Source organism: Tasmannia lanceolata, unplaced genomic scaffold, assembly GCF_043159265.1.
Source record: "Tasmannia lanceolata isolate RefF3 unplaced genomic scaffold, GAP_Taslan_0.1 ptg000018l, whole genome shotgun sequence".
NCBI lineage: Eukaryota > Viridiplantae > Streptophyta > Magnoliopsida > Canellales > Winteraceae > Tasmannia > Tasmannia lanceolata.
The window spans coordinates 23,408,899-23,480,987 of NW_027518695.1; the positions used below are offsets into that span (position 1 = coordinate 23,408,899).

General features: G+C 38.7%; 3 protein-coding genes and 1 long non-coding RNA gene across 6 annotated transcripts; 2 read left to right on the forward strand and 2 right to left on the reverse strand.

Moving 5' to 3' along the window:
* Nucleotides 1–8,007: 8,007 nt before the first annotated feature.
* Nucleotides 8,008–9,952, forward strand: LOC143851604 (uncharacterized). Its single transcript, XR_013236425.1, has 3 exons — nt 8,008–8,343; nt 9,079–9,272; nt 9,447–9,952. It is a non-coding gene; the product is annotated as an uncharacterized LOC143851604 (long non-coding RNA).
* Nucleotides 9,953–13,689: 3,737 nt separating this feature from the next.
* LOC143849809 (nucleobase-ascorbate transporter 7-like) lies at nt 13,690–24,951 on the reverse strand. The gene is made up of 14 exons (XM_077359011.1): nt 24,695–24,951; nt 22,924–23,021; nt 22,627–22,803; nt 22,424–22,524; nt 22,242–22,317; nt 21,949–22,008; nt 21,539–21,723; nt 20,788–20,884; nt 18,052–18,138; nt 17,899–17,957; nt 17,722–17,813; nt 17,552–17,629; nt 14,605–14,765; nt 13,690–14,248 (listed from the first exon to the last, which is right to left on the reverse strand). Exons 1-14 carry the CDS (start codon nt 24,792–24,794, stop codon nt 14,030–14,032), a joined length of 1,590 nt encoding a protein of 529 aa, XP_077215126.1. The 5' UTR covers nt 24,795–24,951; the 3' UTR covers nt 13,690–14,029.
* Nucleotides 24,952–31,661: 6,710 nt separating this feature from the next.
* LOC143851144 (uncharacterized) lies at nt 31,662–51,127 on the forward strand. Of its 3 annotated transcripts, none has more exons than XM_077360478.1 (11): nt 31,662–31,847; nt 33,353–33,575; nt 34,344–34,501; nt 34,587–34,732; nt 39,789–39,851; nt 39,959–40,055; nt 41,471–41,538; nt 42,833–42,994; nt 43,164–43,270; nt 50,285–50,442; nt 50,542–51,127. In XM_077360478.1, exons 1-11 carry the CDS (start codon nt 31,748–31,750, stop codon nt 50,820–50,822), a joined length of 1,563 nt encoding a protein of 520 aa, XP_077216593.1. In that variant the 5' UTR covers nt 31,662–31,747; the 3' UTR covers nt 50,823–51,127. The 3 variants fall into 3 exon arrangements, with proteins under 3 accessions (XP_077216593.1, XP_077216595.1, XP_077216594.1); XM_077360479.1 differs by lacking the exon at nt 31,662–31,847 and adding an exon at nt 32,394–33,024; XM_077360480.1 differs by lacking the exon at nt 41,471–41,538 and having other exon boundaries at nt 39,959–40,051.
* A 10,485-nt stretch (nt 51,128–61,612) lies between these two features.
* On the reverse strand, nt 61,613–62,707 carry LOC143850201 (protein FAR1-RELATED SEQUENCE 5-like). The gene has a single exon (XM_077359467.1). The coding sequence runs from the start codon at nt 62,705–62,707 to the stop codon at nt 61,613–61,615; it is 1,095 nt and encodes a 364-aa protein (XP_077215582.1).
* Between the last annotated feature and the right edge of the window lie 9,382 nt (nt 62,708–72,089).

Below are 72,089 nucleotides of genomic sequence, written 5' to 3' on the forward strand. Positions count from 1 at the left end.
ACACCCCAAGCCTCTTTCTGCAACCCACAAGGGTGCAACTAAGAGCCTTTTATAGGTTTTCCTAAAAACCTAAAAAGGGGTTTCTATTTTGCCTTCTATAGCCATTCCACACTGCCGTGGGAAACAAGGCAACTTTCCCAACAGTTTAGATCAACCTAAAGTGGGCATGCTTTCCCTATTATAATAGAAAAAAGAGAAAACCCTTCCTTCTCCCTTCTCTCTCCTCTCTTTCCCCTGAGGTGGCCGACACACCCCAAGAGAGTGGCGGAGCCAGGATTTATGCATAAGGGGGGCAAGCTTATACAGGCTTATCCATAAGGGGGGCAGGCCTTCAAATTTTAAAGGGGGCTGGGCCCAATTGAGTTGGGCCTAGTAAGGTTTTGGCCCAACTCATCAGGGGCAACTGCCCCTCTTATGCTACATGTAGCACCGCCCCTGCCCCAAGCCTCTTTCAGCAACCCAATAAAATTTATGTCCCATGAAGTTTTAGTAAAATTTTGGTCCCATCCCATGTTTCGTTGCCTTTTAGCACTAGAATTTTTTTAATCCCACTCTTGTAATTATTGCTTGTGTGGTGAATTTTTTAATCTCACTTATGTAATGATTGCCTTTTCATCCCATCCCAAAATAATCCCAGGAACCAAAAATAAGCTTGAGAAGGATTTTTTTCCTTCCCAACAGTTCAAGCAACCAAACAAAGTTGCTTTTTTTTTACATCATAGTCCGGTCAACCAAACATGGGATTTTTATTTTACCTGGATACTTCTAGGACTTTTTTTTTCCCACCAATCTTCTGGGATTTTTTTTCCTCCCACATAAATCCCAGGAACCAAAAAAACCCAGCAACCAAACAGAGCGGTTTCCCCAAAAACCTAAAAAGGGGTTTCTATTTTGCCTTCTACAGCCATCTGATGCTGTGGGAAAGAAGGCAACTTTCCCAACAGTCTGGATCAACCTAAAGGGCATGCCTTTCCTTATTATAATAAAAAAAAGTGAAATGCTAAACTCAAGGGCGACTTTGCAAAAGTCAGGTGAAAAGGGTGCCCCTTTTGGTGACGTGCAACCATTGTGAGCATACTTTCACTTGACTTTTGCAAGGACACCCACCCTTGAGTTTAGCATTTCTCTAGAAGTAAGCTAAACACATAATCTATGTTGGGTTCATTCCTAAAGATCACTTTTTGGGCCATATGGATGTGATTGGGTCCATTGAAACTCTACTCAAATTAGGATTGACTCTTTCCTGATTTTAGACACTTAATCACCCTCATCTCAACCGTCTCCTCTGAAAACTCCCTCATCTCAATCGTGTCCTCTCAGATCTCCCTCCTCCTCCAACTGTCCTACCCCTGTCCAACTTGGAGACACCGACTTATTATGAAAAAAATTTCCTGGCTGCAACTAAAGTTCTTAATCTTCACATGATCAGCATGGGACCAACATTTGGGTCACCTAGTGCTGATCCACCAGATCAACGGTCTTGATTACACAAACATATCCTTTATTGGATTCAATTTTGACCGCTAGGATTGATCCAATCAGTGATCATCCACGTAGCCTCACTGTTTACAATAAGATCGTGCCCAACATTTTTCCATGAGTGGAGTAGAGAGATAGAAAACCTAGCTTCAAGACTCAAGCCCTTCTTTCTCCCCTGCAGGCCCCAAGCTCCTCCTCTCCCTCATGGAGAGGCCTCCTGACCCGGGGAAATCCCTCTCCCTCCCCGAATGTGTGCCTCAAGCAATCAGAGAGATTGAAGAGGAGTATGGTTTCGAAAAGCTCCATCATGTTGCTCGAAATGATATTTCCTTGGATGCCTTCTGTGCAGCTTATGAATACGATAGAGTTGAACCCAGTTCTTATCACCATACCCTCTCTTCCCATCCCCTTATTTCCGAGGATCTGCAAACCTTGAGACCTGAAAATAATATTTTTAAGCGTATAGACTCCCTCAGATCTGGAGCTCTTTAGTTAGGTACAAAAAAATCTGATTCCGACCCTAGTACGCATTTTAGAAGAGGAACTAGACTTCATAAGATTATTCCAAACCCTCCTTCAGATTCTCCTAGAAAGAGGGCGTCAAAAAAGACCTTAATCCCCCCCATCCGCCCCTCTCCCCCGCAGGCCCCTTTTGATCCTGAAATTCTGAGCCATTTCAAACCCCCCCTGCCCCGAAGCTCAATCATTTCATATCCCGTGAGAAACCTATTGTCCACAAATCACCCACATAAATGAGGGAGGAGGCGAGGTTGAAGATGACTCCCCCAAACAGAAAGTTCTCTAATCTGATTGAGGTACCCTGTTCTTCTAGCTCCCTAGAAAAGGAAAGTCCAGTTGGGTTGATCAATGTAAGGATATCTCATATCGATTCAGTACACCAACTGGTTGGTCACACTCCTTACCCTGTCAATGCCCGTGGGTTAAACCTTAGCCCTTCTAGTAGCTCACCTGTTCTAAATCCCTGCCTCATTGCTGCTGGAAAATTTGAACCTAGCCGTATAGGCCATGGTAAAAAATTGGCCTTCTCGAATGAAGACCAACCTGATTTCTTAGGACCACCAAATGAAGCTTCTTCTCTCCAAATTTCAAATTCTAACTTTGGGGGGGAAAACCAGTCTGAAGAAAACTGGCCACAACTGCCTTCTTCCAAAAACAGCCATGAATCTGCAGATCAAGGAAATAACCATGCCCCAAAAAGAAAAGAAAACTCATGGAGTTTCCTATTTGAAAATAAATCAGTTGGTATAAGCTCCAAACTGAGCTATTCCACTGAGCAAAAGCCCAATTCTGACCTTGATTTTGAGGACGAAGAGCTGGAGGAAAATGATCGTAAATGGCAACATTCCCTAGTTGGCTATCTAATGGGTAAACGGCCTTACTTTGTGGCCTTAAAAGCCCACCTAAGCAGAAGCTGGAAACTCAAGGGTGAGTTCCAGATGTTCAATCTTCACCGAGGTTTTTTCCTCTTCCAATTCAACTTGTCAGAAGATTGTGAATCGGTTCTAGAAGACGGAAACTATAGCTTTGGTGGGTGTCCACTTGTGCTTCGGAGATGGTCTCTGGATCTTGAACTCGAAAAACTCTCCCTTTCCTCCATCCCTGTTTGGGTAAAATTCCATGGTCTTAATCTCAGATTCTGGTCTGCCCACTGTCTCAGCAAAATAGCCAGCAAGATTGGAAACCCCCTCTACATGGATGCCCAAACGACTGGATCCACTAGGCTCAGCTATGCAAGGGTTTGTATAGAAGTAGAAGCAGGAATAGATCTCCCTGATCATATTGAAATAAAGACCTCTCTAGGTACTACCTATCAAAAAGTGGAATATGAATGGAGGCCTCAATCCTGTAGTGAATGCAAAACTTTCAACCACTCAAACTCCTCTTGCCCGAAATCCCATCCCCTTCCATCTGGAAAGATCAAAAAGAAAGAATGGAGACCCATTCCAAACCAGGCCCCAATCCCTTAAAAGGTTATTATTAACCCTATATTAGAATCCTGCTGGCAGATCAATCATGATGTAGGAACCCCTACAAATCTCCCTGCAGGAATACCCCCCCCCCCCCCCGCCTCTTCAAAAAATGGTGACGAAATTCATAGTGCAGATCCAAGAAATCCTACCATACCTGAAACCAACCCATCAATAGATAACCATCAAAGGAGCATCGTTTTGTTCAACCCGTATGCTATTCTTGCTGAAGTAGACATCCATGAAGATGAACCTTTTGAAGATGATTCCCCTGAAGAATCTCTCATTCCAGAGAACCCCATCTTGGCTATTGCTTGTCACACTTCTCCCACCTCCTCCAATGTCAAACCTAGCAGTATGGAATGTTAGGGGGATTGCCTCCCACTCCAAAAAGGAATACATCAGCCGGCTCATCCATACTCACAACCTTCCCCTGTTTTGTCTTCTTGAGACTAAGGTTCATCAGCCTTCGTTTGTAAAAAATGTTTTCGACATAAACAACTGTTGGAGCTACCATGCTAATTACCTCCATACTATCAGAGGCAGAATCTGGTTGATTTGGAACCCCCTTATCGTCCAAGTTATCATCAGAAGCGAATCCGCTCAATTTGTGCATGCTGAAGTAACTCTAATCCAAACCCAATCTCAGTTCTACCTCACTGTTATTAATGCTCGAAATTCGGGTCAAGAAAGAACCCCCCTATGGCATGATCTCCAGAAACTTTCCCAGACCCATGACCCATGGATTGTTCTTGGTGATTTCAATACCACCAAATTCCTTGATGAGAGACTTGGCGGTGCTGACCCAATTAACTCAGACCTCGATGATTTCATTCGCTGCATTGACAATTGTTCTCTCACAGATCTGCGATCAGTTGGCCAAACTCTCTCTTGGAATAATAGTGCAAAGACCACTGAAATCAAACTCAGAAGGCTTGATAGGGCTCTTGTAAACATTGAGTGGCTCTGCAAATTCCCCACCTCCTTTGCGGATTATAAAGCCCCGGGTCTTTCAGACCATTCTCCTATCATCGTGCAGATGATTCCCCCCTCCCCCTCTGGTAAAAAGCCTTTCAGATTCATTAATGCCTGGCTTGATGAGGACTCCCTTTTCGAACTTGTTGAAAGAGCTTGGTCAGTTGAGATTAATGGCAATCCGATGTTCATCGTGGCCAAGAAGCTAAAGGAAGTTAAAAGACTCATAAAGATCTGGAATGCAAATGTCTTCGGCCGGATCGATATTGAAGCTCCCCGCCTCAGAATCAAGCTAGAAGACATCCAAAATAGGTTGGCTACTAATCCTCTTGATCGAGAGCTCAGAATTGAAGAATCTCAAATCAAAGCTGACAACATCTCTATGGCTAATAAAGAGGAATCCCTGTACAGACAAAAATCAAGGATTCAATGGCTAACTTTGGGCGACTCCAACTCTCAATTCTTCCACTCCGCTATAAAAGCCAGAAGAAACCAGAACTCTATTCATGGCATCAGCAACCCTGATGGGGAAGTTTCAACCGACCAAGCCCAGATTGCTAAATCCTTCACGGAATTCTTTTACCAGCTTCTCAATTCCCAGAGTACTAACAAAGTATCTTCCCCTCCTACCCCTGACCCGAAAAACCATATCTCCTCTATAGAAGCTGATTTCCTCACCAGACCATTCTCCTTTGATGAAATCAGATCTACTATTTTCTCCATGGATGGAAACAAAGCCCCCGGCCCAGATGGTTTCAACGGGGAATTCTTCAAAGCTTTTTGGTATGTGATAGGACCAGACCTCACAAGAGCCATCCTTCACTTCTTCAAGACTAGCAAGCTCCTTCCAGAAATAAATTCTACATTTATCGCTCTCATTCCAAAATGCCCCGAGGCCTCTTCCCCTGATAAATTCAGACCAATTTCCCTTTGCAACTTCATTTATAAGATAATTTAAAGCTTATAGCCAACAGATTGAAGCCTCTCATGGACAAAATCATCAGCCCCTCTCAATCAGCTTTTGTGAAAGGTAGACTAATCCAGGACAGTATCCTTTTAACCCATGATCTCTGCCATAACTTCCATCGAAACATTCTAAAAAACGCCATGTGCATCAAAATGGATCTCAAAAAAGCCTTTGATAGTGTTAAATTTGATTCCCTGCTTTCCTTCATGAAGAAAATTGGCTTTAATGAGATTTGGCGTGGGTGGATATTCCAATGCATATCCACTCCCTCCTTCTCGGTTCTTATAAATGGCTCCCATGTAGGGTTCTTCCAATCCTCCAATGGCCTCCGTCAGGGCGACCCCCTCTCCCATCTTCTCTTTTGTATCGTGATGGAGATGTTCTCCTGCATCTTACTCTCAGCCTCATCCCTGGGAACGATTACCACCCCTTTCTGCAAAGAATTTGTATCTATAACACATATTTTTTTTGCAGATGATGTTATGGTCTTCACTAAGGCTGCTACTGTTGATGCAAGAGGCCTTTCTAGATTGCATTAATGTATTCAAAGCCTGCTCGGGTCTTGAAGTTAACCTATCTAAATCAGAAAGTTTCTTCTCTGGAACAGATAACAATCTGAAGGACTCGATCTGCACTTTTCTCAACATGTTGGAAGGCAACCTTCCAATCAAATACTTGGGGCTCCCATTAGTTACATCCAGGTTAACCTCAAAAGATTGTAAGCCTTTGATCGATAAAGTTAAGAAAAGAATTCTTTCCTGGTCCAGTAAACTTCTCTCTAGAGTTGGGCGTATTGAGCTGGTGAAATCCGTCTTGAACTCATTTCAAATTTACTGGTCGGCTTCCTTTCACATTCCAAAAGCGACCCTCAACGATATAGAAAAGATATTCATAAATTTTATTTGGTGTGGTTGCAATCCACAGAAGAAATACCATCCTCTGCCATGGAGTGACATTTGCACTCCTAAAGTAGAAGGTGGAGCTGGCTTGAGATCCCTCTCAGATATAAACAAAGCATTCCAAATCAAGCAGGTATGGAATATAACCCAGAACAGAAACACTCCCTGGAATCACTGGTTCAATGCAAAATATATTAGAAATCGGAATTTTTGGCTTATCAAGATGCCCCGCAACCCATCTTGGGCTGTCCTGAGTATCCTAAAAGCTCGTGAAGATGGTAGGCCCCATTTCTGCTATGTTGTGGGTGATGGTGCTAGCATAAACTTCTGGTTTCAACCTTGGGTCCCGTCTGGTGTCATTATTTCTCAACCTTCCATGGGCCCCTTTTTCAATGTTATTTCGAGCAATTTCTCTGTTAAGGATGTAATTGAGTCTGGAAAATGGGACTCCATTCAATCAGAATCATACCTCAGAGACCTGAAACAAATCACTTCTGATGCTATTTTCTCTCAAACCTCCTCTGATCGTCCAATTTGGAAACCAACAAATGATGGTATCTTCACTGTAAAATCAGCCTGGAATACCATCAGATCCCAAAAAGCCAAAGTCGATTGGTTTTCTTCTATATGGTTCCCTGGTAACATACCGCGTCATAGTTTCATCGCTTGGCAAGCAATTAAAAACAAATTATGCACAAGAGATCGCCTTCCCTTCCTGAATGGCCAAGACGATCTTAGATGTCCTCTTTGTCACACCGAACCTGAAACCAGAGATCACCTGTTCTTCTCTTGCTCCTACTTCGCCTGGATTTGGAGATTGGTGCTTTGGAGAATCTCCAAGAGGAAAAAACAAAACAAAAGTTTAGGCGAAGAAGAATTATGGCTTCGATCCTCCTTCCCAGGTAAAGGACAAGCTGCAATCTCTGTTAGAATTCTCTTTGCTTCCTCTATCTATCACATTTGGTGTGAGAGGAACGCTAGAATCCATAATGAAAAATGTACTCACAAGCAGGACCTCCTCAAGCAAATTCTCTCGACCTCTCGCACAAAAATACTGTTCCTTAGGCTTTCAGACTTACCCTCCGAGGCCAGCTCCCAAATTGCGGCAAACTTGTCGCTCCCCGTTTTCCAACAACCCAAAACCTCAAAATTCTGTCGATGGATCCCCCCCGACCTCAGCCACCATAAACTAAATACTGATGCATCCCTCATGGACAACTCTGGATCTGTTGGGGGCCTTATTAGAGACCATCTCAGCTGCCCCATTGGCCTATTCTCGGAAATCGTCCCCCCTGAAGCTATTCATCACCTGGAGATCGAAGCCATCCTTCACGGTCTAAATCTAGCAGAGAATCTCAGCATCCGCAGCTTATGGATTGAATCTGACTCAATCCATGCTGTCAAAGTGATCGAAGGCACCCAAGCTTGCCCTTGGAGGAAATTCCAAACTCTAACCATGATCCACAGTAAGCTCAGAAATCTAAACTCTTGGAAAATTTCCCATATTTGGAGAGAAGGAAATGCAGCAGCAGACATCCTTTCTAAACAGGATTATTTTTGTTAGGGTGATAATCTCCCCCCTAATTTTTTGTGCCCCTTCCTTGTAGAGGTCTTGTCCTCGGACTCTCTGGGGTCCCTCTTTGAAAGATTGTAATATGCTTTTTTCTCAATATATCTGGTAGGGGTCTGTCTAACCCCAGCTTGCCCATTAAAAAGAAAAAAGATCGTGCCCAACTTTAGCATTTCCACCATGAATGAATAATTTTTAGCACTCACCACGTTTGAAACTGCTAAAACCCCAACCAATAGAAAAGAAGAAAAAAAATCAGGAAAAATGCTTATCCGAATAAGTTCAGGAGGCCTTTCTTCCTCCCGAGCGATTTACATGGCAGTGTGCGTCAGAAGCTTTACACTTCGCCCTCCCTTTTCCTCACATTCTTCTTCCTCTGCTTCTGTTTCTTCAAATAAACTTCACCACAAATCGAAAATGCCTTTTCTCTGCTAGAGATTGGTGGGGTCAAGATCGGCAAAGATGGTAAGTCCCTTTCTTCTTAAAATCTCATTTCACCACTTCTTTATGGGTTTATTTTTGCTTTTGGCTGTAGTTTGCCAAGTGTCCTCTTCGAAAAACACAGTTTTTTTTCTGGGGTTTTCAAAATTTTCTGTTTGGAACAGTATGAAAAGTGCCCTCCTCCTCAAAATCGCATTTTGGTTTCTGGGTTGATCAATTTTTTCTATTTGGTATGCTATGGTAAATACTCTCGTCTGGATCCTTATATATTTTCTATTCGATATCTAAACTGCATTTTGCTTCTCTGTGTCTTTCGAATTTGTGACTTTCATATGTTGCTGGAAACACCATCTTCACGGCCCTTTTTGGACTGCAAGAAAAACATTTCTGACTAAAATTTATTCTTAGGAAAAATTTGTCTTTCTACAATTTAATGGGATATTATCATAAATTAAAAGTTCCTCTAACTAAAAATTGAATTGGGTTGGTTCAAGTTATCTTTTTTTGTGTGTAAAAAGTAAGAAAATATAGAAATATATTTCCTTTTTCAAACTTTTCCAGAAAATTCCAAACAGGGTCTAATTGCATAATATTTCCTGATAATTCACATTTGCTATTTTGCATTATATATTGAGTATCCTCTTCGCAAATCTATTTTTTTTCTGGGTCTTTTATGTTCTTTGTGCTTCACATGATATTGGGTTGTTTTGGACGTAACAATTCTTTTTTTCTTTTCTTTGATGATTTCTTGCCTGGTAGATGTGGTGAGGGAAGGCGACCCTATGAACAATGTCCCTGATACGATATTTTCGAAAATTGGGTTGCAACTTCATAGGAGAGACCAACACCCGATTGGGATTTTAAAGAATGCCATTGATGACTACTTCGACAAGAATTACTATACAAAATTTGTCAAATTTGACAATCTTTGCCCTCTTGTTTCTGTGAAAGAGGTACTGAGTTGGATTCTTTTTTGAATTATCACTTCAGTTTCATTAAATGTTGTGTCCTCCTTAGCTTCTTTATGTTATGTATGTTGGGATTTTATTCGAAATTTATGATGAATCGGTTCCCTTCATCTTTACTTTAATTTTTTGTACCATGGATTTTACTCTCTGTGCATTTAGGAGCAAGTAGGTGGGACTGAAGGGGGCAAGGCAGTGAATGTGCAGCAGGGATACTCACATGCAATTTATACAAGTTTTATGTCTGAGGGCACATAGTAGCCTCTGCTCCTGCTCCTCCACAAGGTCTGACCCCCGGATGCTGCTACCTTTGTGGCTGATGCTCCTGATTTGAAAATCATCCATTTCAATTCGAATTGTACTATCCTAGTTATCCAAGTATGCTGATCTCTTAATATTTTGTAGAAATACTTCAACAGTCACAATGTTGTAGTAGTCAACAGTCAAACGGACTCGAAATGGTGTTTAGGAAATACTTAAATCTTTGATGTAAGTAGTATTCTACTGGTCCAAAACCTTCATTCCTTGAAAACTCTCCATGAGTGCTGCACCTTTTCTCAATGGAGGCCCTAATAATATGTCTACCAATTGATTTGTTGCCCGGTCATTTACGTAATCAAAAAGTTCAAGACTGTTGAGGGTAACCCATCCATAAATGCCATTCCTGTAAGTTTGTTTGAGTTTTTAAATATTTCAGCGACTCATATGTCTGTATTCACAATAGTTAACTTGCCAGAAAGGTAATGTCTCATCTTTTTATGGCAGAGGCATATATGTGACAGTTCAATACAGAACCACTGAACCAGAAATTGGTTCGGAATGGTAACCATCCTAGTTGTAGTAGAACAGCTCCCATGATATACCTTACACATCTGCCTCTATCTTGAATGGCATCTCATATCAAGCATTCTAACAATAACACTGCTAGATCGCATATATTCTTAGCTGCTACGGATTCACATCAATTTGGTATCAGAACCTAAGTTTGGATGGCTATTTGAGATAAAAGGAATGCGACGGGAAGCTCCCAACCTTTGGATCGTAATCAATACACTAAGTATTAGAGGCATACCAGTATTTTATGGATTTACTGAAGAAGAATGACTTGATTGGGTAGAAGAAACATTGGAGTCATATTTATGCCAGCATAACCTGAGTGATGACCAAATAATTCGCATTACTAGAACAATTTTGGTCAGATGTGCATGGTGACTACCATTGAAGAAGAAAGGATGCGTAATGGGAAAATCATATGTCATTCGTTGGTGTGGCATTAGGGCTATTTTTCGAAAAGTTTGCTCTGAAGACTTTTCAAGAATGTAAAATACTACGAGCTAGCATGATTCGAGAGGACAAAGTCAAGGCACAAACAATTAAGCAATGCACTTGCCCGAGGATCCATAAAACTAGGTGAATGTATTTGACCAAGCAAGCTTTCAAGAGACAAGTCACCTTAGCAATTCTTATCCAAGCTTGTGTGTCATGATTGAGAGTGCGGAAAGTGCTCTATGTCGACAAAGGAGAGCTGCACTCATTGTCTGATGATAATTCCAACATTTTTGGCTCTCTCATGTTACTTAAGGATTCAGAAAGCCGTAGTCATCCTTCAAAGTTGGTTCTGTCAAAAATTAGTCCATGAACACTATCTGATTATAAAAGGGCGATGATCGTCATCCAACACGCTTGGAAGAAGAAAGTTGTTCGACATAGCAAGAGTTTCATATCATGGCAAATTGGCAACAAAGTTATCAATCATAGTGTTTGGATCCCTACTGAATTTTTACTACGTAATCAGGAGCATATGAACGGACGTGTACATATCTAAGGAAACAGAAGAATCAGGGTTTTGTTTTGCTTAAGTTGTCACGGTACAAGAAGTACATTGAAGGCGGACTTTGTGATCCCATTGCTTCAAACTGACTACACAATTTCCAAAGAACTTCTTGTGCGTTGGAAGTATTTAGCCAGCTGGAAGGACCAACCTTTTGCAGATTGTGCGATGATCCGAGCTGACAAACTCTCACTTGTCATACCAATTATTATATTCAATGAGATCGAATCTTTTAAAGCGAGGGATTATGATGGGGACCATTCTAGGGCTCATATTCTAATTTTTAAATATTTTAGGCGTTTTTAAATTTGAGCGGAGGGGGTGGTAGATTATTTTCTATCAAAACCCCTTAGCCACTTAAGTTCTTTGAGTTATGAGTGCTTTAAATAGGCCCCACACATGCATTATGAAAATTTTAAGTGGGGAGAGAGCCCTTAAGTCGTTACTCGTTAGATGGTATTTTAGTCTAAAAATGTTAGGTTTCTGTTTAGTATTCTAGATATTTCTAGTCCTCTTTCGTGTCTATATGTATATAGGCTTAAGGAATTTTTGTTTGATGCTATGTAAATATGGAATGAATAAATATTTGATCTTTATATCAAGTCAGTTTCTACCCCTAAACTCTTATCTTTCTTTCTTTTTTCATTTTTTGACTGATTTCTTTCTTTCTTTCATTTATCTTCTCCTTCTCCTCTTCTCTACTTCTCTACTTCTCAGCCTCTCTCAGTTGGCATTATAAGACAACAATCACAATACCCCCTTATTCTTCTCACTTCTAACCAAAGAAGCAGGATTCTTCCCTAGGAGCCTTCGATTCTCGATTCCCACTTTCGATTCCCGCTCTGGCAACCTTGCTTCTTACATCCCCCTAATTCTTCTCACTTCTTACATCCTTTTCTCCTTCTCCCCTCCTTCTTTCTAGCCCCATTTCTCTTTTTCATTTTCTTCTTTTCCCTTCCTGTTGGGTTCATAAACTGCTCCCCTTTTCTAATTGTAACTTACCAACTTCTCCAAAAGCTTAAGCTGTTGGAGAAAGGCGTTATTTATCTTTTATACTTTAACACTCCCCTGCACGTGTGGCCCACTTGGCAAACACGTGGCACATGTGGTCCCATTTTGGGCCGACCATCGCATGTGGAATTTTGCTATCCGGGAGGTTTGAACTCGAGACCTTGGCTCTGATACTATGTTAACTTACCAACTTCTCCAAAAGCTTAAGCTGTTGGAGAAAGGCGTTATTTATCTTTTATACTTTAACACTAATCCTATCACCCTTTTTCTTGACCTTGGTCTTTCTTGTTCTTGTTCTTGATCATGATCTAGATTATCTACTCTCTCTCTCTCTCTCTCTCTCTCTCTCTCTCTCGGTGGTCATGGATTCACATCAATTTAGTATCAAAGTTGATTCACATCAATTTGGTATCAGAGTCTAAGTTCGAATAGCTACTTGAGATAGCAGGAATTTGAAGGAAATATCCCTACCCATGGATCGTAATCAATACACTCTAAGGATTAGGGCATACCAAGATTCATAGCAAGATTTTATAGATTTACTGAACAGGAATGTCTTGATTGGGTAGAAGCATTGGAGTTGTATTTATGGTAGCATAACCCGAGTAATGACGTGGTGATTTGCATTACGATGACAACTTTGGTCGAAGATGTCTTAGAGTGGTGGCTACCATCGAAGAAGAAATGATGCGTAATGGGAAAACCACATGTCATTCGTTGGTGTGACATTAGTGGTGTGACATTAGTGTTAAAGTATAAAAGATAAATAATGCCTTTCTCCAACAGCTTAAGCTTTTGGAGAAGTTGGTAAGTTAACATGGTATCAAAGCCAAAGGTCTCGTGTTCAAACCTCCCAGATAGCAAAAATCTACATGCGATGGTCGGCCCGAAGTGGGACCACATGTGCCACGTGTTTGCCAAGTGGGCCACACGTGCGGGGGAGTGTTAAAGTATAAAAGATAAATAACGCCTTTCTCCAACAGCTTAAGCTTTAGGAGAAGTTGGTTAGTTAACAATTAGAAAATTATTTTTGGAAAAGTTTGCTCCTAAGATTTTTCAAGAATGTAAAATACTATGAGAAAGCTAACCAAATTTCATTGAAAAAGAATTTTGCATAAATTTTTATTGAGGATCTTCACCTTGTTAGGTGAAGGATATTAGCATTTCTAGTGAAATAAACTATGAAGTTTGAACAATGAGATGGAATATGTGTTGTTGGACAATATCACACCTAAATGAGTAAAACTAAAGGTTAATTATGAACTCCGTTACCATTCAAAAAAAAGTTATGAACTCCCTTCTACAGCTCAAATAAAAAATTATATAATTCCCGGGCTTGAAAAGGTTTAAAGAGCAACTACCAGAATATTTTCTCAAAAAGGAGCATCATGAAGGTTCTAACAAGGTTTAAAGAGCAACATGCTAATTGCACTGCATCCAAGAAACAAACCTGAATTTGGCGTTGTAATACAGACATAATCACTTTGATAAATATAACCTTAAAACAAAGCTTTTGGTGGTAAAATTTCATGGCAATAGACAAATTCGTATAGCTAATTGCACTGGATCCAAGAAACAAACCTTAATTTGGCATTGTAATACATACAGAATCACTTTGATAAGTAGAACCTTAAACAAACCTTGTCATGGTAAAATTTCTTCCAATGGAGATATGTAGAGTGAAGAGAGCAGGCTTATATTCTTTCTTACAGAGCAAACATTCCAGGCTAATGTAAAACAGAGGCCACCCTACCGCCCGATTTAGTAACAGTAGTATTGAGTATATTAATGGAGTTTGTGCTACGTTGTGATGGTAATCTCCTTGAGAAAAGATCTGATTTGGTGGGGCTGGCAATGCTGACATAGTCGCCGGACTGACAAGTGGCAAGCCAGAATTTTCCTACTAGACCGAAGGGAAATACTTGTTGAGGTTGTAGGGGAGGGAATAAAATTCTTCACTCCTTGGATCTGAATTGAAATACCTGAACTTTTCCCACCAATGCCAACCTCTATCTCTATCAGTTGTACTGTCATTGCGTTGGAGGGTACAATCCAAGAAGAAAGCAGTAATACCTGCTACTGTGGCTGGTGATGAAAATATCACATTCACCATGTCGTTAAACTGGAAAAAAAGAAGTGAACATGTTTTCAGTTTCTGCTATTAATAAAGATCAAATTGTTGTCAAAAATCTAATTTGAAACATGGTTTTAAAATTTTGGCTGAAATTTCAGATTTCCACCAAGACCGAAACAAAATTCGCATGAAATCTTTTTTACAGGATTTTGCTGAAATTTCAATCGAAATTTCCTTTTTACAAGATTTCCACCGAAATTTTCATTGATATTTTAGAGAAACCGAAATTTTTCCATGAAATTTATAAGATTTCGGGAAGCCGAAATATTTTGATTTCCATTGTGGCTGAAACCGAAATTTAAAACTTTGATTTGAAGTTGTTGCTGGTTTAAATATTCACATACCGCTCTTGACCCAGTGTGGGTAGGACCGTGGCCAGCCGTTGTTGTATATTCATTGAAATATTGAGGGACTGATAATCCCGTGAAGAAAGAAAAGGCCAAGATGAACTTTGTTCTGAAACTGTTTAAGTTGCAGAACTGAATAAAACCAAGCCCTGCAGAAGCTGCTCGCACCCATAATAGAAACAGTTTCAAGACAAATGAAGGTCAAGTTATCCGTTCTGGAATCTAAAACTATATAAAGAACCAAGGCAAAATGTTCTAAAATTGTTAAAAGTACAAAACACAATTCTCTGATGCAATCTGAAAATCATTAGTTAAGGCATGGCAGCATGTTGGTGATTACAATCCGATCGACATTTCACTTTAATGATCGAACGGTGCAAATGGGCAAAGATATGACATAGCCAGACGCTAGGATATGAGAGTGAATACATAACAGTATACTATAACTTGTTATACACTGAGATGCATGTAAACATCATATTATTATTGTTATTATTATCATTATTATTATTACTAATTTATTACTACTGCAATTGATGGCATTGTATTGTTTTGTATTATGGCATTGTACTTGTTTTGTTACTATTTTTATTTCCTTATAAAATTAATTTTGCCATAGAAACCACCAATAACCATACTTTTTAGTCAAAAAAATTATTTGTTCAGTGTTCAGTTCAATTCTTCCAGTCACTCCAAATCCGATGCTCGCTAGGCATCAAGTTCTACAATGTTGCCATAGAAACCTACAAGATTGTCCTTATCTGCAAGATGGTCCGGTCTTTACTACCAATGAGGCAAAGCAATAACTCTTAATATTGCAGTTTAATGCCCGGTCTACACAGTTTTTAATAGTTACCATTGTTAGGTTGCCATCTCAATCTCCAAACATGGACTAAAACTGAAGTTAAAGAGAAGACACCATCTCTGTCTACAAACAGAGAGGTCAGGACTTATTGGTAATAGATGAGATAAATCATCAAATAAGTTAGGAAAAGCGGTAAAAACTTGGATGGGTGTACAAATATCAATGCATAAGTTACTAATAATAGTCTTAACAGTCTGATTCAGTAAATAAGCGACTAACAGTCCATAAGTTGCACAAGTTTAGAAATTTAAAATCTTTCAAACCTCAAACATGAATACTATGTTACATATGCTTTATTAACATTTTTATGATATAGTGACAATCCAACAACTAAAGTTGGATGATCTATTAAAAAAATGGGTTTTAAAGGACTAGGTTTTTTTTAGGCAACAACACAGATCCCACATGTCTTGGCTAGGTGAAGCCATTTGCATCTTGTACAAGAGAGTTTTATCCAACCACAAAGGGCCCCCATTTGGGTTTGGCAATTACTTTAGATCTTTTTTTTCTCCAAATGATATTCCTCCAATTCCTACGTATCTATTGAGTTGAGTGAGACTCTTCTTGCTATTTTTACGCCCAAAGGATGAGATCAATCTTTATTTCCACTATTTTTTTTTTTTTTTTGAAATGGGACGTTGGGGAGATTAATAGTGGAAATAAAGATTGATCTCATCCTTGAAAGTTCTATTGCTTCAAAATTTACCAAACCGTGACAAAAAGGATAAGGCCTTGGAGCAACCATCCACATAAAGGTGGAGTGATAAGCCTCCAAATTCTTTCAAGAGGAGATTTCCCACCTTCTGATTCCTATATGTTGTAAAAGAATGATCAGACGGAGAAAACTCCTTGGCCATCCCGGGTCCCTTGCCATTGCACCCCCTCCCCACTTCTCTTAATTTAGTCTTTGCCCTTCCATTAGTAACTAAAAAATATAGGTCCATGAATGTATAGCATAATGGTGACTCACCTAACCACAAATGCTTCCAAAACTTTGTACCCTCCCCCTTCCCACCCTATTTCTAATAATGAACTAACCGAACGCCATGAAAATGGAAACATTCGAGTTCCGGTGATGGATACGTATGCATATGAAAGAATTTTAAGATGAAACTTTAAAAAAATGCTAAAATAAGCACAAATACACACCTAGAAATTATCATATAAATAAGGCAATCATCCATAATGGTTTAACAACATCAAATACCTAGTCACGCTGCTGTACATATCTAATTATTTAGTACATACCAAATTTCACATGTAATCCATATAAATATTTATAGTTTTATACCTAATGCATACTCCACATTTCACATGCAATTCATATAAATAGTCATGTAAAATATACTTATAAAGTATGACACAAATACAGTCACGGTTTTGATGTGTTTCAGTGGGGATAGAAACAGAAACAGTTCGGTCGTTTCGTGTCTGTTTCGGTGGAAATTTAAAACCATGAAATCAAATAAATTTTCAATTGTAACATTTCTGCTCCACTAGATGCAATGGGAAGTTTGTTGTCCTACCATGAGCCCAGGGAGGCATTGTTGTTTTGGTTTCCTCAACACATCTTGCAGTTATTAGAGAAACTCTATTACTATAGACATATTCAAGCCACCATTCAAAAACAAAAAAATCAGTCCATTCAAAAAAAAAAATATGACATATTCAAAGCTTTTCCATGAGGAAGCAAGCAATCTTGAGACTAACTGCTTTGTTTTTCACTTACTACTTTAACCACAGATGCAATGACTAAAAAATTTTGGAAAAAAAAACCATGTATCAGGATTGCCATAACTAAATAAATATGGCTAGGTTCAACCTCCTAGCTTGATGAATAGGATGTCAGGGTTTGACCATAGCTTACATTCTAAAAGAAATTCCACTCTTATATATGTTGCTATATGAAAACATCTGAAATGCATTAATAGCAACAAATAGCTAAATAATTTTGTTTATCAATTCTCATCTGAAAACGAGTGTTAGACATGCATATCCACAAATTTGCCAGAAAAACTACCATAGTATTGTATAGGGAACAAAAATATGCAGAAATGTTATCAACCTACGAACACATACCCACATAGCCAAAGAAGATGCAGTACAAAGCTGCTACAATAGGAAATGGAATAGAAGCGAAAACGGCTCCAAATTTTCCTGGTTAGTGATAAAAATTGTGGAAACAGATCAGCAAATAAGATAAGGAAGATCAAATTTAGTTTTTAGATTAGAAAACAGGAAAACCTTACCTAATGTGGAAAAGAAAATCATAAACCAAGCTGATATTTGAATAACTCTTCGACTACCAACACGTGTGAATGCTAAGAAACCAACATTTTCACTGCACAAATAACACACTAGTAAGAATATTTACATCAATGAAAATTTTTAGAATTTTTTCTATCTATGACATGTTATATGATTACACTGATGCTGAGCAACCATTTAATGTGCCGTACATCCCACTCATTAAGATTCCAAAGCCCTGTAACTCAAACATTTTGTAAGAAATCAAAAGGCAAAGCATCTAGACTCTATAAAAGAGACAAGGTTATAGCAACTCATAGGAATCTCTTTACCTGCCACCCCACACCACGACTTAGAATGGAAGGAGGTGCAGGTGTGGCACTAGCAAATCTCGATGCCGCAATGAATGTGCCTGTAGACTGCAAATCAGGAAAAAATAAATCGGGAAAGGCAGAGAGTAATGTAACTGAAAGTGTAATAAAAAAATTAAGGAAAATGTTTATGAACTCTGGCTGATATGAACCCATAGCCAGGGTTCAGCACATAAAACTGTCCAAAACAGGTGAATATAATCTGTGTGGCTGAAAGTGTAATAAATATTAAGGCAAATAACTTCGACCGCTCTAGAATCTAAATCAAGAAAGAAAATTATAATTTCAATTTAAGAAACTAATGTAGGAAACAAAGTGAGAAATTGATGCGTGAAATACGCTTTTTAAAGCACCTATTTCGGTAGATAGAGGGAAGAGGAAACATGAAATGTTGGCATTTGAGAGAAGAAACAGGTTTTGTGATGACTATGACCAAAACCTTCTTGTCGGTTAAAGCGAATGGGAGAACCAATTCATGAAGCCAAAGCGGGAAGCGGGGGGATCTAAACAAGAGAAACCACGGGAAGCAGAAAACAAAAAGGAGGCAATGGGGAAAGTAAAGAGGAAACGTCTGGGAGGCATCATAAGCATGGTTTCCAATTTCGGTTTCGGAATGCGTTTCGGTCCTCACTGAAACCGAAATTTCGTTTGAAATCCTATCAATGTTTATCGTAAGTAGTACAAAATTTCGTTTGAAATTACTGAAATTTTGGCTAAATTTTGGTAATTTTGGCCGAAATTTCGGGATAAGATTAAATATTAATAGAAATCCAGATTTTTTTGGGGAAATCCCTGAAATTTTGGCTGAAATTTCGGGATAAACGAAATTTCGACCGAAATTTCAAAATATCGATCGAAATAAGTTACCGTTTCGAGTATCTGTGATTTCGATTTTGGTCTCGAACGAAACCCGAAATTTCGGATTTCGGTCGAAATTTAAACCCATGATCATAAGAAGTGAACATGAAGCATGTAGGAAATGTCATTGGAAGCAAATGAGAACATAAAAAGAGATAGGCTTATAGTAGGTTAGGGATATGTTGATTGGGTAGTAGGTTCCAAATGTCGAATTTGGCAAATATCAAGAAAAAGGATTGGTGGATTCAGAATATGTTTTAATTTTAAAAAATTATGCTTTTATTTAATAATGTATTGAGAATTTTAATATGTTAAGTAAATGCTATATTATTTTGATATAAAAATTTGACTTATGATGGATAAGACTAAAATCCTGTGGTATCTATATATTTGTGTTAGTCAGAAAAAAAAAATAGATAAAAAAGATCTAGAAGTATTGCAACGGATCCATGAAGTGTTGTAATATGACATGAGTCCTTTGCCCATTCAAAAAAATCCATATAATATAGGTTACAACTAGTTACAGAGGACTTCAATACTAATTAGAATCACAAGATTTAGGGTTATAGCTTGAAGTTTTATTCATTTAGATTTAAATATTAAGCTTTTGAAAAAAATCACATTAGTTTCATTTCGGTCTTAAAATGAGTATTGTAATCTTTAAATACACTTCTTATACTTCCAAGAAGTGTTTCAAGTTTTTACTCCACTCATTTGGCATTATAAAAGGGGAGAACTCTGTTTTAGTAAAAATAATAATAACCAAAATAGGAAGTGCGTTAGAAGCACGCTTCCACTAAATTTGAGAAGAGAGAAGAATTTAGCTTCCGACGTGAGCTTATAGTAACTATGTTATTAGTCCCACAAGAAGCTCTACAATCTCAGTGACCAATAATTGTTTAAATAGTTAATGCTAATTGTACCTTAATTCAAGCCAACATGTTTTCATGACATAGCTATTCTTTCTAGCTTGAAATGGGAATTTAGTTCACCGATGAAGTATTGAATTTTAACTCCAAGAAATGGAGAGGCTGCAAATTGACTATGAATGTTGATACTTTGTAAGTGAACTTAAGTTTAACGAAAATTCAATTATATGTTTTGCTTTGCTACAAAAATAATGGAAATATGACAAACTATTGTTTATTTTTAGTTTTTTAGTGATATGATAAACAATTGTATATTAACTGTATATAACTATCAGTCAGTACTCTTCGCAGTTATTGGACAACACTGACTAGGTCATATGGATTTGGATCAACAGTTAATATACAATCCTTGGAAATTCCGTATAATCAGAACCAACTTCTGAAATATCAAAATTAAATACAAGTGCAGATATCGTTTCCCTTAAAAGAATTGAGAACTTGAGGAGCATTATTGTAACTGATATAGTTCAGTCCTTAGTTGAAATGTTTGAGAGAGTTCAACCAAAAGATACAGATTACTTATATCCATCAAAATCACAATCTGTGTATATCTAGTAATCATTAAAGTGGCACAATGTAGGTTTCCTCAAAAAGACAAGTAACATAACTATTCCTTAGATAAGCCTCAACCACTGGATAATCAAATGTTTAGTTTCAGTGGCACACTGCATCTCTTTGTGCATTTAGTTAGAACATAACAAATTTCAATAGTCAACATACTAGCTGAGCATTAATCACAAACAAGGATAGCGAAGTAAGCTCTAAGATGCGAGTTTGAATCCCATCAGAGTTACCCGATGCACGTGGTTTACGGGTGATTGCGTGCATCCATAGGAATTAGCCCTGCCCTAAAATGGGGTGGGGATATCGTATGTCATAAATAAAAAAGTAAGCTCCAAGACTAACAAACCTCAATGAGAGCAGCAAATGAAGCAGCCATCATGGCAAAAGAATCTCCAGCATGAAATGTGGGAGAACCCCATTGAAATGGATATGGAATCCTTATCCTGCACATAAGTGAAATGAGAAAAGTGTATAGCATATACAGTTATATGATGGGATTCCTATTTAGACAACTAATCATCAACCACATTCACGACAGAACTTCCGATATAATTCCAAATAAAATCCGCGAAAACTTGTCATCCAGATAGCATTTAAACACTAGGAAACTTGGAATCAATTTATTGAGCTCGTTCCATTTTCTTGAAGATCAGTTACTCAGATGTCAGATGTATTTTTATATGCTTATGGTTTTATCAATTTGAATTTCTGTAGTAACATATTTAAATATACTATGATATATAGGATTGATTACATGTTATGTGAACTTGGCCAAAAAAATGAACTTTCGTGTACTGTCCTTCATAATCTTGAATGTTATCCTTTCTGGTACTCAAACCAAATATAGATAATGCGAGCAAAAGTTCTTCTATGAAGTAAAGAAGCTCGGAAAATGCAATATACTTTGTTTCTTCACTTATCACTGTTGATTGAAATCTTGTAACATGGTAAACCAACAGTGCACACAGGGGGATATGTCAATAGTACAGAAAATTGTATAATTTGAAAAGACATCTCCTTGGAAACAATAATGTTATGTTGATTTGTTTGGTGGTTTTCTCTATACACACTATGAAAAGAAAACTAAAGAAGCTTACCAGGGAGCAGCAGCAATGAGCCCAGAACGATCAGTACGACAGTTAAACTGAGTCTGTGGAGACTTATTCTTATATGCTCCACCAAGTGTCAGAAAATAAGCATAAAGCCATACAATTGCTACTGAAACCATGATAGCTGATCGATCAACAATGATTCTTCTCTCTTTCATGTAATTCGGGAGGTACTGCAAACATAAATGTTACAAATAACTAGTAGCATTAGTGTCTAAAAGGATCAAGAAAAAATCATGTCCAATCCCATATAGCATCTATGCTTATCAGCGAAAAATAAATTGTTAAAATAAAATAATATTTAAAAAAAAACAACAACATTATGATCTAATTCCAAGAGAATCAGGACAATAGGTCAGAGTTACAGTGACTAAAAAGGATAAAAAATTACTTCTGACCTGCGAAAAGAATATCAACAAAACAAGTAGTGGAAGCCCAATCTCAACACATTTTGCCACCTAGAAGCATCATTAGAAACAAATTTCAAAATGGGTATACTAAGCACAGCTAATCACATAATCAACTCCATGCAGGCATTAAATCACGTAATTTAATAAACACAACGCTAAACAAAGCACAATACTTACATAAGGATATGGAAGCGAAATTGATAAAAGACATTAGAAAATAACCAATGCCTTGATAAAGATTGAAGTAAACAACAAAAGTGTGAAGCATTCTGAATACATACCCCAGGGAAACCAAGCTGATAAAGCCCAAGTCCAGCAAGAGTTACAAGAGGAACAGCTGAAAGGGGAGACAGATACCTAACCAAAAAAAATAATCAAGAAGCTCAAATCAAGCACCAACACTCAAATTCAACAAGCTCCTCACATTCACATACATCTCACTCATCCTAATTAAAATCCCCACCTTACCACATTTCTCCAAAGACCACTAAATCCAATAATTATTTGAAAACACGAAGCAGCAATGAGAGCCCCCTGTACTCCTCTCATTGTTTGTAGAAACCTCTGAGACATTATACCACAGAAAGCAAAACAGAAACACTCTCAGAAGCTACAATCACCAAGTACAAATAGAACAAGGTAAAACCATAGCACATAGAAAATAACCTGATGAGGATCTATGATATTGCTATATCTATTAGCAAGGATTATTGAAATTGTAGGGACCACAAATGTGTATGACCCTCCAATCACTACGGGAAGTCGAGTACCGAAATTTGACTGCAAGAATGTGTTCAGTCCAGCAACAAACAGTAAGGTCTGGATCACTCTGGCTTTCTCTTCCTTCAAATGTACAAAAAAAAAAAAAAAAAAAAAAAAAAAAAAAAAACTTTCAAGAAATTAAAAAAGAAAGACTTGACAAAAACTCATTAGATAGATAACAAAAAACTCTGAAATTCTTACATTGCCGCCACCCATTAGAGGCACAAGGGAGGATGGAATGATAACAGTAGTTCCAAGCATCACTAGATAATGCTGAAAGCCCAATGCAACTGCTTCAGCTGCAATTCAAAATAAAAATCAGTTATCTAATGATTTTCAAAAAAAGAGAAAACAACAGAGAATTGTTGCAACCAGGGGAATACTCATAAAACCTCTATTATTTATTGATTTTTAAAAAATATCAAAGGATTTTTTAATAATAGAAGGAAATTTATCCCTAGATATTGGATGAATGCTCGAGAACGGGATCGAAGATGAGCAAGACTGACTCCACATAAATAATAGAAAGGAAGGCTTCAGAAATATGCCTATGATATAACTTGAATTACAAAAAAAAATCATCAAATTTCTGAAATATAGACTGCAAAAAGAACCTATGACATAATTTGAATTACAAAAAAATCATCAAATTTCGGAAATATTACTGAAAAAAACAGAATATTGTTGCAAGCAAGGGAATACCCATAATACATCTATTGTGTAATGATTTAAAAATAATAATAACTCAAAGGATTTTTCAATAATACAAGGAAATTCATCCCTTAGATATTGGATAAATGATGGAGAAAGGGATCGAAGATGAGCAGAACTGCCTCAACATAAATAATATAGAGAGAGTTCAGAAATATGCCTATGATGAAATTTGAATTAAAAACATTGTTGGATATATATGCTTCCAATATGATGGATCAAAGCAACAAACTACTAAATCCGCACTAAAACATCATCAGATGCTCTCTGATATGCTCAATAAGCTTCAAATCACGCTCCAACAACTGCAAACTAAACAAAATCAATTCCAAAGAAAATATTTATAACAGAAGAATAGCAGAAAATGCTATGGTTCATGCTCACAAGATCGATGGCTGAAAATTCTTCGAGATAAAATGGCTTCTGCTAATTGCTATTGAGATTCGAATTCTCGAAACATAGATTGAAAGAAGCAGAAATCTACTGAAAAAAAGAAAGGAGAATATTCATGAAATCAAAACAATCTATCCGAGAGATCACTCCAACAAGAATGAAACGCTCAAGAACCCGATTGAGAAGTAAAAAAATTACCTCCGATAAATGACATTAAGAAACTAATCCTTTGAAAACATGATAAAGAACTCAAAATTGCTTCAATAAAAATCCTTGTATCCAAAAAACAACCATTTGGATAAAATCCTGGATTGGACAAGATAAATCCTGGATTTTATAAGTTAAAACTTGAATATTATAATCTAAAACCTGGATTGTACATATTCAGGATAGTAAAATCCAGGCTTTAGCTTATAAAATCCAAGTTTGTTTAAGCTTATAAAATCCAGGTTTTAGTTTGTAAACTTCAGGATTTTACAATCCTAGATTATAAAATCCATATATCCAAACGGCCGAAACTCGTAAAATTGCCTACAAAGACCAGAGAAGAATGTTTTCAGATATTACTCAATAGGCTTCAAACCACGCTCAAACAACATAAAAATAACAGAAGATATAACGCGTGAAAAAAAAAATCATAAAATGCTCCTGATCATGCTCACAAGATCAACGGCTAGAGACGCTCCAAGACACAATCAATCAACTACCAGCATTGTCCCACACAAAAAAAAATGTAGAAAAGAACATAGCAATAAAAACTCAAAAAACCTCCATTCTAACACAAAACAAGCAAGAGAGAGAGAGAGAGAGAGAGAGAGAGAGAGAGAGCTAAAATGCAAAGTGGGTGTAGGTTAAAAGGGTTACATACGCCAAGGAGGAGGGCTGGTACTACAGAACTCAACTCCCGGTAGCTGATCCAACACCGGATGTGGCTGAAAATCCTCTTGCTTTGCTCCTCCTCTTGCCATCTCTCTCTCTCTCTCTCTCTCTCTCTCTCTCTCTCTCTCTCAAAAGATGGGTTTGAGTAAAGAGCTACGGTTTTCCATTTCACATAAAATGCAGAGAGAATAGGAGCTAAAGAAACCTCAGAGCTCTCTCTTAACTATATCTCTCAATATGTAATTCTAACGTGAGACTCGTGGTGCGTGTTTCAACTTTACTAAATTTACATTAAATTCCCTCCATGAAGAGAGCACCATCAAACACGTTACTATTATGAAATTAGTGAATAATATTTTTGCTGACAGATTTGCCCATCAAAAATAACAAGATTAACAAAAAACCCAAATAACCCATCTACTCATTTTCCTCGTTTAAAAATGGATTTGCTAGGGACCATCATAGAAAGGCATTTCGCGGCCGTTTGTTGCATGTGAGAGCAGCCACCACAGATGAATTAATTAAAAAAGGACAAAATCTGCTGAAAAGTGAGATTGGTGAAGATTAATTACAAAATAATACGATAAATAAAAACCGAAATAAGGGTATTTTAGTCATTTCATTTAAAAATTTCTCGGGCTTTTTAAGATCAACTAAAGAGTGGATCTAAGGCCCATGTCGGACGAAGATCTCATCTCCACGCACTCATGACCCTAGATTTTATGGTGGGCCCAATATCATTTTGATGGATTAAGGGTTAGGATCATCTTATCAAGGCAGGGTCATTGGCAATTGGCCAGCCTTCTGGTCATCAACTGGTTGATCAATAGACACGAACAAGACCATGCGACACACGCGGGGCCCAAAAAGTGTTTTTTACAAAAGAAGCCTAATAACCCATTTCTTTTTAGCATTTTTGTTCATAATTTCATTGATTAAATGAGAATCTCAAATTCTTAAAACTTATTTATTTAGAGGACGAGGGTGTTTAAGTAATTAGACATTGATAGGTTAAAAATTAAACATCACGTAGTATTGGAAGAATGATTGAGCTAACAATTATGAAACAAAACGCTCACATCGGAGCGTGGTTGTACCCTCCCCACCTAAAGGTCCATAAATAATACCCTTTAATTAAGGGTAGAAAGGGCGTTTCTAGGTAACCTACAAGACGTGGGGTTATCAAAAGAGGAGGATACATTTGTCATTTGACTAAAAAGCAGGGGTATAGAAGTGGGAAAGGTGGGGTTTATGTATGTGTTTTTCGAATGTTTTCTTGGACTTTTCTTGCTCTGTAGTTTTTTTTGGGTAATGAAGAGGTTGGCTATGGATATGTTAGGTGGGACATTGTTGTGGGTGACCCTCTAAGAGAGTGGAGATCTCAACCACTTAAAAATTAAAAATAGAAAATGGTCCCCACCATACAATCCATCTGAAACAAAGTCTATGGTCATCATAGCCATTGATTTTGTGGGCCACCACTTTGATAAACTATATCCCAGGGCTAATAACCCAATTAACTTCATCTCCTTAAACTTTTTTTAATCAGGTATTTACAAAGGAGGAGCTTAATTATAAATTATTATTTTAAGAGGTGGTTGTTACAATATAGAAAGTTGATGGGAAACTCCTTAAAAAATCAAAAAGAAAGAAAGAAAATTTACTCTATCATTCTTATCCGCATACCAAACAACCCCCTAGGAGAATAAGAAAAGTAATTGAACCTTGGCTTGAGTGTCGTGTTATCAGGAAATACCATTCTTTTATTATTAGAATCTTTGGTGGAGTGTTTAAGCAAGTAGATTAATTAGACCAAAATTTGACTATCATCAGGCATGCCTCATAGGGCTGCAACTCGGGTCGGGCGGGTCGGGTTTTGAAGAACCCAACCCAACCCGAGAAATATCTCGGGTCGGGTCGGGTCGGGTTTTTTTCCGGAAAACCCACGAGACCCAAACCCGGCCCTACCCATGATAAATCTCGGGTCGGGTCGGGTCGGGTCGGGTTTTTTCACGTTGACGCAATTTTTTAAGGAAAACTCTTGTTTGGCAAGAACCTACAAAGCAATGTTGTAAACACAGTTCTTAGATAGAGCCTGTCCAAGGAACTACCTCAACAAGTTGGTCCTCAGTGAGAGCAGACAAACTAACAATTATTAGGCAAGCATACAAAATTGGAAGAAGTCATAAGAACGGCATTTAGCTTTAACCTCGGACACTTAGAAGGACATATCCGCCGCCTCATGATCCGGGATATTATATGAGAACCTTAATTCATCACTCGAACGCCTTTTGACTATGCTTGCCCTTTGCATTAATCGGACCAATGCTTGGACAACTTCAGACATAGGAGGACGAAACTCTGCCTCCGGCTATAAGAACCATGAAACCACTGTTTAGAACTATTCTAAAGATGAAAGGTATCTTTAGAATCAGACTCGCCCAGAGCACATAACAAGGGAAACAGAAGGCTAAAAAGTTTAGCACTAAAATAATCAAAGAAGAAAATAAATGGATGATTAAATACTAATTTTGTTTTGCTGATTAGGGAGAGTATTATAAAACTTAAGTATAATACGTTTATGAAAGAGTCCCTGTTTTTGGTTTAGCACTAAAATAATCAAAGAAGAAAATAAAGGGATGATTAAATACTAATTTTCTTTTGCTGATTAGGGAGAGTATTATAAAATTTAAGTATAATACGTTTTTGGAAAGAGTCCCTGTTTTTTGCTTTTACGTTTTTTGCTTTTACGTATTATAAAACTTAAAGTATCTCGGGTCGGGTCGGGTCGGGCCCCTTCAAACCCGGCTCGACCCGAGATTCATGCGGGCTTTTTTAATCTAAACCCGGCTCGACCCAAGACCCAAGAAACATCAACCCGACCCAGGCTATTTTCGGGTCGGGTCGATGCGGGTCGGGTTTTACCCGGCTCAAGTTGCAGCCCTAATGCCTCATGCTTTGGTTCTTTCTTCAAATGGGTTTATGATGAGTGAAGATTTTGAGTTATTAGAAAAGGGAAAATGATATCCACACTCGCTAGTTTTAATAATGACCTTATCTTTAGAGAAATGATATCTGCGCCAAGGTGTTATGACAAACACTTGTTTGTCTTGTAGTATTTAAAGGAATTTCAGAGGATATTACAGTTCGCAAAAAGTTCTTTAAACCCTTTAAATACTACATGACAAACAAGTGGAGCGCATGTTTCAACAAGTGGAGCGCATGTTTATTGAAACACTTGGCGCAGATATCATCTCCCTATCTTTACTTTACACTTCCATTAGCTATAAAAAGAATTAACAACGGAGTGAGAATTGCCATTATCTAAACAAGGGAGTGCATATATCATTTCCATTATAGGAAATAGAATACTAGGTGGGTTGTTGTTTATGGGTGAGCAGAAGCCGTGTGAAACAAATATTGAATTTTGGAAAACACTTCCAAAACGGGATTTCGTTAGAAAATAAGGGTGTGTTAGGTAAGGCTTCTCATTCTTTTTTTTTTGAAAAGGGAGGCTTCTCATTCTCACCCAAATAAATGGGTGGAATCGGAAGGTGACTGATAATACGACTGATGGAAGAGCCCAACAATGAGAATGTGCTAAGTGTGTGTGAATAAATCTAATTTTTTGTTCATTTTCCTAAACCCAGGGTTGCTTACGTCACTTGCGATTTTGTGGTGAAAACCCATTTATTAGTCCCCTACTCGGTCTTACTCTCGGGCTCGCTAGCATTACTCTTTTTTTTATTGTTTTTCGCCCCGACTAACCCTAACCCACCCAGACCTCATTTGGAAAATCTGGTTAGAAGGATTACGTTACGGTTGAGAGATTTGGAGGCAGGTTGGATCAGGGTTGACTCTCCTCAATCCGGCATTGAGTTGCACCCCTAGCTATGCCCAACCAAGGTGGGGTCCGTTGGATAGATGGTCAAGATTATACTAACATCATGTGGGTGAACCAAATCACAAGGATCTAACCAAAGCCAAAAACCCACAGTACACAAGGCACACATGCTCGGTTATCGGAACAATTATTAAGTCACATGGTGAACGGAGATCACATTGGTCGAACAATCATGATCATCCAATCAATGGTCTAGAAATAGATGTCAGAAGTAAAATGGCAAGCAATCACTCATTTAATCAGCCGATCACCTATGATGAATTGATAAACAAAGGCAACCATATTTTGTTACCGCGAATTTTTTTAGGGAAATCATATCAGCACAACCTTATTTTGTTATACGCATGGTCCTAGCTTGTTTTCTTCCTTTTTAACCGGCCTGCGAGAGCTTTTTGGGAACTGTTATTACCTTTTGACAGCTCTTTAAATACTAAACGACAAGCTTAGAGAGTGCATATGACCATGGTTTTAAATTTCGACCGAAATCCGTAATTTTGGATTTCCGTAGAGACCGAATTTCCCGAAATTCCTTTTTTTCGTCATTTACCAAATTTTGGACCGAAATTTCAGTTTTCGGTGGGATCCGAAACGGTTACCGAAACCAAAATTTTAAACCATGCATATGACAATGGTTGTGTTGATATTATTTACCATTTTTTATCATGATAAATTAGTGTCTCTAGGTGGTGAGAGAGTGGTAGGGCATGTGGGAGAAGAAGAGAGATTTTAGAGAAAAGGACTGATAGGGGGTGAGAGGTGACTAAACATCAGGAAACAAAAAACTCTACTCAAAATAGGATAGACTTTTTCCTTATATTTAGCCACTTCTCACCCTCATCTCTCTCCTTCTTCCACCCGCTCTACCGCTCTCTCACCACCTGGAGACGCTAATTTATCGTGAAAATTTCTGCCAGACATGGCCTTAATGAACGAAAGTCCACCAACCCAACGATTGATAGTTTAAGAATACTTGATGGGTTCGAAATTTCAAGATACATCCCATCTCTAGAGGAACCCATGTTTGACTCTTCTAAACATCGTTACGTATGTTTTTCATTTGTATGGTCAAAATGCAACCGAATATCAAGTGTGCAATCGAATATCAAGTTAGTCAATGCTCTAAGCACTTCTTTGAATGCCACTAAAATTGGTTCTTATTTGCAAATAAGGTGTCAAACGTATCCACTTCAAATCTGATCTACCTATGTCTTGGTTATGATTCTTTCAGACCACTTATCAGTCTGATCCTTAATTTTCAGAGTGCTTCTCCGATACTACTTTTAGAGCCCAAGTCACGGTCCATTTTGAATTGGATCGTCCATTGGAGTTTCCTATGTCTACTTATGTTGTATACCATTACGGCTTAGAATTATGCTCGGGTAGAGAGGAGATTGTGTATACCGTTCGGGATCTGAAATTTGCAGGAGGATTGTGTGGAGGGATTAAGTACACCGAGGACATACATGCCCCATTGGGGAGCATTTGTTGAGGTGCCCGATTTCCCAAAGCATATAATAATAATAGCAAACCGATGCCTTACCACTTTGACTCCATCCACAGTCTGAGATATAAAACCACCTGACCCTTCTGAGTCGCTTACTTTAGCTTCCCCTACCATGGAAAAGGATTCATTTACTCTTCAGCCTTAAAAGCTTGTTGTTATTCCTTCCCCGAGCAAACCTTCTCTGAATCCAATACCCCGATCCATCTTAGTTCAATTAAGAAGTCCAAGCACAACGAGAGGGGGAAGTCATGTGAACTTTGAAGTAGCAAAAGCATCTGTTCATTTTCCGGATGGCCTATATTGCTTTCTCATCACCTTATAATTGGAAAAATTTGCCATACATTAAAAAATGGTCTCAGTGTAATGGAAAACTGAGACAAGGCCAACTGAGGTATGGTTAGTCCTTCTGTTGAAGGATTTGAACCATTCACAGCATTAAGCCTCACATTGGGTCTTAATGACTTGAATATGAAGCCAATTAATGTTATTCTTTGCTTACCTACCAAAACCGGGATTTGCTAGGCAATTTCCCATAAAGCCATTTTGCAGGATCGAACAACCATCTCAGATGAATTAAATGGATAAAACAAAGTGAGCCTACTTGGTTGTTCTCTCTGGCAAAAGGAAGCCCCAAAATTGCTTTTAGCGAAATTGCCTAGCAAATTGCACCCTAACTTAAGAGATAAACCGAAAAAAAAAGCGGAAGCGTATTTATGACTGCTATTTTTACGCTTCAAGGGGTGGCCCGGGGAAGAAAGGGGGCCAATATATCATTTGCCAAAAAATATCGTGAATCTTTCTTATCGATAGACCTGGCAAGAAGGCAAAAAGTGACCTGGACCGTCGGTTACCCCGGCCTTCCCATAATTTACGGGCCCGGGACACTAAATTAGTGACCCGTTGAAATTTGACCTGGCATATATGGGTCCCGTCAAAACTGGGGCCGGGGTGGGTAAACCTGCAGGTGCCCCGGGTGCCTATAAAAACCCAAATGATTGAGATTTTATATAGTGTAAATCCTTTAGTCCTGTATTTTTCAGAGAGTACTATACGGACTACATCATAGGATGATCTAAACCGTCCATGTGATAGAACACAACGTAAGGCTAGGATCATCCCATGAAAATGATTTTTTGGGCACAACCTATTTACATTATGGCCCATCACATGGACAATTTGAATTATCCTAGAGTGTGGGAATAAAAACAGCAAAAAAAAAGTGGGTGACCTGCGGGTCCACCCGGCCCATATGGGATGGGGTCTGCGTTCACAAAATAGTAACCCGTAAGATTCCGGGTCATTTGTGAACACGCCCGTAGCACCCAGACCCGTACGGTTTGGGTGAAACCCGGCCCGGCCCACCCAGTTGCCAGGTCTACTTGTCGAACAGGCCATTGGATGCCAAGATTGGATGTCTGCCATTGATTTTTGTTGGTCAAGCAAAATAGACGGTTCAATCCATCACAAATGTAGCCACTAATTTTTTAGTGGGCGCCCCATTTTATTACAAAATGGTCGCCCCCCCCCCACTGAAACATTACAATTAGAAACGCGGCAAGGCCCATTCCAGACTCAAAATTTTACCCTCTGATGCCTCATTTTTTCATTTTTTCTCTCTTCCCATCTTCGAAACCATGGAAATTGCAGAGCGATTTAGCTTTTTTACCCTTTTCCGCCTCTGGGTTTTGTTGGGTTTGTTCTTGATTGCCTCTGCAGCAGATGAATTCTCCATAGGTGCGCACTCTCTTTCTTTCTTTGGAAGCCTAGGGTTTTCTTTTTTCTTCCATTTGTTGTGTTAGATTTCCACTGTAAGAAATTATTTCATCTACTTCCCTAGAACTGGTAAGAAGAAAAAAGGGAGGAAAATCATGGACATTTTTTCAATGGGAGCTGAGATTTACACCCCCATGTTTTGATTTATTCACATCAAAATTTTTAGCTGGGTATGTATCAACTACTAACTAGCATTACCAGCCTAATGTATGGAGTTTCAAACTATCAGAGGTTATGTATGGAAACTGATAAATAAATATTGTTTTGCTTTCTTTGTCAAGGGTTTAAAAGGTTTTTTTTTCTTTCTCTTCTTGTATCTTGCTGGGTTAGAGGCATGGTTCTATGCCTCTAACCCAACAAAATATAAGAAGAGGAAAGAAAAACCCCTGAAACCCTTACAAAGAAACGAAAACAATATTTATTTATCAGTTTCCTTCTCTTTTAACTTTTTCTTCCTTATTCCCTCCCTGTTACCATTCGCGTCAATACTTCAAGCGGCACCGTCCTTCAACCAATTGAGTATGATTGGAAACCTAAAGCATGTAAGACTTGCAGTGATTTCAGCCATTCGACAGAGGTTTGTGAGAAACAGTCCAATGGCTATCTCAAAGAAATCAAGTAAGTGTGGAGGCCGAAATCACGGGTGAAGAATGGAGAGGCAAAAATGGACCCACGAGAAAATTGACTATCAAAGAGGGCAATCTTAAGTAAATGGAGTCCCATGTATAAGAATCATAGAGTCAACCCCTCAAGAGTCAAGGCAATAGGTTCTCACCTTTAGATACCCTCGAGGAAGGGACTCTCCACACTGAAGAAGGAAACCGGAATATGGAAGGATCATCCTTCCAATTGGAATCCTATCCCACTGAAGAAGGCTCATGGCAAAAAATCCAGAGGAAAAAAGGAAGACAGAAAGCTGGTGAAGAAGAGCTCCCCAACAAAAGAAAAAAGACCTCCTCCATCAAAGAAAAATAGAACCCCCAAAGGTTCATGAGTTGAGGAAAATCCAGATATTAAGGAAGTATAGCGAGAAGATGATAGACCTCCTAGATGTGAACATGGCTTCACTTGAGTATGGGGTCTTGCTCTAGGGATCACGTGTGTCCCAAGCCTCACCGATTGTACAAATTCTGCTCATGTATTTCTTTTCTCTTGCTTTTTTTTTTTTGAGTTTAACATGACCCTAGTTGTTCTGCCCTTTTCCTTAGACATTGTTCTAAGGATTGGGTAGTTGTCTTATTTCTGCTTATTGTATCATCTTTCTTTATTTAATATACCGGTAGGGGTCTACCTAACCCAGCTTAGCCATCAAAAAAAAAAAAACTTTTTCTTCCTTATTAATAAAATTTAAGGTGCTGCCCCAAGTTCCTAGCTAAATTCTGGGTTAAAAAACTGTGTCAGTTTCCTATGCTTTTATCTACATATCCATATTCATATGGTGTGAATTGCGCTTTTTGGTTCTGCAGTTGGTCATCCCACTAGGTTGCAGCTATCTTCTGGCCAGCCAGTGGAAAGTTCTCCAGGTTCTAAGCCTGGTACGTTGATTTATTGTGAAAGAGTTCATATCCGTGGCTTGTCCAGGTTTCAACATCTGTTGAAGTATCCCAATTCATTGAAAGTGAAGGTGAACATTTCTGAGCAAACAAGTTCCAGAGTTCCTCCGCGTAATGTGGAGGTCTGTCTCCATAGGTCAGTAGACGAAAACCCAATATTATTTGTATTATATTGTTTCTCTTATCATTTGTTACATCTGATTTTCGCCCATTTCAGTTAGTTTCTTCAACATTTCTCCGATACATGAATCAGGTTGTTGTTGTTAATAAGAATATGGTCATAATAGATTTTGGTTTGTCAATTAATAAGGAAAAAGTAATAAGCATCGGATCTTATGTGTATGACTCAATTACCTTTAGTAGATGGTGTATATTTCCAATATGGTTATATATATATATATATATATATAAATGGAGATTTCTAAATTATAGCGGTTTTCTATTAATCACGATTAATCCCCTACTACCAAATACATGTGGATAGAGAGAGTAATATGGCCTAGGGTCCGGACTGTCTATGCTGAGCCCTGCTGTGGATCGACCATGGTACACTGACCAGACTATAGTAATCCTTCGATTAATTGGATTTAAATGGAAGCTTAGAAGCAAAAAAGGTCAACTGTCCATATTTACCAGGCAAAAATCCATTAATTGGATTGTTAAAAAAACGCATGTGGTTGTTGTACCATTATGAATTAATGGTATGGTTCACCATGTGGATGTCAGGATCATCAAACTTTACAACCACCTGTATGTGGTGTTGGACTATCAATGCACATTGAGAGAAATTTATCCACAATGGCTTATTCATGATTGGAAAAAAAGAAAGTGTTCATGTTATCTAATGGCAATAAGATGCTCTATTTGCTAAGTGAATTAGTTACAATTTTGTTTTTCTTTACAGGAATTCATCTCTTGGCTTAGGGATGTGCCCTCAAGGTAACTGGGAGAAGCCCAGTAAGGGGACATGGGTTCGATCCATGTCACCTTTTGACAGTAGGTTTCTGGATATACGAATGGCTGGTCAATCATTTGAATCTCTTGAGGTTTCAACTAAAGAAGGTAATTTTTAATATTTCAACAATCCATTCACTATCTATATCTGGTATATGGTGGCTTCTAACAGTACTGACACATGTATTTGCAGAATTTTTGTTATATCGCGTAATCTTTTTGGCCTTGGGGGTAGTTTTGATGATGTTGGCCTCCACTCTGAGCAAGTCATTAGTTTTCTACTATAGCAGTGCAATGGCTGTTGGCATCATCCTTGTGATATTGATGGTCCTTTTCCAGGTACCACATTATTTTCTATATCCAATTCATTTATGTCACACCAAATCTTGTTTCTTCTAGCCTGGTTGGATGTTTCTCTGCTTCATATGGTTTAACTTTGTGAAAATACATTTAGTTATGATATATCACTTTCTAACATAAAGTGCTCCGATGGCTCAACTCTCAGAAGAAACTGAATTACTGACATGGTAAGTGGAATTCGTACAAGAATATACTTTCATCATCAAACACCAAGCGGGAGTGGAGAGCAAAGCAGCTGACACTTTAAGTCGAGTCGTCTACATTTTGCACTCTTGGGAAGTGCATGTTGTCGGTTTTGATCAATTAAAGAAACAATACTCCACCTGCACTCGATTTCAGCTTGTTCAAAAAAAAAAAAAAACTTAATATTCTTCCATAAAGGAAATGACTAGCATGTATATTCATATGAAGAGTTTCATATGTGGAGTTAACATTGAAGAGTGTGGTGGATCTCTCTCTCTCTCTCTCTCTCTCTCTCTCTCTCTCTCTCTCTCGGTTTTAAGCTTGTTTGTTTCCTATAAAATGCTTAGGTATGTCTCCAATTGTTGGAGTTCCTAGCGAGTATGATTAGGGTCGTACTTGAAAGCTTTGAATATATGATTATGATCATAGTTCTAGGCTCTATACTTGACTAAGTCGCGTAGCTAATTTGCCAGCTTTCTTTGTTTCTTCCATGGCTGATACGCTTGATAGACTTCCAAGAAATTCTTGTGAACTGATAACCCTCTTCTCAAAAGGATCTCCTTGTGAACTAGGATACAATTTGTAAACCTAGAAGAGTATTGTTGGAATAAAATATTAGGTGTTGAAATTTGGCGCACCCTTCCAAGCAGTGTTCTAGGGGGTACGTAGGTGGTGCAGTGCAATAGAAGGCAACTAACCCAAGAGCTTGTTGATAAGGTTGTTGTGGAGCAACCATGAATATGCTGGTGATGTTGGGAAGAGACCTCCTTGGGTAACTTTTCTTGGTCGAGTGGGTTAGGTGTGTGCTTGTGAGCCTGGATAGTAAGGAGCATAGTTTCAAAACTCCCTCATGTCATCGTGGACTCCCCTGAGTCGACTCCCTTTTACCTTGGCCGCATTCCTGTCCGAGTCCACAGTAGAGATATCCTTGACCATGCCTTGATCACGTCGACAACTTCGACTGCTTCCTGTTTAGATGAAATTGAGTTGGATAAATACAACACTACGAATGTGTGCGAAGAGGGAAGTGTATGATATGGGAGGCTTGGAGGGTGCCATAGAAGCCTTGGACGCACATCAGTTCTTATGTTGAATAAACAAAATACTCGAAGTGCAACTAAGGTATAGAAAGCCGAGGGAGTGAGAATCATGGTTTCAAATTATCTCCAAAACTGACACGAAATGACCAAAATGGTTTTGTGTTAATCCCCATCGAAATGCATGTGAAGTTGAAACGTATACCGAATCCGAAATTGTAAGTGCATTAGTGGTATACTATATCAGTGAATGTTATATTATATTTTTATGAATTATATGTGAAATATGGTGTATGTATCATTTATAAATATTTATATGAATTTTATGTGAAATGTGGTGTGTATTGACTTATTAGACATGTGCGACAACGCATGTCACTAGTGTTCGATTTTGTTAAACCATTATGGGTCGTTGTATTGCTTATGTGATGGGTTCTAAGGGTATATTGTGCTTATTCTAGTGCATTTCCTAAATTTTCATCTTAAAATTCTATCATTTGAATATGTTTCCATATGTTTTTCGTGGTTTTACAGGATTTCCACTGAAATTTTGAACCAAAACCGAAACGTTTCCGTTCCCATGGCAACCGAAACCGAAATTTAAATCCTTGGTGAGAATAGATGTGGAAAACATGGCTTAGTCTTAGACAATACACTATGCATGTCAACTTGAACTACATCATATGGGCCTCTGAAGGATCTGAGTAGAAAGTGTGTAGATTTTTCCACAAGTCCCGTTCTAAAGTGACACCAAACACTTGGGAAAGAAGTTTAAAATATAAAGGTGAATTAATCCGCACAGCATGTAGCTGATACTTGGCATACTAAGGATTCTATTCGAGATTACACTCCCTATGAGAAGACACAACTCCCTTGGTTCTTCTTTCAGTCAAGTCTCCTTTAATCTTTCCTTCACTTTGTCTACTTTCACTAATTCATTGGGAAGTATAGCTAGGTTGATCAATAACCCCCCGGGGAACCGATAATTGGAAGTATCTAACCTTTCTAGACTAGAAAATTATCATGGGAAAGTTTGATGGTGACGAGTTGAGAGGACAAAAGGAAGGAATAGAAAGATAATATAGAAGGAAGAGATGCCATGATAGAGAATTTGGAATTGAAAACAAAGAAGAAAAATGAGAATAGAGGCCGAAAAACAAAAAAAGAAAGTAGAAAGAGGAATGATGTGGATAGAGAGTGGGGAAGGATAAGGGAAAATAATTGAGGGAGTTCAATGGGTTGTTGCTAACATGCACCTAAAATTTGTGATTTCGGTGCTTGTTGCTTTTTTTTAAAAAGAAAAGAAAAGAAAGAGAAGTGAATTGCTAGACATTCACCTTACTTACATGATGCTTATGTGATGCAGATATTAGGCCAATAAGTGGCATATTTGCCCATTAGGATTTATTTCCATGTTATTTAGTTTCTAGGAATCTTATTTCCATGTTATTTAGTTTCTAGGATTTTATTTTCCATGTTATTTTTAGGAATTTTATTTTCCATGGAATTTTGGTTCCATTGCCTATATATAGGCCTCATGTATTAGGGATTAAAAAGTTTGGATGATTAATAAAGATTGATTGGCTTCTCCCCCCTATAAGTTCTTCTCCTTCCTTTATACCAGTCTTCTTCTCCGGAGCAGTTGTGTTCTTATGATTCTACGTTGGCGATTTCTTCCCTATCGCTTCGCCGGCATTTCAGACGCTTTGCACGGTTATCACGAGTCTTAGATATTAGGAGTGCCTTCGACTGCTTACGACTCCTACTGCTTCAGTTGATTGTCTACATATTTGATCTAGGCGGACTAGAACTCGAGGGCGAGTTCTAGTCAGGCGGGGGAGAATGATGCAAATAATAGGCCAATAAGTGGCATATTTGCCCATTAGGATTTATTTCCATGTTATTTAGTTTCTAGGAATCTTATTTCCATGTTATTTAGCTTCTCCCCTGCACAGGTTCTTCCCCTTCCTCTATACCTCCTCTTCTTCTCCTATTCTCCCTCAGATTTCTTCTTCTTCCTCCTGCCCCTCTTTCTCGTCTATTCTCTCTGTTCTCTTCTTCCCCTATTCTTCATCTATTCTTCTCCTCCTCTTCTCTTCTTCTACTCTTTCATCTATTTCTCTTCCCTTTCTTCTATCTCTCCTCCCGGTGCTACATCATTATGTTAGTAAAGAAAAGACAGATTAAGAGAAAGAAGAAAAGAAATGGACAGAGCCCCGGAAAATTGAATGAAAGGAGGATTGAAGCCCTTAAAAAGGAGACAAATGGGTGGTCCTTTTTTATGTGGATGAGAAATGAGGACAAAATGGAAGAAAAGAGAAGATGAATAGGGAGTTCCACGAAGAATATGAGATGCAAAGGGAGAAGGAGAAGTACTTTTAGAATGGCTAAGAGGATGAATTCCCTTTGATTTGGATATTCCTGCTCTAATATGGATCCCATGTAAATCTATACCCCTATATAGATATGGTTACAACATGGGAGCGAATATAGGAAACAGTGTTTCTCAAAGTCTCGGACATGGATACCGGTGTCCAATATCATGGGATTAAGACACAAGACGTATAAATAAAGTACCATACAACTTGACTACATCTAACTCAGAAGATGGAACTACTAATAAAATTAAAATAGCATATATTAGACTCATGCTCAAAATTATAATTGCAAATATGTGACAGGAACTAGTAAAAAGCAGTACATTTAATTCAGAGAGAGTGATATGTTTCAAGTATTATAGTTATTTTGACCCAAAAAAGTATCTATATAGATGCATATTCTAACTAGATTATGATAAACATGCATGTGTGTGTCTAGAGAGAGAGAGAGAGAGCATCACAATAGCATAATAGAAGCCGTATCTATTCCCCAGAATGACCATAGAAGCCGTATCTGTTCGCCGAAATGACCAAATTAACCCATAACATAGGATTCAACTTGTCCTTCTTCCCCCTATTTAAATTCAACCCCAAACTATGACCCCAGTCTCATCCAAACCTCACATCTAATTCAAGTTACATTGCTGAAATCAAACTAAAATAGAACTCCTAAACCAGAAATAAAATTCATTAGAGTGTTCAATAAAATCAATTAGGGCAGCTCCCAATTTTTTTATTCGTAAAATCTCAATAATTCAAGGAAGCAAGGTTCCTCCATTTTTGGTCTGAAGGACCCGAAGTGGGCCCTCTTACGATGTCAATGACAGCCTGATTTCTAGCATTTCATTTTTTAAATATGTTGAACTGCTGGTGGGTCCACTGAATTTACATGAGTAGTCACCCAACAACCCAAATCAGTAACACTTGCAAAAAATGGCAATGTTGCCTGAAAAACACATGACCTGTTTGTACCCTGTGTTTTTTTTTTAAAGATGTACCATGTGATGTGGCCCTTTCAAACTACACATGTTCACTAGGCTATTGTGCCCACTGCAGCTAGCATTTCTTTTTTCGTTTTTTTGAATGGCCTGCATCTAGCATTCCTCTTTATCAAATACTTGATTTTAGAGCCATAAATATTGTCTGTTTAATATTTTATTTAATTGCTATATTCTAATTTTAGTTTAGAACTCATGATATCCAGCTAGTATCACATGTGCACATAATTTTTCCATTTTACATAGCGTATTGAAATTTCTGGTCCTTGTTTGTTACGTTGTGCTTGAATAAGTAATTCAGTAAGTAAAAATGAAGGTAAGAATAAGTCCATGAAATGTAGTTGATCATCAAAAGCAGGAACCCCCATATTATAAAATATTCTGCTTTTCGGTATGAGTAGGCAGTATCATTTATTTGTTAGCATCCTTACATTGACAGGGGATGAAGCTGCTCCCAACGGGTCGAAAGAGTTCACTCGCAATTTTTATGTATTCTTCGCTTGTGAGTGTCAATCTTACCAAGTTGATCAGCTTCATTTATTTTTCATTTTATCTTACTTGATATCATCTCCTTTATTAATTGCTAACACCGTGTGGTTGCTGTGGTAGATTGGCGTAGGGTCCTTTCTTCTCCGCTACTTATCTGGATTGTTACGCTCCGTGCTTCTTGAGATAGGAATTAGCGAAGATATGTATAGTCCTGTACGTAAGTTTTTCTGTTCTATATTCTCTATACGTACTGCTAATTCTCATTACGTACCTTGCACATTTACTACAGAGCTCTATGGGCCATTCTTGGACGCATGGTCTTCTGTGTAGATTATATGTTTACATATTAATGATTATTCTATTGGCTTGTATAAATTCTGTATTGTTTGATGTGAATTTGTAAATCGATCGTAGTTGACAAGGTCAAGTATGTTGACCATGCACCTTGCGGGACCAACTTGGATTTTGTTTGGTTAACAACCAAGCAACTGTTATCAGATGGCTTCGGGGATCAAAGCCGGTACCTTGGAGATTTGGATCCTATTTTGATGAAATTCTTGATAGAATTGCGATGGGATTGATCACATTCAAGCATGTTAGGAACATTAAAAAAAAAAAACATTCAAGCTTGTTAGGCAGTCTACCAACGGTGAAGCAGATTGTCTAGCAAGGGCAGGGGTGCACAAAGAAAGCCTTGAGCTGTTCGATCCCCCCCCCCCCCCCAAAGTTTTTATTGTAAAATCTTTGTCGCTTCTTCAGTGTACTGTTCAGGGACCTTCTTGGCTTCTGTTTTTATAATGAAATCCATTTGCCAATCCAGAAAAAAATAAAAAAAAAAACCCAACCGAGCAACTGTTGATCACTCAGAATTTGGTCATGCAGCAGAGATCAGAAATAAGATGTCTCTGTGTAGCAACTTTGGTTAACCTATGTTGCATGATGGAATATATATTATATACCATATACCATGCTATAATCTAGGTAAGAATATTCACCGGCCAACTTGTTTACTATAGATACAAATAATTTTCACTTTTTGTACACCATTATACTGTTACCATGTCAAATCATAATAGATTGCAATCTAAACTAGATCGCAATAAGCTATAAGCCAGTGATGGAATGATTGAGATCATAATAGGTTAAATGGTGATATAGGTATCGTCTGGGAGCATTAACCAAAAAAATCAATATTTTCTATTTTCTTTATTATACGAAGCCACAAATATTTACTTAAATGGTTAGTCAAATTCATTTTTAAATATGTATATAAATGTGGCTAATCTATGTTAGTTATGCATTGGCATAATTTATACAAATTCAGATACCGATATGCATTAAATACATTGTATCATCGTCTAAAAATGGCAAAATATGATGTCTGAATATCAAATACTACAGTCTATTTTGCTTCCTCCTGTTTCAACTTATATGGATGAGTGACTCAGGTGTGCTGGAATGCAATAAATGGACGAGTAACTCAGGTTTACAGATAAATTGTGAAAGTGACATCTTCAATGAAGTGGAGTTTACATAGTTTATGATGTACAGGTTCTTTGGATTCTCTCAACTTGAAAACACTGCAATCTCTTTGAGATTTCCTCATTAGTTTTACCTTTGTTCCTTAAACAGTGGGTTCCACCTCAAGTCACGTAACACTCAACTGTCCATCGTACACCTTCTTTGAAGATCCTATAAAGGTGATCCATAGGGTATTAACTTCATTAACAAACTGTTAAAAAAAAAATACTAATGTAACGAGTACATGCACTCAACAGAAGTTCACTTTAAACTTTTGTCATAGGGCTCTGCAATCACATGCTGCATGAGGACTAAGAAGCTTGGTAAAACCACAATATATCTGCCTACGTGCACAACTAAATGGAAGTGACCTTGAGTGACCCATGGCTTAATTTAACTATAAAGCAATCTCCCACTATGTCAAAATTATATAATGTGACGAAGCTGTGGTTTTCAGTTTGACCCTCCCTGGTTGAAGAAACTTGTGCGTACTTGCTAATAAACACAGAAAATACCCTAAAATCCCTTTCTTTTATCCACAAAGCCATTCTATGTAATGATTAAAATTTGCAACTTTTTTCTGATAAGTGAAATTTGTAACTTCTTAGATTTGCAACTTCATCTTCTGTTTCAGAACCTTTTGTATTTTTGAGCTTACATATTTTTACCTAGTAATTCTTAAGTTACTTTAACTTTTAACCTTCAAGCACAGAAACAGGCGCGTGGGGCCATTGGGGCCCGGGGGGGGGGGGTGGGGGGGGGGTGGTTGATCCAAAGCATTCATTTAGAAGGCCCCATAATGGATGGGGGTCCTACCAAAAATCAGCTCCATTGGATCACCAATGGGTGTCCATTTGTGGGGCCAAAAATGGACAGATACTGTTTGTCCACAAATCTGTCCATTTTTGGCCCCACAAATGGACACCCTAAGGTGATCCAATGGAGCTGATTTTTGGTGGACACCCTACCCATGAAAGGGCCCATCAAATGAATGCTTTGGATCCCACCCAAAATGTGGCCCCACCATGTTTCTGTGCTCGAGCGCAGAAACCATTTCCTCTCTCTCTCTCTCTCTATATATATATATATATATATATATATATATATATATATATATATATATAGAGAGAGAGAGAGAGAGAGAGAGAGAGAGAGAGAGAGAGAGAGAGAGAGAGAGAGAGAGACTTATATTTGATTTTTTTGTGATCTGCTTGTCACATTTTTTAGTTCATTCTGTGTATAGCAATAGGTTCTATCATGGTTAGCTTTAAACTTATATTTGATTTTTTTGTGATCTGCTTGTCACATTTTTTAGTTCATTCTGTGTATAGCAATAGGTTCTATCATGGTTAGCTTTAAATTTGCTGTGCATTTAATACTGGAGAAACTTTGTTACTTCTTTCGTTACCAGTGATGAATGATGAAAATCAATGTTCAAGATGTTTTCCTTTTCCAATTAAGTGACAATCACAGGTGGCAATATTTCTGCTGATTTTCCTTGCTCTGGCTGGAGCCTGGTTGGGCTTTTGGGGTGTACGCAAACTCGTTCTGACTGAAGATGGATCTGTTGATATAAGTATAGCTCATTTTGTGTCATGGTCCATCTGGATTTTTGCTGCTTTTATGATTCTTCTGGTACGCTCCTGGTCCCTTTTGATCATTCAATATTCATCTAACTTTTTATTCCTTGTTGCCCCACTGCCTCTATCTAATTATCATCTGTTTTTGTTAAATATTTATCAAATATTTTATGATTTCATTTGTTATTAAGCATTACAAACTGTCAAGTTCCTGTTGTGTATAGAGCTCTCTGGATACCCTATTGGCAGCAGAAGCATTGGTTTGTGGAGTAATTCTCTCGTCAATAGCAAGAAGGATTAGAAAGTCAAGATTTTTACGTCACATGTACAAGTAAGTAGTTGCACGATCTTGACATTTTTTTAAAATTTTTTATAGGCACATTTTTATATTATCTTAACTAAATAATATGAGAATAAAAAACATGTATATAGTCATCACTTTGTGCGGGTTTGGTTTGGTTAACTAGATTATTTAACAATATTTTGAAGACTAAGAAGATGCCTGATGAGTCGAGGAAGAGTACATTAGTACCTATTTATAAGAATAAAGGAGATATTCAGAGTTGCACCAATTACAGGGGAATTAAGCTAATGAGTCACACTATGAAGCTTTGGGAGAGGGTAATTAAGCATAGACTGAGAAAATAGACTAAGGTGTCAGAGAATCAGTTTGGCTTCATGCCCGGACAATCGACTATGGAAGTTATCTTCTTGATTAGGCAATTAATGGAGAGATTTAGAGAAAATAAAAAGGACCTTCATATGGTTTTTATTGATTTGGAGAAAGCATATGATAGGGTTCCCAGGAGTGTTATGTGGTGGGTCTTTAAAAGAAAAAAGTGCCTACTAAATATGTTGATGTGATTAAGGATATGTACGATGGAGCAATAACTAGTGTAAGAACTACGGTTGGCACGTCTAGTGAGTTTCTAATTACAATAGGACTGCACCAAGGATCAGCTCTAAGCCCTTATCTTTTTACGCTAATTATGGATGAACTTACGGAGGGTATTCAGGATGAGGTGCCGTGGTGTATGTTATTTGCAAATGACATAGTATTAATTAACAAAACCAAAGCAGGAGTAAATGCTAAGTTAGAGTTCTGGAGAACTACTTCGGAATCCAAAAGTTTTAGACCAAGGTTTTAAATTTCGGTTTCGGTCACCACCGCCGAAATCATGTAAAAATATGATTATTATTTCGTTTTTTTAATTTCAGTCGAAATGTCTAAAATTTCGATGTAAATTTCGGCGATTTTAGTGAAAATTTTGGCTATTTCGGTGAATCTATTTAAAATTTCGGTGGAAATTTTGTAGAAAAGGCGAAAATTTGAAATTTCACCGAAATCTTGTAAAGAAACGACTTCATGTGAGTTTCGTTTCGGTCGCGGCCAAAACCGAAATATTTCAGCCAAAACGCCGAAATTTATAACCATGTTTTAGACTAAGTAGGACTAAGACAGAGTATATGGAGTGCAACTTTAGTAATGTAAGGAGGCAGGACGAGGATGTAGTAAATATGACTGGATGAGAGGTACCTAAGAGGGATATCTTTCGCTATCTTGGTTCAATTCTACATAAGGAAGGAGAGATTGAAGAGGATGCTAACCATAGAATAAGAGCAGGTTGGTTGAAGTGGAAGCTTGCCTCAAGAGTTTTGTGCGACCGTATAATCTTTGTCAAGTTGAAGGGAAAGTTTTATAAGACAGCTGTGAGGCTAGCCATGCTGTACGACTCAGAATGTTGGGCTACCAAGAAGCAGCATGTGCATAAGATGAGTGTAGTGGAGATGCGAATGCTTAGATGGATGTGTGGCCACACAAGGTTAGATAGAATAAAAAATAAAGGCATTCGTAAAAAGGTGGAGGTGGCACCAATTGAGGAGAAGATGAGAGAGCACCTCTTAAGATGGTTTGGACATATCAAACGTAGGCCTTTGGATGCTCCAATGAGAAGAGGCGGCTTGTGCCAAGTTGATAGAGTAAAAAGACGTAGGGGCAAATTGAAAATAACTTGGGTAGAAACAGTGAGGGAAGACTTGATAGCTAGGAACATAACAAAGAACATGACCTTGGATAGGAGAGAATGGAAGAAAATGATTCATGTAGATGAACCCAACAAGTGTTAGGATTAGACTTAGTCATTTTGAGCCGGGTAGATTCTTTCACCTTCATCATGAAATTTTTCTAAAGGATTCATTAGCCGACCCCAGCTGGTTTGGGACAAAGGCTTAGTTGAGTTGAGTATAGTCATCACCTTGTATGATCTGAACTCCCTTTGTCATCTTGTTCTTAACTAAATAATATGAGAATGAATATGCAGAAGTCACTTTTACAATCACTGGTAAAAGGCAACTTGACAGGGGGGGGGGGAGGGAATAGTAATACATTTATGTGAAATCAAGACTGTTGAGCTTGTAGAACATCATGAAGTCGAGCGACATGGTCTTTGTCCCATTCAAAATGGACATCCCATGTGTCTGATAAAGAAATAATACAAGCATCGGAACCCTTTACCAAGGTTTTAAATTTCGGTTTCGGAATGCGTTTCGGTCCTCACCGAAGTCGAAATTTCGGCGAAATCTAATTAAATCTTTCTACGGCTATTTTATAGGGTAGAGAATTTCGACCGAAATTTTGGCTGAAATTTCTGGATAATATTAAATAATCGAGATTTTTGGGTGAAATCCCTTAAATTTCGGACGAAATTTCAGAATAAGCGAAATTTCAATCAAATTTCGATTGAAATAAAGTACCGTTTCGAGTATGGTTCATTTCGATTTTGGTCTTAACCGAAACTCGAAATTTCGGATTTTGGTCGAAATTTAAAACCTTGCCCTTAACAAGGCCTGACGGATCAAGGGCCTAGGACTATCTGATCAAGGTGTTCTCAATGGTATTTGGCCAGACTTAGGCTGCCATTCAGATCAACGGATCCGATCATATACATGAGGCATAAGTGGTGCCATAAATGTCATACAGGAAGGAACATAACAGACTTACTATTGCATTTTCTGATTGATATTTAGTCGTTGGCATTGATCTAAAGTTGTACATTACAGGTTAGAATGGCTCTTAATCTTCCTTGGAGACATTCAACATAGTAGCTTCATTCTAGGGTTGCCATCTTGTCTTACTTTTCTTAATCTCAATCTTGTATCTACAGATCAGAGCAGAAAGCCAGAAAATGTTTTAATTGGCTAATGTGGCATGCTTGTAGTTAAGATGCCCCTCACAACACATTTGTCGCTCCTCCAACACGTTCATTTTGCATGTATATCATATATCTAGGTGTGGGTTTCGGGGTTGCTGTGAATTTCATTTTTAATTGGCATATGTCCAGAATGTCTGAAAGTGATAGATAGTATTCTTATTCTTCCCTGTGTCGCTAGTTGGGCTACGAAAACCACAATCCATGGAATGAGCTGTCACCTAGCTGACCAAATAATCATTTAGCTTGTAGGCCCATTCTTCCCGGGTGGCTAGTTGGGCCCACCAAAACCACTAACCTAATGAGCTGTTACCCATCTCTGACCAATTGATCATTGAGCTAGTAGGCTCACCAACACCTGAAATCATGGAGCCTGCTGTTACCCAGTTGACCAAATGATTACAGAGAATTATATATCGGACTTTGAATCAGAAATTCAGGTTTAGGGTGGAAGTAAATAGGAGCTCTTGTTAATCTTTTATTCTTTTTGTTAGTAGCTGGCTGGATTTTGGTTTGATCTGATTGATCAACTTTTGATGATGGAAATAAAGAAGAGGTTTTATGCGGGCAGGACACTGGCATGTCAATAGAATGATCAAAATTGGACTGAAGAAAGTCAAGAAACTACACTTGGTTGAGGTCAAGGTTCATGCATCTGGGAACTAGTCCTGTAGTCAATGTAGTGAAATTTTACAGAGTTTGATATAATCTTTAATTAACCTTGAAAGTTTTGTTAAAGAAATCAGCTGATTATGTTACAGCTAAGCCCGAGTCCCACAAGTACATTGACCTCACTATCCTGTCACTCAAAGGCCATCCTCTCTACAACTTGTTTCTTTCCCTCCTTTACTTCGGACAATCTTCTCACACATACATACACAATGATCTGTCTGAATGTCTTTAAGATGGAAAAATGAATATCCTAAGCAATCAATGTTTTTTTTTTTTGGAGAATTAACAAGGATTTATTAATTAAAGGAGGGACAAGGCGTCCCAGTACAGAAAAACGATATGGGGTCAGGCACAGAATTGCCTATGAATTCCCTGTAATATCATTACAATTGACAATCATTTCCGCCAAAGTTACCCCTTGTTTGGCCAGTATATCCGCACGAGTGTTGGCAGTTCTCCTCCTATGAGTAAGCTGTGGATGGAGGCTCCTTACTAGGTCTCGTATTTCATCGAGAATATTGTGTAGTCTCCATGGCCCGCCTCCATGATTACTTGCCCAAGCTATAACATTTGATGAGTCCCCTTCCACTATAAGGGGTCCTAAATTATGCTCAGAGTACCATCTTAAGCCCAACAGCAGTCCCCTCGCCTCCGCTTCATTAGCATCACTTGTTCCCGCCGGTCCTGAATACGACATTAAAGTTCTACCCATAAGATCACGGATCAGTCCCCCAAAACCCGCCGGTCCCGGATTACCAAGTGAGCTGCCGTTGCAGTTCAACTTTAACCAACCTTCCGCCGGAGCTTTCCATTGCGGTGTAATTGAAGGCCGATATCTTCTTTCTCTCAGCACCACGTTCCACTTACGCAATGCAACCCCGGTAGAATACGGCATGTTTCCTTTTGCTTTGGCCCAGGTGATTAAGGATAACTTTATGTCCAGTACAATATGCCTCCATACCTTAGCTTTCTCGAGAACACTCGGTTATTCCTTTCCTTCCAGATATGCCAAATTATCGCAAACGATAGAGATTTCCATAAATCTTCACCCAGGCAGCCATGAAAAGCTCCATTCCAATTGAGAATGACCTCCGATATTGCCCCCTTCATAACCCACTGTAACCCAAAAGAAAGAAGCAATGCATTCCATATTCGGTTGGAATAAGAGCAATGTATAAACAAATTGATCGATGTTCTCCTCCGCTTCTAGACACAGAGAACACCGATTAGCGAGCTGAAAACATCGTTGCTTTAGGCGATTGAGTGTGTTGATACATCTATGTGAAACCGTCCAAGCGAAAGCCTTGATCCTAGGTGGAATATGTTGTCGCCATAAGTTGCCCCAACTAGAATCAAGCCCTTCATCATTACTCAAAGCCTGAAAGAATGATCTCACCGTAAACTCACCGTCCGACTCAGATTGCCACAGCATGGTATCCTCCGCCTGTGGTGATAAGTAACAATCGTCCAGAGCTTTAAGAAGGGCTGCATAATTTGTGATTTCATCCTCTCTTAAGTTTCTATGCATTTGTATGTCCCACACCATATTGGCAGCCCCAAACCTTTCTTGAATATTCTCCGCTACCGATGCTTGTTGGTTACGCGCCAAGCGAAATAAATCCGGAAATCTCTCCTTGAGAGTTTGAGTCCCAATCTACCTATCTAGCCAAAATCGAACATTCACTCCCTTCCCGACCTTAAATCTAATAACTTTGTGAAACAAATCACGCACAGAAAGTATAGATTTCCAGGCCCCCGAGCCCTTTCCACCAGGTGGGTCCCTGCTTATCCAGTCACCCCAACATCTCCCGTATTTTCCCCCTATAATCTTCCGCCACAGAGCCTTCTTCTCGGACCTGAACCTCCAGTCATTTTCCCAGCAAAGACTTATTTCTTAGCTTTAACGACCCTATCCCAATCCCACCCTTCTTTTTTGTTCGACATACTTTCTCCCAGTTTAGCAAGTGTTTGAGCTTTTTGCCCTTCTCCTGCCCTTCCCATAAGAAGTCTCTTTGCAGCTTCTCTATCCGCTTCGCCACAGCCGCCGGTATTTTAAATAGTGACATGAAATAAACGGGCATGTTGGCCATTGCCGCCTTGATTAAAGTAATTCTTCCGCCGAAGGATAGATAATTTTTCTTCCATGCCGCCAACTTCCTTTCTACCCTTTCCACAACTGGATTCCACTGAGTTGCTGAGGGAACCCCAAATCCCAGAGGGAGCCCTAGATGTGAATTAGGGAGGGAGGTTGCCAAACACCCCATAACATTAGCGTGACGCATAAGTCTGTCGATGTCAATGTTGCTCCCCGCAATCGCACTCTTGTGCATATTAATTTTTAGGCCTGTAGAGATTTCGAACCATTTGAAAAGAATCTTGAGATTATATACCTGCTTCGTACAATCCTTCAGGAATACAAGCGTATCATCTGCAAACTGAAGGTGAGTGACTTTAGTTGAATTCTCAGATACCCTCAGCCCCTCGATGTACCCGAATTCCTCCGCTTTCGAGAACATACTACTGAGGACTTCAGCAACCATAATGAATAGGTACGGTGATAATGGATCCCCTTGGCGAATTCCCCTCGAAGATCCGAAAAAACCTTCAGCTGAGCCATTAATTAGTATAGAGAAGGAAGCCGAGGAGACGCAAGCCATCATCCAGCTTCTCCACTTGGTTCCAAAACCCATTTGATTCATGATATAATCAAGCACATTCCATTCTACGTGATCATACGCTTTCTCAATGTCCACCTTGATGATGACCCCACGCCCTCTACCTCTTTTAGCAGAATCAAGAACCTCATTTGCTATTAGGACTCGGTCAAGAATTTGTCTATTATTAACAAAAGCCCCTTGAAATTTAGAGATCACGTCGCCAATAACCGTCTTGAGTCTGCCAGCTAGTACTTTTGCAAGAATTTTGTATACCCCATGCACAAGACTGATAGGCCTATAATCTTTGATCTCCACGGCACCGTTTATCTTCGGGATTAAGGAGATAAAAGTTACGTTAGTGGCTCTGTTGAGTTTTCCTCGTTCATGAAACTGCTGAAAGAAAGCAAAAATGTCATTTTTGAGGGTGTCCCAATGTTGCTCATAGAAAGCCATCGGGAAGCCGTCTGGACCCGGTGCCTTGTCCTTCCTAAGCAATCAATGTCTTAATTCTGATGTGGGCGAACCATCCAATCTGAACTACACTTTTTTTTTTTCGTGGCAACTATCTTTGTGATTTCATCTGTTACTCAAAACAACTATCTATGGTCTTAAATTTCCAGACAAGCCACAACCAAAAATATCTTTTCACCTAGTCTCAAATTTCAGGACTTTTAGAGTATGTCAGAACTGTTCTGCTTTATGGTCATCCAGCATTTAAGCCTTCCTTTCCTTGAAGCCACTGTTATCTAGCTTTTATTTTTCATTGCTAATTGATGTAAAATTGGTATCTTATGCTAATTTTTGCAGGCAGTTACTTAGATCAGCAAAAAGCAGTCACAGAAAATCAGAAGCCTTTCAAGATCCTTATGCTGAATACGTGAATGAGATTCAAAGGACGGAGTCCAAGTTTCTTGGGCCTCGATCCAAACACTTTTCATTGGCTTCCTGCATTTCGCCTGTTCCAGGTTTGTGTGTGATCCTTGTATTACCTTTCAATGGAAATAGGAACATATGATTAACCAGTTAGCAAGCATGCTGTATTGACACGTTTTTTTCCATTCTAGCGAGAGTAAGTCCTGCAGGTTTAACCAAGACGCCAACCCGTCAACTATCAGAAACTTATTATTCTTCCTTCCATGACACTCCTGAAAGGAAGAAATTTTCAAAGGAAGAGTGGGAAACCTTCACCAGAGATTCCACTAGAAAAGCTTTGGAGGGTTTAGTTTCGTCTCCTGACTTCTCTCGATGGGCTGTAGCGAATGCCGAGAGGATCACTTTGACACCAACTGAAGAAAGCCAAGGTAAAATGAAAGGGCAGCGCCGCAGTTGGTTACATTGGTTTTAGTCATTTGATTTGACTTCTGCCATTGTTTGAATCACAGCGAGAATTGAAAGGGCAGGAATTCGGCTGCTATGAAAAGTGATGACTTGATTGTAAGAATTTTGTAAAATATTTTCAAAGTTAATAAGCAGAGATTACTTGCATTTGCCTTGTATTTGTTGAAATGTTTGATTGGAAGATGCCTCGTGCAAGTTTCTGAGGTTTTTTCAGTGGAGTTTCTTCTCAAACACGTTAGGTCCAGAAATATTTGGGTACTGAATCAATTGCTTTTCTTTATCTTCTATTGAAAAAGAATGTCTTGCACTGGATATTATAGGCTTAGGATCATTGTGGAATGCTACATTAGGGTGCAGCTTCATTGTAATACAATTTGGTGGGGCTATAACAGCTGTGGGCCCCACCTTTAACTGATCTGAACTAGGGGTGGCAAAATTGGCCGAACCGAACCGGAACCGAGCCTAAACCGAACCGAAAATTCGGTTTCGGTTTGGTTAAACCAAACCGATTCAAATTTCAGTTTGGTTCGGTTTGGGGATCAAACCGAACCGAAACCGAATATTTCTAATTATTATGAGTAAGGGGTGGCAAAATTGGCGGAACCGAACCGAAACCGAACCGAAAATTCAGTTTTGGTTCGGTTTTAGTTTGGTAAAACCAAACCGATTCAAATTTCGGTTCGGCTCGGTTTGGGGGTCGAACCAAACCGAAACCGAACCATTGCCACCCCTAATCTGAACCCTCTATCTGATTGGCATATTTAATGTTAATAGGAAACATCACTTATACCATACATTTATTTTAGTTAATTTTATTTGCATCAAAACAATGTCTCCTATGTTGAAATTTTGGCGCTAGCAAGTAGCAACACGAGTAGGTCCCTAATTTCAGCGGTACACTGCTTTGTTAGTTGCCCGTACTATCATGTTTGAGTAGTTGCCTTCAATGTTCAAAGGTCCATAACCATGAGCAGCAGACCATCACAAACTTATCATAATAAAGCAGGGGTGCAACTCGGTCAATTTTTGGGAATTCAGGATGAGCTTTTACCTTAAAATCAGGCCGGGTTCGGGTTGATTCCTATTCATTTTTTAGCAAAAGCTCAGGCCGGGTTCGGGTTGATTCCTATTCAATTTTTAGCAAAAGCTCAACCCAATCCGACCCAAGTTTTTTTCTTTCGAAAATTGAGTTTTATTACCAAAAAATATGAAGTGTGGGACAAGTTGTCCCCCACATTCGTCGATTACACCCGCGCCTTAAATAATCACATACAATGATAGCCCTCTTAAGTATTCTGTTTAATACCCCCAGTAGAGGTGTATAACAATACCCATGGAATCACGAAGGGCTCCGTCCTATAACAATAGCCATGGAATCACGAAGGGCTCCGTCCTTTGCTAGCCGATCCGCATCCTCGTTTGACAATCTTCTCCTATGTTCAATTAATGGCTTAATAGCGGTCACCAAGTCTGATTTCGGTGATAAGATTATGCTATCTACAAGGACCGTTTGAAAAGCTCAACCCAACCCGACCCAAGTTGCACCCATAATAAAGCTAGTGCTTCTGCCTCATTTGTACGCCAAATGCCGGGTGATGCTATATATGGCCACCCACCACCTACGCACATTTCTTCTAAGGATGGTGATACTATTGACCAAGCACTACGTGATCAAGAATTCCTCATCCGTCTCCTAAGTGAGAACCCTCGAAAAGCCCATAATTGTATGGAAAAGTTTGGCTGTTGAGCATCAAATTGATAGGGAACTCGAAGTAGGTGATTAGGTGTACTTATGTCTCTAGCCATATCAGCAAGCCTTGATTTCCATGAGACGTAATATGAAGCTGGCTCGAAGGTACTGCAGTCTGTCTTTTCAGGTCCTTCAACGAATTGGGAAGTTGCCTACACAATCATCTTGCCCACAAACTTATACCTCCACTATGTTTCCTAATTTGTTTCTCATGAAAAATTCAGGCCTCCACAGTGTATCAAATAAAATTACCACGAATTCTCGTAAATGAGAACAATTTTACCCCTAAAATTTCACCAAGAACCAAAAGTGCTGCTGCTGCTCTCTCTCTCTCTACTTTTTTCTTTTAGCCTTAATCATGAGCTAAATTCATTTATAAGAATTACATATTTGAAGTTCCAATACCTAGAAAATTATGATAGATCAAACAGGAAATGATAAATTCGCCCCTTTTCCTTTACATGGGACATCCAGCTGCAGGCCCGTTGAATCCTTCCCACGTGAAGTACATCAGCCCCACTGCAGTCATAGATACACTGGAGCAGGCTGTCCGAAGTATACAAAAAGGGGGCTGATATATCACTTCCCCTCAAAATATAGAGAAATTGAACTCGAATCGATATTAACTAGCTACGAAAAAATGAAGTAAAATGTTACGGTCCTGGATGGTTGATATGTGATGGGTTTAAAGGGAATTTTGCAATATTGGTTCATGCCTAGATATGGGACTAGGCATGACCCAACTTGGTATGGGACATTTTAAAAGGGCCTAAGCTAACATATCCCATCCGTTGATTTTTGTACCCCTCAGTCATGCAAATGAGATCTTCATTCAGCTTCGGACCCAGACCCACTGAGCCATCTTGTGATGCCGAATAAGATCAACGGTTCCGATCACCGGGAACATGTACCACGTGTGTACTGTGTCATGTTGGCTTGCATTCATTGAGAGTATCAAGGTGGCAAACGGGCCGTGTCGGGCCCGTAGGCATGACTAGGGGTGGACATGGTTCCGGTTCGAACCGAGGAACCGAACCGAACCGGCACATTTGGTTCGGTTCGGTTCGGTTCCATTTCTATATGGTTCGGTTCCGGTTCCAAAATCCTAGAACCGGTGAAAATTTGGTTCGGTTCTGGGTTTGGGATCCCGGAACCGAGAACCGAACCGAGAACCGAATTGGTTTAATGAGGGCCTGTTTGCTTTGGATATTAGGGCTTGATTATTTCCCAGATTTGTAGTTCATGGCTTCATGCATTGCCAAAATTTGTGCATGATTATCCCACCTGTTTGTACTTCTTCATACTTCATATAAGTTTTGCATTGCCCAAATTTGTGCCTGTTACTGTTACTGTTAGTGCTTGTAATTCATATATAAACAGGGCCATTGGTGAAGGTTGGGAAAACCCAGAACCGAACCGATTATATATGGTTCTGGTTCGGTTCGGTTCCATAGATATATGGTTCGGTTCTGGTTCCAATTTCAGGGAACCGATTATACATGGTTCGGTTCTGGGTTTAGCCCAAAACCGAACCGAACCGAACCATGTCCACCCTTAGGCATGACCAAATGCGGCCCGGATAGGCCCGCGGGCCGGGCACGGCATGGCACGGAAGGCTTGATGGGCCGTGCCGTGCCGGGCCGGAATCCTTGAGGCTAGGCAAGGCACAGGCCGGGCCGTGCTAGCCCGTGTTTTTTAATTTTTTTTTAAAACAAAACATTAGAAATTTTTTTTTTTGAAACAGAACATTTCTCGGAACTCCGTAGGATCCTCACGGAGTTCCGAGAATTTTTTTTTTTGAGACAGAACATTTCTCGGAACTCCGTGGGGATCCCACGGAGTTCCGAGAATTGTTCTCGGAATTCTGTGTATTCCCACGGAGTTCCGAGAAATGTCCTGTTTTCAAAAAAAACTTTTTTTTTTCAAATTTTCTTTACAATTTTCTTGGTTCCCTTTTGTCAATTTTTGTTTACAATTTTCTTGGTCCCCCTTTTGTCAATTTCATTTACAATAGTAATTTAGAAACAAAGCTCGATTGTGCCCGGAATATTTATCCAGGAACCCGAGCGACACCTTTAAATTTTATTAATATCAAATATTATAACAAGAAAAGATGAGCCGAGGAGGACATAGAACCTTGCTTGTAATCCTTTAAAGGAAAGAAAAGAGAAAAAATAAATACAACTTTGAAATTACAATAACTTATAAATTAAAAGTCTTCAGCAATCTTCAAATGACGAGCTTGAGCCTTCCAGTCCTTGTATCATAGCATCTGCATCAAGCCAGTCTTTCAAGCACACACATACCTCCAATGTTTTTTATGACATTTTGGTTCTTTTGTTTTCTAAAACCCTGTTACCTGCACTAAAAGCGGACTCCGATGCTACTGTAGACACCGGGAGGGGTTAGTAGATCACGTGCCATAAAGGATAGCACTAGATATGTTTTCTCATTTGCTTTCCACCAAGGCAAAATTTCAAAAGTTTCCCATTCTTCAGGATTGATGTAATGTTCATTTTCCAAATACAATGATAACTCATTTGCAAGATGCTTTACCAACACTACTAGGTTTTGCTCTTTTTAGGCTTATTAAAGTAAACATTGAATTATTTTTAGGCCCCAAGCTCGTAGAAGAACTGGGTCTTCTTTGTCTACGTTCCACCTCATATATATGATACATAGACCTTAATAATGATTTAATTTCATTTATACTATTCCCTGAATCTTCAGGATCATTGCCGAGGTTGTTATTACACTATTCTAACAAGACTTCTAAACCTTGTAACTTAAACCTAGTGTCCATTACTGTAGTGAAGAAATATAAAAGTGAAATTTCATTAAAATATTTTTAAATTTTTGCCTCAATGACTTCAATTATTTGTTTGTCTTTCAGTTCTATTTTTTTTAAAAGTAAGCGTGATGTTATATAAGTTACTCATAATTATATTTGAGGTTGGTTTGTAAACAGTAGAAAAAACATTATTTGCAGTATAAAAAACTTCAAGAAAACTCATGAAACCCCCACAAGTGTTCCAATCTGGGAGAATTATAATTAAATATTTAAATGGGTACCAACTTCAACCTATTTGAGCAAAATCTCGTCCTCGTGTTAATCACCAATCACCACCCTCTTGATGAGTAGTTAGTGCTACAAAGTAGAGAGAGAAGTAGATTGGGAGAGAGAGAGAGAGAGAGAGGGTAAACTTGATTAGGGAGAGAGAGAAGTTAATTGGAGAGTTTAGATAATAGAGAGAGATAGAGCTTTGGTGAGAAATGAAGGGGGTGAAAAGTTGTATTTATAGGATTGGGTGGGTTATTTTTTGACTTCCCAAAATACCCCACAAAAAAGAGCTGTTGGGGGAGGATTAATTTAGTAAAAGATATGAAATGACTTAAATATCCACAAAAAGAGCTGTTGGGGAGGGCATTTAGGGAATGTAAAAGATGTAAACAATGAAAATCCCAAAATACCCCCCAAAAAAGAGTTGTTGGGGGGTTAATTTGGTAAAAGACATGAAATGACTTAAATATCCACAAAAAAGAGTTGTTGGGGGTTAATTTGGTAAAAGACATGAAATGACTTAAATATCCACAAAAAAGAGTTGTTGGGGAGGGTATTTAGGGAATGCAAAAGATTTAAACAATGAAAATCCCAAAATATCTCTCAAAAAAGAGTTGTTGGAGGTTAATTTGGTAAAAGACATGAAATGACTTAAATATCCACAAAAAAGAGTTGCTGGGGAGGGTATTTAGGGAATGTAAAAGATTTAAACAATGAAAATCCCAAAATATCCCCCAAAAAAGAGTTGTTGGGGGTTAATTTGGTAAAAGACATGAAATGACTTAAATATCCACAAAAAAGAGTTGCTGGGGAGGGTATTTAGGGAATGTAAAAGATTTAAACAATGAAAATCTCAAAATACCCCCCAAAAAAGAGTTGTTGAGGGGGTATTTTCAAGATTTTATGAAAATATATGTTTTGGACGAAAATACCCCACTAACTAGCCGTTTGAAACAACTTTTGGGGGGTATTTTCAGATTTTCCTAAAAAAATATGCATTTTCTAAAGGGAATCGGGCTCGCGAGCCATGCCGGGCCACCCAACCAGGCCCGGCACGGCCCACGACTTTGTGCCGGGCCGGTACGGCATGCTCACTGTAGCCATTCGTGCCGTGCAGGCACGGCCCGTTTGCCACCTTGAATCGAGACTAGATGAGACAGCTTCCGGTCAATCTATTATTTCAAACAAAAAGCATGTCAGACTTCTCTTCCCTCCCTTTCTCTCTAGGGAGAAATACACCATGAGAATCTTTCTCTCTCTCTCTCTCCCCCCAACATGCGTTTATGCTAGCGATATAATAGGCAGATCTTTTGAAGATTGATGCGTGCAGTTACTTGTACATATATATAGTTTTTGGGTTTGCTAGGGGCCATGGCAGGAGGCATTTTGCGGATGGGCTGTTGCCTGTGAAAGCAACCACCTCAGGTGAATTAAATGAAGGGGTTTTTGCAAAAGAAGTCTTCTACTTTGCTTTATTTGCAAATAGAGTCTTTTCCTTTTGAGAATTTACAAATTGAGTCATCAAGTTTGAGTGAATTTTGCAAATCAGGTCATGCTATGCGTTTGTGACCAATGTACCCATGCAAATTTTTTTTTTCTGACTAAGTAAGTTTATTATTCTTTTAATATGATATTTTTAGTGTTATTATAAGTGTACTTGGTGATGTGGATCCGTGGATCGAATGGGGCACCCTTGCGGCTGGGTTTTGCAAGGGCGTCCTTCAGTTTAGCATTCGTGTCTATCTTTAAATATATTATATATACGTAGATACGAGAAATTATATGATGCCCGGCCGTCAAAATAAAGGGCGGAGAGAGACATCACCCCCCCCCCCCCCCTATAATACCACCATATAAAAACTATGGGATTTGCTAGGAATTGCTGGGGCTCCTTTAGTTTAGCATTCCTCAGTTGGAGAACAGGGGAATAGATGGGTCTATAAAAAGTCAAGGGAATCCTCATCAGGTCAATACATGAGACGTTTCTTTCGTGATTTGCTAGACAGTTACCTGGAAAGCCATTTATTTGGCGACTGACTTTTGCATGGGATAAAAGTCAGCCGAGTGAGAGCTTGACCTAGATAACTGAAGCTTGTCCAAAACGCTTAGGCTTAGTTACCAATTAAACAAATATTGAGGGGATATTTCCTACCAATGTTGATAAGTAATTACAGGGTTCAAGATGGGTCTTAAATAGTATTATTTAATTAATTATAACAACAATCCTAATTTGTTAATTAATTAACATAATTTAATTAAAAGTAACTTTGAGGTAAGATCCTCTCTTGACAAAAAATCAACACATACTAACAAAGAGAAAATGGTAAGCTTATCTGCGCTCGAGCACAGAAACAGGGTGGGGCCACATTTTTGGTGGGATCCAAAGCATTCATTTGATGGGCCCTTTCATGGATAGGGTTTCCACCAAAAATCAGCTCCATTAGGGTGTCCATTTGTGGGGCCAAAAAATGGGCAGATAGTGGACAAACACTATCTATCCATTTCTGGCCCCACAAATGGACACCCTATGGTGATCCAATGGAGCTGATTTTTGGTAGGCACACCATCCATGATGGGACCTCCAAATGAATGCCTACGATCACCCCCCAATCCCCCCTATTTCTGCGCTGAAACTCTTTTCTCATTAAAAAAATGTATTTTAAGCAACCTTACTTTATCAAAAAACATTAAAATCTCTCTCTTTCTTACAAGGAGGCAAGGAGCCATAGGCTGTGCCAAATAAGAAAAAGGAACCAGTGGGAGCTGATATTTACGCCCCTTTTGATTATGCGGACACCCGCGTTTAAAAATCTTAATGGTTTCTTGGTTACAACAAAAACAATAGTTATAAAATGACGCAAATACCCTTTCAATGAAACCCCTCTTTCATCTTCCTCTCATGATCACAATCTCCAACCCAAGTTTCCGCATTCTCTCCCAGAGCCCAAATCGAGAACCCTCTCTCTCTCTCTCTCTCTCTCTCTCTCTCTCTCTCTCTCTCTCTCTCCAATAACAGCGAAGATGCGATCCTTTGCCTTCAGGCCTAAAAGCTTCCCTCCAAGACCCCTACAATGACCCCACATGCTCTTATCCCTCCACCTTGATCATTGAATTCACAAAATTCTATTACCAAAGGAACGACCTCCTCAAGGTCATCAACGCCATGAAATCGCTCAAAATAAGGCAAGGCGTCACCTTAGTGCATAAATTGTGTATTTCTATACCTTCGCTCAGATCCTTTTTTATTGTGTTTACAATTTAAAATTTTTTTGTTGTTTGAGTGTTGCCTTGGAGGTTGTGATTAAGAATTCAATCCCTAACAGTATAGTGGGAAATCATTCTGATTGTTGTTGAATCAACTCCATCCGGACTGAATTTGTGCTAAGAAATCAAGTTTAAAACCAGAAAGTTTCACGTTTGAATAGTTTGTCCTTCACGTTTGAATAGTTTGTCCTCAATTTCGGTGTCAAGGAATTATTTTTACAGATTTTTTTCTCTGAATTGGATGCCTTACAATTGGTTATAGAGCTGCCAGAAATTGAATTGTTGAAATGTCAAGACAAAACTGGAGCAGGACAACTCACAATTGTAGTATTTCCATTGAGGCTATTGAATGCCATGTCTTATATGTGAAGGTTGTTACTGTTGTATATTGGACTGTGTGTGTGCTTGTTGATGTATCTCAGAGCATACTAAATAGAGTCGTATGCCTTATGCATGAATTAGACAATGCACTTTTGGTTACATATTGCAAATATGGGGGTGTGGAGGAGGCGAATTTGGTTTTCGATCGGATGCCCGAAAGATATGTGATTTCTTGGACCACAATGATAGCAGGTCAGGCTACCTTTCAAACAAAAAATGATAGCAGGTCAGGCTCAGAACAGACGCATTCAAGAAGTTCTAGAACTATTCGAATCCGTGAAAACTTCTTGATCGAAACATTATCTCTTTACCGGTGGGTGTTTTGTTTGCTTGCAGCCATGTTGGTTTGGTTGAAATTCATTCGGAAGGGCAGGAAAGCTCGATGAAGTGGTGAAATTCATCCATGGAATGGAATGTGAACCAGATTCTATTATTTGAGTTCTCTCCTCGGATTAAGGGATAAGAAAAGAGCCTGGTTGTAGTTGGATTGAACTTTAAAGGAAGATCCATGTCTTTATTTTAGGAGATAAACCACATACACAAATAAATATTATCAATAGAGTTGAACATATTGATCTGTAGGATTAGAGAGGTGGGTTATGTTCCTGATACGAATTTGTTCATATCAAATAGAACATGTTTACTAAGTATATGCTCTCATTATGGAAGTAGCCATTTGGAATTTGCCTGTCCTTTTAGAACAAGTCACCGTCCAAAACACATCCTCTAGCTGTCTTATTGCCTTTGATGCTTTTGTAATTCAAGTGGATCTTTAGCTAAAAATGGGTAGAGCGCTTGACAAATATGTCTCAAGAAGATGGTGGTTCGAATCCACCAAGATTCGTAAATTTGCATCGATTTGATTCATTTTCAACACATTGCGATAATTCAAATCATTTAATTGATGAAAATCTAAAAGTAAATTGGAAGATATTTCAATAATAATGACCCCACAGGGCGATTTACATAATAAAATGGTCACACACTACAAAATCAATGATATATTCGAGAAGTGCTCGAATGAATGAGTGACACTTTGATGGTAAAAAAAAAAAAAAAACCAAGGCTTCAGATTTGAATGAGTGGCACTTCGATCGTCCAAGGTTCCTACAAAATAATTCAAGAAAACACATCAATGTCCTTTTAAAAAGGAAAGAAAAATTCATTATGGGGTCATGACAAAAGAAGAACTCATTATGAGGTCATTAAGGGGTCACGACAAAAGATTCTTACGTTTCCTACGATATGACCAAAAAGCACCTTTGCAAAGAATTTGGGGGAGGGGTATATACAAAAAAACTCCATCTGCGGCAAAGAAAATTTTAAATATATCATATTATTAAGTTTCATAACTTGACCTTGCAAGCAATATAAGCAACTTACCATTTGCTAATTGTTCCTAAATCTAATAGTTTCATTAGGAAAAGTGCCCATTTCTGAAATGCCAATTTCAGTTCCAACCCCAATTGGAACGGGCATAGAAAAATAAGTTGCTGAAGTGGAACCTACGGTTTGTCATGGACATGTACGACTGTTATGGCCAATGCCTTTGCATATACTACATCTTCTTGTTGCTTCCACAATCTCGAATGATGAAGGGTCTCGTCTTGTGCTACTGATTGTCTTTCGACTCTTTGATGTTGGTGGACGTCCTCTCGGATTTTGAACATTAGGTTCATGAAGCATAGGTGTAGAAGTGTTCACTACCTGAGAAAGTTGATTTAAAACAATCTCCTGCTGAGAGGAAGGCCATTTTGGGTATTCATCTTGTAATCTCTCAACTATTTTTTTTCATTTGTTCTTCTCGACTATTTTTAACAGAATTCATATCATTGATTTCTCGATCATCTAATCGCCATTGTGAGTGGACATCTCTTGGATACAATACCTTATGTTCATCCAACAAATATCTGATCTTGTGTGCACAAGGAAGCCCCATGGTAGCCGTAAAGTGATTCATGCATGTTCTCAAAGTTGAATTAGTTGTAGCCAACTCAAATTGATGGAAAAGCTTATCCAATGCCAAAACGGATACATGATTAACGAGCTCACGAAAAAAAGTGATACGCAACTTATGAGGAACTTTAATCTTTTCTGCTGAAAGCTGGGTTTTGATTTCTTGAAACTGGTTTTCAATAGCTAGACATAGTTTCCTTTTAACCAAATAAAAGTCACCAGTTGAAAGTTGCAAGTATTTTTTAAGTTGTGAATGCGCACCTTCTACTCTTGAAGTAACACGGTTCCCAAAGTGAAGATGCTTATCTGTCCATGCCTTTACAAAATATTCTTTATAAGTGTTGGAAATATAATTAATAGCAATCACCTTCTCTTTAAACTTATCTTAAAAGTCTTTCCAAGCTTCAAGATATGCATTTTCGGCTGGAGAGTTTATTAAAGTATTCCAACTAGATAAAAATTCCTCCCAATTGTCACCATCTTGAAAATGACGTTTACATTTCGACAGAATATTTTTATCAATATGCCATACACACAAAAGATTAATAGCTGTTGGGAATACAATCTCTATGGCTTTCATCAAGGCCAACTCCCTGTCTGTTACAAATACTATTTGTTGACCAACACCCCCCAGCATGTCATCAAGCATTTCCAAAGTCCATACATAATCTTCTGTTTTCTCTTTCGGTAGAAATGCAAAGCATGAATAAAATGAAGAACTAAAGCTTGTCATTCCAACAACATCAAATAATGGCATCTTGTATTTATTGGTTTTATAGGTGTAATCCATCATAAAAACATTAGAGTATCTTTTGCTCAATATTATCGATCGAGGGTGAGCGAAAAATAAATGTGTCAAACGGCCCTCTTCATCATTTTTAAGATTGTAGTAGAAACCACCATTAGCAAGTTCATCTACTAAGGCTTGGATTGCAGTACGACCTGCTAGTATCTCTTTACGAACCATGGCAATACAGTTGTAGACATCTCTTGATATTGATAAAAGTTGTGGATTACTTTGCTTAAAAGAAGAAAGTATTTGACATGGTTGTATACCAGCAATAGTCATTTCCTTAATTCGCAAAACCTCTTCTTTTGAAAGCCGACGACCGGAGGGATGACCTAAGATGTCTTCTAAAGCTTCATGGTTGTGCTCCAAAATTTTTATGTTGAGTATCCACGAACCATTGCTGATCCTTCTACCATCAATTCTAAGTGGACAATTTATCAAGCGTGGGCAACTGTCCTTCTGACGGAAATTATCTGGAATCTTACGAGTTTTTCTATAAATACCTCCTCTATCACATCTAATGATAACTTTCTTGTCCTTTTCTGATTTCTTAATGCTTACAATGTACCCTTGGGATTTTGCAAAATTGGACACATGCTCAAGAAGCTCTTCTCGTTTTTCAAACTCCATCTTTACAGGTAGAAGCATTTCCATATTCTTAGGGCATTCTTCTTGGCTTTGAATGTCCATTGCAGGAAAAATATCTGTTATAAAGTGAAAAAAAATGTTTGTGAGTTAGATTAAAATGAATAGCGCATGCTACGTGGCTACAAACACATCAACTTAAAAGCAATTGATGCAATTCTTCTTGGGAATAAAAAAGAAGATAAAAGGCACATACGTATTATGTACAAACAAAACAATTTAACACTCTTAATCTATAATTACTATTTGTATATTAAGCCGAGATAAAAGAATATTATCAAAGCAAATCAGAAAACAAAATCCTATAAACAACCTAATTTTATTTATTAGCTAACTTCACAACTAAAATCATTAACTCATTTCCAATCTAATAACTTGTTGTTAATAATGAAATTTCATAGTCATAAATAACTAAGCTCTAGTCTTAACAAAAGAAAAGAAAAAGAAGCATATGCAGCGTTTAATTAACAACCAAACCCAATATCTAAGCAAACAAGAATAACATATAATCCCTCTGGTGCATTTCATCGAACACTTGAGAAGCGAATCTAATCGCCCAAAATGAAAATTTGGGGCGAGAGAATGCGGAAACTAGGCTTCGCGTCATTGTAGAACTACTGTTTTTGTTGTAACCGAGAACCCATTTTATGTTGGGTATATAATATAACCCATGTATGTTCTAATATAAGCCCAATAAGATAATGGACCGGTGTAGTGGGCCTATTTGGGCTAGAGTCCACTAACCTATTAAAACCCTAGTGTATCTAATATATATAGGGGCTGGAGGCAACAAACTTGGTATTCCAAAATAGATACCTTGGGTGTAATGCTTCAAGCAACCTCTTGCTTGACCTAATTACGCTAACAATCTTGAAGCATTATTCTGCAACCCTAATTTTTAATCGTCTTTGGCGTGGGTTTTAACCCCCGAAAGATCGATTTGGGAGTGGTTCTACACTAACGTCAATTTTTTTTCTTCGTTGGATTCAATCAGAGAATCGATTTGGGCGTGGAGAAAGCTTAGGGGGTGGGTTTCTTCTCTCTTGTGCCTGTCTCTGCAACTCACGTTCTGTGGAGAACAAAACAGAGACGAGTTGACTCTCTCTCAAGCAAGATATGGGTTGTAGTTGGAGAAGAATCCATCAGATTGCTTTGTGCAAATCTGTTCTAACATGAAACCCCTGTTTTGGGTGTGGGCTTCTCTCCAATAGACCTTGATTGCGTTTCACTCCCACAGATTTTGATTGGAAGTGGGTAGAATCAGAATTTTGGTTGTTGAGGTTTGCTTCTCCAAGAAGAAACTATACGATCATCTGTTTTTGCGGAATCAAAATCTCGATTTTGGGGTCTGTTAAAGTGGGTTTCGTGCCTAGGCGGAAACCCATCTTCTTCCTTTGACTCAAGGCAGGAAGCTCTCACCGCACACATTTCTCAGTTTTTTGGGGTTTCCTCTAGGAGCAGAACCCTCTTTGCCGTTGATTGTTGGAGAATCATCGCTCCTCTGTAATTTCAGTGGGAATTCTCATTTTTGGAGGGAGAAGAATTTTCCTTTTGGGGTTCCATCTCTCTAAATTGTAGGGGATCACACGGCAGTAGGGGTTGGGGTTCTTCACTTTTGTTTTTTGGTACAACACTTTGGTGGTTGCATCACTGAAGACCAAAACCTTCCTGGCCAAAACCCTTTTTCTCAAAAAGGACTTGCCTTGGTAAATTTGAGTGGGTAATTGGATTGTGGTGGAGCCGACACTTTAGAAGAAAATTATTGTGGGCGGAACGACTTGGTTCTTGGCTTTGGTTCCTCGATTAGGCTCATAGCTTTGTTTGTTGAGCCGTCGGTTGTGGATTTGGTTCGCGATTTGGTTCTCGATTTGATTCACGTGATAAGGTTATCGCGATTTGCAAATCAGGTGCACTTTTTTCAATTTATTTTTTGTTATTAAAAATGGAAAAGACTGGAGTTCCCTTTGAGATCTATCCTAACTAGGCTAGTTCACCGCTAATTGCTCCTAAGTTGTTACACAACCGATTGGGACATGTGCACTATCAGAAAATGGTCTAACTTACTAATACTCATAAGATACCATTATATATGTCAATTACATTTGACAAGTGTGAGAGTTAGGGGTGATAGAGAAGGAGAAGATACACATTGACAGGGTTCAAGGAATTCTGTGCCTCTCAGGGCGTAATCCTTGAAACTACTGCTCCTCTCTCGCCTCAATCAATTGGCATAGCTGAGTGTAAGAACATGACGCTAACTTCAGTGTTAAACTCCATGTTAATGTCAGCTGGCATGCCTAGTTGCATTTGGGGAGAGGCAGCTTTGACTGCAAATCACATCCTAAATCTCTATATGCTCCTCCATGTGATAGAGTACCCAAGAATTTGGTGAGTACTTTGTGACCTACCAATTGGAGAATGATCCATCATCCTATCAGGACGTGATGAGATCTAGGGACTCTATGTTGTGGGTAGAAGCCATTCATGATGAAATGAGCTCTCTGTTAGAAAATCTAACTTGGCAGCTAGTCGATTTGCCAAAAGGGGCTAAGACTACGGGCTGCAAGTAGATATTTGTATGTGATTATACAAAGTTTGTTATGGTCTTAATCAAGCACCTAAATTGTGACATCCGAAATTTGGCAAAGTAGTAAAGAGCTTTGGGTTTCTGACATATAACTCGGATAAATGACTTCACTATCGTTTTGTGTCGAATAAGGTCATGATTATTTGTTTGTATGTAGATGTTGATTCTTCTTTCTAATATCTTTCTGTGATGAGAAATGTGAAACTACCCTTGGGTAAAGACTTCGACATGAAAAGACCTGGGTGTTGTTAACATCATTCTTGGTATGAAAGTAAGTTTTTTGAACGGCAGGGAATCACCATTAGCCTAGCCCATTATATGAAAAACTACTTTCCTTTTTGAGGATGTAGTGAGTGCAAACCGATTGAGGCACCATTTTGATTATACTAAGAAGCTGATCTCTAAGGAAGAGACAGTGTGAGCTAGTTAGATTATTCTAAACTGATTGGTCGTCTCATGTTTGTGTTGCACTAGGCCAGACATAGCCTTTATAGTTGGCATGCTGAGTCATTTTACTAGCAATCTTGGCCATGAGCATAGAGATGCCCTTATGAGGCTGATGGGATATCTTTCATGTACTCCAGAGTATGCTCAAAACTATGGTAGCCATCCACTTATTGTGGAAGTTTATATTCTGATGCATCATGGGGATCAGAATCAGGGGACAGCAAATCTACTGCTGTTGTGTGGAAGTCGAATTGGAACTTTATGCTTTAGCTTCAGTTGCAAATGAAAGCAGAGGAGATAAAGCTTTTGATTATGGTCATGGACATTCCACTGACCCAGTTAAGGATTAGTTCCTTAAGTGTGTTGTGTGATAATCAAGCTACAATTACGATTGTGAAGAACTCACTCTTTAATGATAAGAGGAGACATCTTAGGCTGAAAAATGACATGCTGAATTATCTCAAGAACACGGGATTATCACTTTGATTGATACGAAATCGAAGGATAATAGGTCGAAGCTCTCACAAAAGGGATTGACCAAAGATCGAATATTCCAAATTGTGGGGGAGATGGGGTTAAAATCTGTATAGATAGGACTTAACCTACATCCATGTTATTTTGAATCTTCGAATCTCCCTTTTTGGCCAAGATAGGCACTTGATATGTTTCGATGATGTTTACAGTTGTTGTGTGTCATTCCACATTTGATGACATGTCCTTTTTTGGAAAATGTTGTACATTCCAAACTTGATGATACATCTTAACTCAAATATGGATAAGATGACTGTAACATTCCAAAAAGAAACATGAAATGATTCTTTGCAAAAGAAACTATTTGGTCTTGTTCTTTAATGAAACTTGACAATTAGGAATGGTTATTTGCAAAAGAAGTTGTTTAGGTCTTGTTCTTTATTGAAACTTGACGATGATGCTTATGGTGAGAGTGATACTGATCATTTTTCAGCCATTTTGAATTGTACTAAGTTCTTCTTCAGGTAGAACTAGATACTTTCGTGAATTATGGAATTGTACTAAGTTCTTCTTCAGGTAGAACTAGATACTTTAGTGTTTTACACAAATGATTGGATTCATTTTCATGAAATTCATATTTGGTAATTCACAGGGATTGGCGAAAAAGGAGGAGCTTGTCTTGATTTGGACTTTGATGAAGATGACTTACTTGATGAGTAAATCTTCTAAAGTCATAAAGACTATGCTTGCATTTCAGTATGCATAGAGTTCACTTTTTGAACTTTATTTTGGATCTCGATGAGAATCATACCCCATGAATGAATTCATCTAAGATCAGTGGGGTTCACTTAATTATATGTGAAACTACCTTTTGGTTGAGTTTAACTTGTTGTATATCTAAAAGTCTTGGTTTGTCATAAAATGATTCATGTTTTCAGTTGGATTACAGATCTTTTATGATATAGACCATATGGTGATGTGGATGATTCAATATTTTGCTTTGAACATTACACTATCTATCTATTGGATTGTGCTATATGTAGAACATAGGAGGAGATTGTTGGGTATATAATATAACTCATGTATGTTCTAATATAAGCCCAATAAGATAATGGACCGGTGTAGTGGACCTATTTGGGCTAGAGCCCACTAACCTATTAAAACCTTAGTGTATCTAATATATATAGGGGCTGGAGGCAACAAACTTGGTATTCCAAAATAGATACCTTGGGTGTAATGCTTCAAGCAACCTCTTGCGTGACCTAATTACGCTAACATTTTAGCCGGTCAAGACTTTTAAACGCGGGTGTCGGCAGAATCAAAAGGGGCGTAAATATCAGCCCCCAACGAATATCTAACCGTGTTTTCGTCCAGTCTACTAGAAAACTCCCATCTCGTCTATACAAACACCAATTCTCTTTATCTTTCTTTTCTCAATCTCTCATCCTCTCAAAAACCCACTTTTCCACAAAAAACCCCTAGTCCAAGATGAGTTATTACAACCAGCAACCCCCTGTTGGCGTTCCTCCTCCTCAGCAGCAGCCGCCACGTCAGCAGAGGAGTTGCCCCACTTTCATGAAACGATGGTAAGCTTCTCTCTCTCTCCTCTCTCTCTTTGTTGGCCTTTCTTTCTCTTTGTAGGCTGTTCTTCGGCCTGATCTTTCTTCAGATCCAGGCCGTCTGTGTAGTGGGGTCCTACGCTTACGGGTAGGATTATATGGCCTAGTTACATGGTTTACCTAAATTACTTAACCCACAATTCACGTTCAATTTTTAGTCTTCTGACGCCAAATAGCGTTACAGGGCCTTAAAGTCTGCCCACAATTCACGTTCACAGGGAGGTGTACTATACTACAGGGGGGCGAAAAAATCATCTCCCTAATCACTTTTCAATTCAATCTCTGCCTTTTCCTTTTCAAAAGGGAAGTGATATATCCGCCCCTTTGGATTACTAGGGACACTCAGCAGCAGTGTATCAATGACTGCAGAGGGGCTTGTGTGCATCACGTAGAAGGATTCAATGGGGTTGATTGCCACTTACATTGCTGCTGGGTGTCCCAAGTAATTAAAAGAGGCGGATATATCACTTTCTTTTCAGAAATGGCAACTACTTTTCGTCCATTAAAAAAGTTGGTTGAGTTCGTCTTGTCATTCACCTAACCTTTGTTCCCTCTGTATTTTAAACTACTCTTATTTCACTGGGCTCTTACAATTCTCAAGAGAGAGAGGGTTGCAGTTAGGGCTGCAACTTCGCATCAACCCGAACCGAAAAGAACATGGGTCAGCTTTAGAAATCACAGGTTTTGGGTAGGGTCGGGTTTTAAATTGGAAAACACGACTTAATCTTTGGTAGGGCCGGATTTAAGAAAAAAAACCGAAAGCGAAAACCCGACCCGACTCATATGGGTGTACTGGGACTTTCTTAAATATCTCTTGAATAACATAACAAATTATTTTCTAATATCTTGATACAAATGTTTTTTAGTCAGGTGATCATGTTCAAAATTTAGTGTCCTTAAATTTTTAGTCAGTTATGTGAAAATATAGTGTCCTCAAATTTATACACTTGATCACATAAATTAAGAGATTTTCAATGTGAAGATTTGTTTCTTTTCGAACAATCTTTAAAATTAGTCACTATCCTACACTAAAAACTGTAAACCCGACCCGACCCAACCTGAGAGACTATCTTGGGTTTTCTCTTAAAAAGTTTAACCCGACCCGCCCTAGTTGCACCCCTAGTTGCAGTTATAAAAAATATAGTAGTTGCAAATTCAGCACCGGGTAAAAGTATGAGGAATGCTAAGCTCAGGAGCGCGCTTGCAAAAACCATATGAATGGGTGCCTCCATTGGTGGAACGTGACCAAAGTGTATTTATAACTAGTAAAAGTCAACAGAACATTAAATGCACTTTGGTGGCATTCCACCAATGGGGGCGCCCTTTCATCTGGGTTTTGCAAGGGCGGCCTGAGTTTAGGATCATTTATTCCTCTCCTTATCTTCCTTGGGATAGCCCGTGTCGTAGGGTAAAAGAGTAGTCATAAACAAGGTTTTAAATTTTGGTTTCAGGGTCAATTTCGGTCTTCATCGAAGCCGAAATTTCAGCCAAAATTTGGTGAAGGGACTCGAAATGCCAGTTTTTTGGACCAAAATTTTTCGGCTGAAATTTTGTAAAGCAATAAAAAATTAATATATTTAAAAAAAAATTTCACCGAAATTACCAAAATTTCCGAAATTTTGACCGAAATTTGGTCAGTTTCGATAATTTCAAATTTCGGTCGTTTCGGTTTCGGTGTTGCCTGAAATCCGAAATTGAGGTTCGAAATTCCAGATTTCAGTCGAAATTTAAAAACTTGGTCATAAATACACGCTGTCCCGTGGAAGAAAAGGGGACGAATATATCACTTCCCTCTTTTTGTGGGTTTCTATTTATTTATTTATTATTATTTTTGTCGACTTTTGCAGTTTGGCAGCTCTTTGCTGTTGTTGCTGTTGCTGCCTTCTCTCTACACCTACCAACGAGGTTGGAGCTGCAGCAATTTGGAAGAAAACAGTGGAATATGTTTTCAGTTCTTGTTAACTTCTTGGAAATACTCAGCTTCTTCTTTGTTATTTTAGACGGATGGAGTTTATAGTACTTCGGTATTGTGATAGGATTTTGCTTTTTAATGTAGGTCTCCTTTTCCCCTGTTTCTATTTACATCTTTTGAAAATTCTGAATTGCTTGTGTACATGGAATTTTAGTGCTTTCGTGGGGAACAATAAAGAAACGAGATTAGAGTATTTGATGCATGAATGATTGTATTTCTTTTGAATGAGAAGCCTTTTGGAAATGATTTTATTTTACTTTGGAAGTACTAAATTTTGGGCGCTGATATTTACCCCCATTGGAGGATATCCCCCCCTCCCCCTGTCGGCCCACTAACGGGACTTAACCCATAAAGCACGTTTCCTATCTACTTTTTACAAGTACAACACTAATCCAATCCGGTCTCTCTCTAACATGCATGAACGGTTGGTGGCCCAACATTTAATTTGTTTTAATCTGTGAGCAAGGTAGGCCCCACCATAGGATGATCCAAACCATCCATTCGATGGCCCACAACGTAAATAGGTTGCACCCAAAAATATCATTTCCAAAGGATGATCCTAGCCGTCCGCTCTAAAGAGAAACCTCTATAGATTGGAGGGTTGCGATCATCCTTTGGAAATGTTATTTTGAGGTGCAACCTATTTATGTTGTGGGCTATCAAATGGATGGTTTGGATCATCCTATGGTTTAGGTTGTACACTAACATTAAGGCCCAATTGTAGGCCCCACTTATATTTTTCAAAATGAAGTGTACAGTCCACACAATAGGATGATCCAAGCTGTCCATTTGATTGGCCGCAAGGTAAATAGGTTGTGCCCCCAAAATCATTTCCACAGGATGATTGCAACCCACCGATCTATAATATTTTGGGGTGCAACCTAGTTACGTTGTGGGCCATCGAATGGATGGTTTTGATCATCCTATGGTGGGGCCTACCTTGCTTGATGTTGTGTTGTACAACTATAGAGTAGAGGGGGGTGATTTTATCCTAGAAGGGGAGAGAAAAAGGGAGTGACTGCTTAGCCGGTAAAAGGTAGACAGGAAACGTACTTTACACTTAGTGGGCCATCAAGGGGGGAAAATAGCTTCGGGGAGGGGGATATCAGCGCCCTAAATTTTTGGTCAAGTGACTTTGGGTAGGCAGGGGAGAATTTTTTTTAAAAAAAAATGCTTCTTACGATTTGTTGACAGAGGAAAATGCCAGATTGAGGCGAGATTTTATATTGAATCCGCACGGTGCTGCGAATAATGGGGGTATGATATAGGTGCTGTCCTGCGGGTGCAACTTGGGTAGGTCTCTACCTGATCCCGATGGGTTCAACCCAATTTTGCCTCAATTTGGGTTGGCATTTTCTAGGGTTGGGTTGGGAAAAGCTAACCCGATTTAATTTCGGGTTAGGTTAGGGTTAGGGCCTTGGAAACCCGACCCGAACTGAACCCGACCTCCGTCCTCTAAGTTTATGATGATTTCCTAGGAATATGTTTTTTTTTGTGTTTTCCTTTTTGGCTCTAGATGAACCCGAACCCCACCTGACTCAACACGAACCCAATCCAACCCGATTTAGAGGCAGGTTGGGTTAGAGTTGAGGGAATGCTATCTCGGGTTGGGTTAGGGTTGGCCTGAACCTGACCCAGCCCGACCCGAGTTGTACCCCTATGCTACCCTTGATATTTGATCCACGATGGAGCCAAGTGTGACGGAAATCAAATGAATCATCTTTTATTCAAAATGATATGAAATACCCCCAATATCATTTTAGGGTCTGTTCTCAATTGTCATAAATCTGTCACAACAATTTCCTGAGTAAAATATTTACATGGCAAACATTTTCACCTATAGGGTTGGGCCTGTAGTTCAATGGTTTTGTATCTCAACCTTGAGTTCACAGGTTCGATCCCAGCTTACCTATTGAAAACTACTAAAACAGTTTTAAAAATGCAAATTTTTAAATTGGGATTGGGGCTTTAAAGTTTGGGTCACTTAATGACGATTCTAAGATTAAGGGGTACCAACCTGTTATGGCGAGCTTAGCTTGACGGGCTAGTTGTTCTTCGACCGCCTCGATAAGTGTCAAATGAAATTGCTTTGTTTACTTATCCGTACAGTGATTTTTTGCGACCGTAACAGAGGCTCGTTGATTGTTGCGGCAAGCTTTGTGGTGACTTCGCAATGTAATAATTGGTCTAAAAGACTACCTGCTGTGGTGCCTTTTAAAGTTCAAGCATTCAAAGCAAACTAAAGATGTAGCAAGCAATAGCAGCAAGGGTCTTTTCCTGTAAACTTAAATCTACAAGCAGCAAGGTTGTGTGAGGGCGTTCAACTGAGCA

Excerpts from the sequence above, each read along its gene's own strand:
- LOC143851144 (XM_077360478.1), top strand. The coding sequence starts at position 31,748 with ATGGAAATTGCAGAGCGATTTAGCTTTTTTACCCTTTTCCGCCTCTGG. Across the intron at positions 33,576-34,343 it reads GTGGAGGTCTGTCTCCATAG|GAATTCATCTCTTGGCTTAG; the intron begins GTCAGTAGACGA and ends TTTTCTTTACAG. Across the intron at positions 34,502-34,586 it reads TGAGGTTTCAACTAAAGAAG|AATTTTTGTTATATCGCGTA; the intron begins GTAATTTTTAAT and ends ATGTATTTGCAG.
- LOC143849809 (XM_077359011.1), bottom strand. The coding sequence starts at position 24,794 with ATGGCAAGAGGAGGAGCAAAGCAAGAGGATTTTCAGCCACATCCGGTG. Across the intron at positions 22,804-22,923 it reads CTCTAATGGGTGGCGGCAAT|GAAGAGAAAGCCAGAGTGAT; the intron begins GTAAGAATTTCA and ends GTACATTTGAAG. Across the intron at positions 22,525-22,626 it reads ATATCATAGATCCTCATCAG|AGGTTTCTACAAACAATGAG; the intron begins GTTATTTTCTAT and ends ATAATGTCTCAG.
- LOC143850201 (XM_077359467.1), bottom strand. The coding sequence starts at position 62,707 with ATGGACATTCAAAGCCAAGAAGAATGCCCTAAGAATATGGAAATGCTT.